At 44.1% G+C, this 72,089-nt stretch overlaps 3 protein-coding genes across 7 annotated transcripts in view; 2 read left to right on the top strand and 1 right to left on the bottom strand.

Moving 5' to 3' along the window:
* nlgn2a (neuroligin 2a) overlaps positions 1 to 25,157 on the top strand; it is a 316,013-nt gene extending 290,856 nt beyond the window's left edge. For 2 of the 4 annotated variants that reach the window (XM_031791956.1, XM_031791958.1), the window contains 5 exons: positions 5,334 to 5,519; positions 10,529 to 10,794; positions 11,131 to 11,284; positions 12,911 to 13,277; positions 19,057 to 25,157. In XM_031791956.1, coding sequence (XP_031647816.1) covers positions 5,334 to 5,519; positions 10,529 to 10,794; positions 11,131 to 11,284; positions 12,911 to 13,277; positions 19,057 to 19,885 — 1,802 coding nt within the window. In that variant the 3' untranslated portion in view covers positions 19,886 to 25,157. Of the gene's footprint in view, positions 1 to 5,333; positions 5,535 to 10,528; positions 10,795 to 11,130; positions 11,285 to 12,910; positions 13,278 to 19,056 lie in introns of all 4 variants that reach the window. The other 2 variants (XM_031791955.1, XM_031791957.1) reach the window with 1 other exon arrangement.
* A 7,823-nt stretch (positions 25,158 to 32,980) lies between these two features.
* LOC109882137 (up-regulator of cell proliferation) lies at positions 32,981 to 59,478 on the bottom strand. The gene is made up of 4 exons (XM_020474231.2): positions 59,351 to 59,478; positions 56,895 to 56,982; positions 52,016 to 52,118; positions 32,981 to 38,457 (listed from the first exon to the last, which is right to left on the bottom strand). The coding sequence occupies exons 2-4, from the start codon at positions 56,931 to 56,933 to the stop codon at positions 33,770 to 33,772; spliced, it is 4,830 nt and encodes a 1,609-aa protein (XP_020329820.1). The 5' UTR covers positions 56,934 to 56,982; positions 59,351 to 59,478; the 3' UTR covers positions 32,981 to 33,769.
* Positions 59,479 to 67,511: 8,033 nt separating this feature from the next.
* Positions 67,512 to 72,089, top strand: part of LOC109882146 (interferon-induced very large GTPase 1-like) — a 19,100-nt gene continuing 14,522 nt past the window's right edge. For both annotated transcript variants that reach the window (XM_020474242.2, XM_020474240.2), the window contains exons 1-3: positions 67,512 to 67,568; positions 67,920 to 68,017; positions 72,008 to 72,089. The exon at positions 72,008 to 72,089 is cut by the window's right edge and continues 10 nt beyond it. In XM_020474242.2, coding sequence (XP_020329831.1) covers positions 67,933 to 68,017; positions 72,008 to 72,089 — 167 coding nt within the window. In that variant the 5' untranslated portion in view covers positions 67,512 to 67,568; positions 67,920 to 67,932. The remainder of the gene's footprint in view (positions 67,569 to 67,919; positions 68,018 to 72,007) is intronic.

Here is a 72,089-nt window from a genome sequence, read left to right as displayed (position 1 = left end):
TAGAATGTGGGAGAGGACAGGCGACTGTAGAATGTGGGAGAGGACTGGCGACTGTAGAATGTGGGAGAGGACTGGCGACTGTAGACTGTGGGAGAGGACGTGCGACTGTAGAATGTGGGAGAGGACTGGCGACTGTAGAATGTGGGAGGGGACTGGCGACTGTAGAATGTGGGAGAGGACGTGCGACTATAGAATGTGGGAGAGGACGGGCGACTATAGAATATGGGAGAGGACGGGTGACTATAGAATGTTGTGAGAGGAGGGGCGACTGTAGAATATGGGAGAGGACGGGTGACTATAGAATGTGGGAGAGGACGGGCGACTATAGAATGTGGGAGAGGACGTGCGACTGTAGAATGTGGGAGAGGACTGGCGACTGTAGAATGTGGGAGAGGACGTGCGACTCTAGAATGTGGGAGAGGACAGGCGACTGTAGAATGTGGGAGAGGACGTGCGACTGTACAATGTGGGAGAGGACAGGCGACTGTAGAATGTGGGAGAGGACAGGCGACTGTAGAATGTGGGAGAGGACTTGCGACTGTAGAATGTGGGAGAGGACGTGTGACTGTAGAATGTGGGAGAGGACGTGCGACTGTAGAATGTGGGAGAGGACAGGCGACTGTAGAATGTGGGAGAGGACTGGCGACTGTAGAATGTGGGAGAGGACTGGCGACTGTAGACTGTGGGAGAGGACGTGCGACTGTAGAATGTGGGAGAGGACTGGCGACTCTAGAATGTGGGAGAGGACGTGCGACTGTAGAATGTGGGAGAGGACTGGCGACTGTAGAATGTGGGAGAGGACGTGCGACTCTAGAATGTGGGAGAGGACAGGCGACTGTAGAATGTGGGAGAGGACGTGCGACTGTACAATGTGGGAGAGGACAGGCGACTGTAGAATGTGGGAGAGGACAGGCGACTGTAGAATGTGGGAGAGGACTGGCGACTGTAGAATGTGGGAGAGGACATGCGACTGTAGAATGTGGGAGAGGACGTGCGACTCTAGAATGTGGGAGAGGACAGGCGACTGTAGAATGTGGGAGAGGACGTGCGACTGTACAATGTGGGAGAGGACAGGCGACTGTAGAATGTGGGAGAGGACAGGCGACTGTAGAATGTGGGAGAGGACTGGCGACTGTAGAATGTGGGAGAGGACGTGCGACTGTAGAATGTGGGAGAGGACGTGCGACTGTAGAATGTGGGAGAGGACAGGCGACTGTAGAATGTGGGAGAGGACTGGCGACTGTAGAATGTGGGAGAGGACTGGCGACTGTAGACTGTGGGAGAGGACGTGCGACTGTGGAATGTGGGAGAGGACAGGCGACTGTAGAATGTGGGAGAGGACTGGCGACTGTAGAATGTGGGAGAGGACGTGCGACTGTAGAATGTGGGAGAGGACGTGCGACTATAGAATGTGGGAGAGGACAGGCGACTGTAGAATGTGGGAGAGGACATGCGACTGTACAATGTGGGAGAGGACAGGCGACTGTAGAATGTGGGAGAGGACAGGCGACTGTAGAATGTGGGAGAGGACAGGCGACTGTAGAATGTGGGAGAGGACGTGCGACTGTAGAATGTGGGAGAGGACGTGCGACTGTAGAATGTGGGAGAGGACAGGCGACTGTAGAATGTGGGAGAGGACTGGCGACTGTAGAATGTGGGAGAGGACTGGCGACTGTAGACTGTGGGAGAGGACGTGCGACTGTAGAATGTGGGAGAGGACTGGCGACTGTAGAATGTGGGAGGGGACTGGCGACTGTAGAATGTGGGAGAGGACGTGCGACTATAGAATGTGGGAGAGGACGGGCGACTATAGAATATGGGAGAGGACGGGTGACTATAGAATGTTGTGAGAGGAGGGGCGACTGTAGAATATGGGAGAGGACGGGTGACTATAGAATGTGGGAGAGGACGGGCGACTATAGAATGTGGGAGAGGACGTGCGACTGTAGAATGTGGGAGAGGACTGGCGACTGTAGAATGTGGGAGAGGACGTGCGACTCTAGAATGTGGGAGAGGACAGGCGACTGTAGAATGTGGGAGAGGACGTGCGACTGTACAATGTGGGAGAGGACAGGCGACTGTAGAATGTGGGAGAGGACAGGCGACTGTAGAATGTGGGAGAGGACTTGCGACTGTAGAATGTGGGAGAGGACGTGTGACTGTAGAATGTGGGAGAGGACGTGCGACTGTAGAATGTGGGAGAGGACAGGCGACTGTAGAATGTGGGAGAGGACTGGCGACTGTAGAATGTGGGAGAGGACTGGCGACTGTAGACTGTGGGAGAGGACGTGCGACTGTAGAATGTGGGAGAGGACTGGCGACTCTAGAATGTGGGAGAGGACGTGCGACTGTAGAATGTGGGAGAGGACTGGCGACTGTAGAATGTGGGAGAGGACGTGCGACTCTAGAATGTGGGAGAGGACAGGCGACTGTAGAATGTGGGAGAGGACGTGCGACTGTACAATGTGGGAGAGGACAGGCGACTGTAGAATGTGGGAGAGGACAGGCGACTGTAGAATGTGGGAGAGGACTGGCGACTGTAGAATGTGGGAGAGGACATGCGACTGTAGAATGTGGGAGAGGACGTGCGACTCTAGAATGTGGGAGAGGACAGGCGACTGTAGAATGTGGGAGAGGACGTGCGACTGTACAATGTGGGAGAGGACAGGCGACTGTAGAATGTGGGAGAGGACAGGCGACTGTAGAATGTGGGAGAGGACTGGCGACTGTAGAATGTGGGAGAGGACGTGCGACTGTAGAATGTGGGAGAGGACGTGCGACTGTAGAATGTGGGAGAGGACAGGCGACTGTAGAATGTGGGAGAGGACTGGCGACTGTAGAATGTGGGAGAGGACTGGCGACTGTAGACTGTGGGAGAGGACGTGCGACTGTAGAATGTGGGAGAGGACTGGCGACTGTAGAATGTGGGAGGGGACTGGCGACTGTAGAATGTGGGAGAGGACTGGCGACTGTGGAATGTGGGAGAGGACAGGCGACTGTAGAATGTGGGAGAGGACTGGCGACTGTAGAATGTGGGAGAGGACATGCGACTGTAGAATGTGGGAGAGGACTGGCGACTGTAGAATGTGGGAGAGGACGTGCGACTATAGAATGTGGGAGAGGACAGGCGACTGTAGAATGTGGGAGAGGACATGCGACTGTACAATGTGGGAGAGGACAGGCGACTGTAGAATGTGGGAGAGGACAGGCGACTGTAGAATGTGGGAGAGGACTTGCGACTGTAGAATGTGGGAGAGGACGTGCGACTGTAGAATGTGGGAGAGGACGTGCGACTGTAGAATGTGGGAGAGGACAGGCGACTGTAGAATGTGGGAGAGGACTGGCGACTGTAGAATGTGGGAGAGGACTGGCGACTGTAGACTGTGGGAGAGGACGTGCGACTGTAGAATGTGGGAGAGGACTGGCGACTGTAGAATGTGGGAGGGGACTGGCGACTGTAGAATGTGGGAGAGGACGTGCGACTATAGAATGTGGGAGAGGACGGGCGACTATAGAATATGGGAGAGGACGGGTGACTATAGAATGTTGTGAGAGGAGGGGCGACTGTAGAATATGGGAGAGGACGGGTGACTATAGAATGTGGGAGAGGACGGGCGACTATAGAATGTGGGAGAGGACGTGCGACTGTAGAATGTGGGAGAGGACTGGCGACTGTAGAATGTGGGAGAGGACGTGCGACTCTAGAATGTGGGAGAGGACAGGCGACTGTAGAATGTGGGAGAGGACGTGCGACTGTACAATGTGGGAGAGGACAGGCGACTGTAGAATGTGGGAGAGGACAGGCGACTGTAGAATGTGGGAGAGGACTTGCGACTGTAGAATGTGGGAGAGGACGTGTGACTGTAGAATGTGGGAGAGGACGTGCGACTGTAGAATGTGGGAGAGGACAGGCGACTGTAGAATGTGGGAGAGGACTGGCGACTGTAGAATGTGGGAGAGGACTGGCGACTGTAGACTGTGGGAGAGGACGTGCGACTGTAGAATGTGGGAGAGGACTGGCGACTGTAGAATGTGGGAGGGGACTGGCGACTGTAGAATGTGGGAGAGGACGTGCGACTATAGAATGTGGGAGAGGACGGGCGACTATAGAATATGGGAGAGGACGGGTGACTATAGAATGTTGTGAGAGGAGGGGCGACTGTAGAATATGGGAGAGGACGTGCGACTATAGAATGTGGGAGAGGACGGGCGACTATAGAATATGGGAGAGGACGGGTGACTATAGAATGTTGTGAGAGGACAGGCGACTGTAGAATATGGGAGAGGACGGGTGACTATAGAATGTGGGAGAGGACGGGCGACTATAGAATGTGGGAGAGGACGTGCGACTGTAGAATGTGGGAGAGGACTGGCGACTGTAGAATGTGGGAGAGGACGTGCGACTCTAGAATGTGGGAGAGGACAGGCGACTGTAGAATGTGGGAGAGGACGTGCGACTGTACAATGTGGGAGAGGACAGGTGACTGTAGAATGTGGGAGAGGACAGGCGACTGTAGAATGTGGGAGAGGACTTGCGACTGTAGAATGTGGGAGAGGACGTGTGACTGTAGAATGTGGGAGAGGACTGGCGACTGTAGACTGTGGGAGAGGACGTGCGACTGTAGAATGTGGGAGAGGACTGGCGACTGTAGAATGTGGGAGGGGACTGGCGACTGTAGAATGTGGGAGAGGACGTGCGACTATAGAATGTGGGAGAGGACGGGCGACTATAGAATATGGGAGAGGACGGGTGACTATAGAATGTTGTGAGAGGAGGGGCGACTGTAGAATATGGGAGAGGACGGGTGACTATAGAATGTGGGAGAGGACGGGCGACTATAGAATGTGGGAGTGGACGGGCGACTATAGAATGCGGGAGAGGACGGGCGACTATAGAATGCGGAAGAGGACGGGCGACTATAGAATGTGGGAGTGGACGGGCGACTATAGAATGTGGGAGAGGACGGGCGACTATAGAATGCGGAAGAGGACGGGCGACTATAGAATGTGGGAGTGGACGGGCGACTATAGAATGTGGGAGAGGACAGGCGAACTGGGAATGTGGGAGTGGACGGGCGACTATAGAATGTGGGAGAGGACGGGCGACTATAGAATGCGGAAGAGGACGGGCGACTATAGAATGTGGGAGTGGACGGGCGACTATAGAATGTGGGAGAGGACGTGCAACTGTAGAATGTGGAGAACATTATTGTCAAAATAAACTCTCTATTAACGATGCATCTCTCTCTCTCTCTCTCTCTCTCTCCCTCTTCCTCCCCCCTCTCTCCCTCTTCCCCCCCCCCCTCTGTCCCACTCTCCTCACCTTTGTAAAGGTTTCCTGAGTACAGGGGACCAGTCAGCCAAGGGGAACTACGGTCTGTTGGACCAGATCCAGGCTCTGCGTTGGCTCAATGAGAACATCGGCCATTTTGGGGGCGACCCCGAGCGCATCACCATCTTCGGCTCTGGCGCCGGGGCATCCTGCGTCAACCTCCTCATCCTCTCGCACCACTCCGAGGGTAAGGGGCACGCTGGTGGGTTACATTCATATTTGATTTACTTCTCACTTCTTAGATGACTTACTCTTACCCGTTAGAACAAGGGTACATGGATATACTATCTGGTTACTCCCAAGGATGGATTGGTTCAAAGTGAGTTCAGAGTGACATCATCTTATACCCCATAGAATACCAGAGCCAAAAGTAGTGCACTACCTAGGGATTAGAGTGTCATTTGAGACAGAGGATCAACATTTATATTGGGAGCAATGTGGTCCAATGACCTGCAGGGAAACCTTGACAACCGCACTCCTCTGCGTTGAGCATATTATACTGCCAGGTATACTCTGACCCCTCTGAGAGAGAGAGAGAGAGAGAGAGAGAGAGAGAGACTGTAGAGAGAGAGAGAGTGAGACTGTGTAGAGAGAGAGAGACTGTAGAGAGAGAGAGAACAAGAGTGAGACTGGGTAGAGAGAGACAGAGACTGTAGAGAGAGAGAGACAGAGTGCACGAGAGTGAGACTGTGTAGAGCGAGAGATAGACTAGAGAGAGAGACTGTGTAGAGAGAGAGAGAGAGAGAGACTGCAGAAAGCGAGAGAGACAATGAGAGACTGTAGAGAGGGAGAGCGAGAGACTGTAGAGAGAGAGAGACTGTAGAGAGAGAGAGACCGTAGAGAGACTGTAGAGAGAGAGACTGTAGAGGGAGAGAGAGAGAGACTGTAGAGAGAGAGACTGTAGAGGGAGAGAGAGAGAGGGAGACTGTAGAGAGAGATTGTAGAGGGAGAGAGAGAGACTGTAGAGGGAGAGAGAGAGACTGTAGAGGGAGAGAGAGGGAGACTGTGTAGAGCGAGAGATAGACTAGAGAGAGAGATTGTGTAGAGAGAGAGAGAGACTGCAGAAAGCGAGAGAGACAATGAGACTGTAGAGAGGGAGAGCGAGAGACTGTAGAGAGAGAGACTGTAGAGAGAGAGAGACCGTAGAGAGACTGTAGAGAGAGAGAGACTATAGAGGGAGAGAGAGAGAGACTGTAGAGAGAGAGACTGTAGAGGGAGAGAGAGAGGGAGACTGTAGAGGGAGAGAGAGAGAGAGAGAATGTAGAGAGAGAGAGAGAGAGAGAGACTGTAGAGAGAGATTGTAGAGGGAGAGAGAGAGAGACTGTAGAGGGAGAGAGAGAGACTGTAGAGGGAGAGAGAGGGAGACTGTAGAGGGAGAGAGAGAGAGAGAGAGACTGTAGAGGGAGAGAGAGAGACTGTAGAGGGAGAGAGAAAACCGTAGAGAGAGATAGAACCGTAGAGAGAGAGAGAGAGAGAATGACTGTAGAGAGGGAGAGAAAGAGAGAGACTGTGTAGAGAGAGAGAGAGAGAGAGACTGCAGAAAGCGAGAGAGACAATGAGAGACTGTAGAGAGGGAGAGCGAGAGACTGTAGAGAGAGAGAGACTGTAGAGAGAGAGAGACCGTAGAGAGACTGTAGAGAGAGAGACTGTAGAGGGAGAGAGAGAGAGACTGTAGAGAGAGAGACTGTAGAGGGAGAGAGAGAGAGGGAGACTGTAGAGAGAGATTGTAGAGGGAGAGAGAGAGACTGTAGAGGGAGAGAGAGAGACTGTAGAGGGAGAGAGAGGGAGACTGTGTAGAGCGAGAGATAGACTAGAGAGAGAGATTGTGTAGAGAGAGAGAGAGACTGCAGAAAGCGAGAGAGACAATGAGACTGTAGAGAGGGAGAGCGAGAGACTGTAGAGAGAGAGACTGTAGAGAGAGAGAGACCGTAGAGAGACTGTAGAGAGAGAGAGACTATAGAGGGAGAGAGAGAGAGACTGTAGAGAGAGAGACTGTAGAGGGAGAGAGAGAGGGAGACTGTAGAGGGAGAGAGAGAGAGAGAGAATGTAGAGAGAGAGAGAGAGAGAGAGAGACTGTAGAGAGAGATTGTAGAGGGAGAGAGAGAGAGACTGTAGAGGGAGAGAGAGAGACTGTAGAGGGAGAGAGAGGGAGACTGTAGAGGGAGAGAGAGAGAGAGAGAGAGACTGTAGAGGGAGAGAGAGAGACTGTAGAGGGAGAGAGAAAACCGTAGAGAGAGATAGAACCGTAGAGAGAGAGAGAGAGAGAATGACTGTAGAGAGGGAGAGAAAGAGAGAGACACTGTAGAGAGAGAAGGAGAGAGAGACTAGAGAAAGTAAGAGATTTATGTTTTCTGTATGTATTTTTCTGTGTGTGCGTGTGTGTGTGTGTGTGCGTGTGTGTGTGTCTAGACATGAGACTGTGAGTAAACAACCAATATAGTATGTGCATGTCCTCCTTTCCTACCCTAACCTACATGTCCTCTCCTCCTCTAACCTACATGTCCTCTCCTCCTCTCCTACCCTAACCTACATGTCCTCTCCTCCTCTAACCTACATGTCCTCTCCTCCTCTCCTACCCTAACCTACATATCCTCTCCTCCTTTAACCTACATGTCCTCTCCTCCTCTCCTACCCTAACCTACATGTCCTCTCCTCCTCTCCTCCCCTAACCTACATGTCCTCTCCTCCTCTTCTACCCTAACCTACATGTCCTCTCCTCCTCTCCTACCCTAACCTACATGTCCTCTCCTCCCCTAACCTACATGTCCTCTCCTCCACTCCTACCCTAACGTACATGTCCTCTCCTTACCTACCCTAACCTACATGTCCTCTCCTCCTCTCCTACCCTAACCTACATGTCCTCTCCTACCCTAACCTACATGTCCTCTCCACTCCTACCCTAGCCTACATGTCCTCTCCATTCCTACCCTAGCCTACATGTCCTCTCCATTCCTACCCTAACCTACATGTCCTCTCCTCTCCTACCCTAACCTACATGTCCTCTCCACTTCTACCCTAACCTACATGTCCTCTCCATTACTACCCTAACCTACATGTCCTCTCCTCTCCTACCCTAACCTACATGTCCTCTCCACTCCTACCCTAACTTAAATGTCCTCTCCTATCCTACCCTAACTTACATGTCCTCTCCTCTCCTACCCTAACCTACATGTCCTTTCCTCTCCTACCCTAACTTCCACGTCCTCTCCTCTTCTACACTAACCTACATGTCGTCTCCTCTCCTACCCTAACCTACATACCCTCTCCTCTCGTACCCTAACCTTCATTTCCTCTCCTCTCCTAACCTACATGTCCTCTCCTCTCCTACCCTAACCTATATGTCCTCTCCTACCCTAACATACATGTCCTCTCCTACCCTAACCTACATGTCCTCTCCACTCCTACCCTAGCCTACATGTCCTCTCCACTCCTACCCTAGCCTACATGTCCTCTCCATTCCTACCCTAACCTACATGTCCTCTCCTCTCCTACCCTAACTTACATGTCCTCTCCATTCCTACCCTAACCTACATGTCCTCTCCTCTCCTACCCTAACCTACATGTCCTCTCCACTTCTACCCTAACCTACATGTCCTCTCCATTACTACCCTAACCTACATGTCCTCTCCTCTCCTACCCTAACTTACATGTCCTCTCATACCCTAACCTACATGTCCTCTCCTCTCCTACCCTAACATACATGTCCTCTCCTCTCCTACCCTAACCTACATGTCCTCTCTTCTCCTACCCTAACCTACATGTCCTCTCCTCTCCTACCCTAACCTACATGTCCTCTCCTCTCCTACCCTAAATTACATGTCCTCTCCTACCCTAACCTACATGTCCTCTCCTCTCCTACCCTAACCTACATGTCCTCTCCTACCCTAACCTACATGTCCTCTCCCACCCTAACCTACATGTCCTCTCCTCCTCTCTTGTCTTGTCTCATCATTGACTCATCTCCTCTGCTGCCACTCACCCATACATTAAAACCAGTTCTCTCTGCTGTCAAACCCATCTTCATCTTAATCACCGTCCTCATCGTCATCTAACACCAGCCCTCCAGACTACAACTCCTCCACCTGTCACTCAAAGCTCCCGGGGTGCCAGGTAAGGAACACTCTCGCTCCCCACGGGGAACACCAGTCATGTCATCCCACCACTCAACAAATCAACTGTGGCATGATACATGTGTTTATGGAGGAGAGGTGGATGAGAGGCGAGGGAGAGAGGAGGGGGAAGGGGGATACAGATCGGTATGATGAGAGTGGGAAAGGGAGGAGAGGGGAGAAGAGGGGGGAGGTAGCGGAAGGGAAGATGCACTGAGAGAGAGAGGGAAGGAGGAAGGAGAGAAACTGATTAGGATTTAGGATGAAATATAGATGAGTCACCTCTCTCCCCTTCCTCATACTTTCTCTCACTTACTTCCTCACCCCCCCCCCCCCCCCCCCCCCCCCCCCCACTATGAGGAGTAATGCTGAAGTAGTAGGTCGGCTGAGCCACGCGCTCCCTAATAGTCTTCCCTGGGAAAGAGGCTCTGCTCTGCGTCACTGCTTAATTATTCACCAGGAATGTGCAGGAGAGGGAAGGAGTGTGGAGGAATAGAGCAATACGAAGGAGGGACAGGGGAAAGAATGAGAGCTCCCCCCTGTAACGAGGCACCACAGTAGTTCGTTTTCACCGCAGGACAGACAGAGAGAGAAAAAGAAAAGAGGAAGGAAACCTGTTTCTTTAATAAGAGGCAGACTGTGCAGTCCCCCATCGATTCCCCAGTCCGGGCTGAATCTCATACAGTATCATCTCAACTATGGAGTTTAAAGCGCATTACTTTCTATCTGATTTTTTTTACAGTGACTAAGAGAGGGAAAATAGAGAAATCCGTGGAGTGAAAATGGAACAAACGTTCACCACCTAACTAAGTATTCTTTAGAAAATGATCTTATCTTTTCTGGAAGGAAAGTAGACAAGGAGAAGAAAGCCACTTTAGACTAGAGAGACACAACCTTGGCTGCCACTGTAGTAATCGAACATGTACAGTACACTTTGGGCCGTATTCAATTTTCAGACAAAAAAAGGGAATATCTGCTCACCTTTTTTCTTGTTTTGTCCTGCTCCTGATATTACATTGGACGTTCATAAAACCTCCTCCTTTCAGATTCACTCGTCTAACTTCTCCTTCCACTCTCTGTCCTCCAGGGTTGTTCCAGAGGGCCATAGCCCAGAGTGGCTCAGCCATCTCCAGCTGGTCGGTCAACTACCAGCCCCTCAAGTACACCAAGATCCTGGCCCGGAAGGTAGGCTGCAGCCACTCAGAGACGGCAGAGTTGGTGGACTGCCTGAGGAAGAAGAACTTCAGGGAGCTGGTGGATCAGGACATCCAGCCGGCCCGCTACCACATCGCCTTCGGACCCGTAGTGGACGGAGACGTGGTGCCGGACGACCCTGAGATACTCATGCAGCAGGTGGGAGTAAGGAGCAGGGGGCGGGTGTATTGTTGGGGGTGGGGATAGGGTGGAGGTTAGTGTGGCTATATTAGTCATGGCTCTCAGAGACATATTCTATTGGTTCTGATGAAATCTCAGTGACAGGGTTACCAAGAGTAACGTAAAAAAGATGAAGGTTATGATAAGACATTACTATAATGGTTAAGTGTAATTTAAGACAGGTTTATATTTTATGATTTTTGGTGTTAATTTTCAAGGAGCCCAAAGTGCTTAAAATGTTATGAGGCAGCAAAATCTCATGCACTTCTAATGTGTCTACATACCTAACATGTCCTTCCCTCGTTTTGCCACAAGGGGGAGTTCCTGAACTATGACATCCTGATAGGAGTGAACCAGGGAGAGGGGCTGAAGTTTGTAGATGACAGTGAAGACAATGATGGGATCTCAGCTGCAGCGTTCGACTACACCATCTCTAACTTTGTGGACAATCTCTATGGATATCCTGAGGGTAATGGTCTCTATATCCCTACTAATTGTAAACTGTCATTGTCAAAACATATTGATTCAAAGGTTGTAAAGATGGGTAGAGGTCTGTCCGTGATAAAGAGATGGTCTGCTTTTTTGACACCACACTCCACAAAGCAAGTCCTGCAGGCTCTAGTTGTATCTTATCTTGATTATTGTCCAGTCATATGGTCAAGTGCTGCAAAGAAGGACCTAGAAAAAGCTCTAACACTTACCCCACCAGACATACCACCAGGGGTCTTTTCACACTTCCCAATTCCAGAAAAAAGTTAAAGAAAACGTAAATTATTATATAGAGCCATGATTTCATGGAACTCTTCAAGTGAGTTTTTTTTAATCAACACGGCGTGGACGATAACTGCCGCTATCGCAACAGCTAATGGGGATCCTAATAAAATACCAGAATACCAATACCAATTCATGTGCAGCTTTTTATTGAGTAAAGTAACAATATAATAACGGTGTAAGAGTATAATAACAAGAATAATAATATTATAACAATATAATACATAACCTCTTGAGAGGAATGATGTCTCAAAGCCAACTTCTGTGGTTTACTATTTGGTAAAAATGTCTCTTTAAACTTCAATTCGCTATCATGTGCCTTTTTGTCTGACCCCTCCCTTTCCCTCCCTTTCTATACTCTCTATCTCTATTTCTATACTCTCTATCTCTCTTTCCCTTTCTCTCCCTTTCTATACTCTATCTATATTTCTCTTTCCCTTTCTCTCCCTTTCTATACTCTATATCTCTATTTCTCTTTCCATTTCTCTCCCTTTCTATACTCTCTATCTATATTTCTCTTTCCCTTTCTATACTCTCTATCTCTATTTCTATACTCTCTATCTCTATTTCCCTTTCTCTCCCTTGCTATACTCTCTATCTCTATTTCCCTTTCTCTCCCTTTCTATACTCTCTATCTCTATTTCCCTTTCTCTCCCTTTCTATACTCTCTATCTCTATTTCCCTTTCTCTCCCTTTCTATACTCTCTATCTCTATTTCCCTTTCTCTCCCTTTCTATACTCTCTATCTCTCTTTCCCTTTCTCTCCCTTTCTATACTCGCTCTCTCTCTATCTCTCTTTCCCTTTCTCTCCCTTTCTATACTCTCTCTCTCTATTTCTCTTTCCCTTTCTCTCCCTTTCTATGCTCTCAATCTCCATTTCTCTTTCCCTCCCTTTCTATACTCTCTCTCTCTATTTCTCTTTCCCTTTCTCTCCCTTTCTATACTCTCTATCTCTATTTCTCTTTCCCTTTCCCTCCCTTTCTCTCCCTATCTCCATTTCTCTTTCCCTCCCTTTCTATACTCTCTCTCTCTCTATTTCTCTTTCCCTTTCTCTCCCTTTCTATACTCTCTCTCTCTCTATTTCCCTTTATCTCCCTTTCTATACTCTCTATCTCTCTTTCCCTTTATCTCCCTTTCTATACTCTCTATCTCTCTTTCCCTTTCTCTCCCTTTCTATACTCACCTTTCGCTCATCTTCTGGCTCCGTCTGTATCTCTCTTTCTCAACTTCCCTCTCTTGAATTTTCACTCTCTCTTGTGTCCTCCCTCCCCTCTCCCCACTCTCCCTCTCCTCCCACCACCCTCCTCCCTCTCCTCCCCTCTAGGTAAGGACATCCTGAGAGAGACCATTAAGTTCATGTACACTGACTGGGCCGACCGTGACAACGGAGACATGAGGAGAAAAACCCTCCTCGCCCTGTTCACGGACCACCAGTGGGTGGCGCCAGCGGTGGCCACGGCCAAACTGCACGCCGAGTTCCAATCTCCTGTTTACTTCTACACCTTCTACCACCACTGTCAGACGGAGACGCGGCCGGAGTGGGCGGACGCAGCCCACGGGGATGAGATCCCTTACGTGTTCGGGGTTCCCATGATCGGAGCCACCGACCTGTTCCCCTGCAACTTCTCTAAGAATGATGTCATGCTCAGTGCTGTAGTCATGACGTACTGGACAAACTTTGCTAAGACGGGGTAGGTAGTGAACGGTAGAGGGTAGAAGGTGGAAAGAATGGGGCTTTGTTTGGTTTGCTCTCTCTGCTCTTGAGGACTATTTAATTTAGGGCTCAATTCAAACCGTATCGCCAAAATTCAGCACTATAATGCGCTTGAAATGTAAAGGTTATTTCCGATTGAGCCAAACTCCAGCTAACCTATAAGAATCTAAGCCCTGTCTAAGCCCTGTCTAAGCCAGGGGGGGGGGGGGGTTCCACTAAGCTATATGGAATTGTTTTAAGAAGGTCATACCAAGGATTTCGATTTTTGAAGTATCCCAAAAATTTGATGAAAAATAATTTTGGGCCTTACTGCTCTTACCCCAAACAAACACATTGAATAACAGATAGTCCTTACTGCTCTTAGCCCATACAAACACATTGAATAACAGATAGTCTTTACTGCTCTTAGCCCAAACAAACACACTGAATAACAGATAGTCCTTACTGCTCTTAGCCCATACAAACACATTGAATAACAGATAGTCCTTACTGCTCTTAGCCCATACAAACACATTGAATAACAGATAGTCCTTACTGCTCTTAGCCCAAACAAACACATTGAATAACAGATAGTCCTTACTGCTCTTAGCCCATACAAACACATTGAATAACAGATAGTCCTTACTGCTCTTAGCCCATACAAACACATTGAATAACAGATAGTCCTTACTGCTCTTAGCCCATACAAACACATTGAATAACAGATAGTCCTTACTGCTCTTAGCCCAAACAAACACATTGAATAACAGATATTAGAAAGATCAGGAAACATTTGTTATTTGTTTTTACATGTGTTTAACCCCCTATTTTTGGCACTAAACAGTCTCCATATGTACTTCCATACATTTTATTCAACTGGTGCCAGGGGACCTTCAGACGAGTCTTGTGAGGCCTGTGGGCGTCCGTCAGAGAGTAAACGCTATACTACAAATGATTTTGTGAGAAGACCGATTTCCAGATGTCTCATGGTCTGACATACACCACTCTAGCTCTGTCATCTTTCACCGCAGATGTCTCATGGTCTGACATACACCACTCTAGCTCTGTCACCTTTCACCGCAGATGTCTCATGGTCTGACATACACCACTCTAGCTCTGTCACCTTTCACCTCAGATGTCTCATGGTCTGACACACACCACTCTAGCTCTGTCACCTTTCACCTCAGATGTCTCATGGTCTGACATACACCACTCTAGCTCTGTCACCTTTCACCTCAGATGTCTCATGGTCTGACATACACCACTCTAGCTCTGTCACCTTTCACCTCAGATGTCTCATGGTCTGACATACACCACTCTAGCTCTGTCACCTTTCACCTCAGATGTCTCATGGTCTGACATACACCACTCTAGCTCTATCACCTTTCACCGCAGATGCGAAAGTGCAAAATAGGCGTATGTGGTGGATTGAGACGCATCCAATTTATGGGGACATGGACATCAACCTTAAGGGGTGAATACAGTCTCCGCTAGGCAGGAATTTAGCCTTTAAATGTAAATTGCACTATACCGCTGAACTTCAGCGATACGGATTGAATCGAGCCCTAAGTCTATGATTTCCAGACAGAACAAGTGTATCATACTATATGCAGGGGTGAAAGGAAGCTGGTATTGTCTGGTACGAAGCACCAGCAAAATAAATAGTGGGGGTACCCATACAGGTTAAACATGAGACTATCACAATAATGAAAGCAAAAATGCCATGTAAACTGTAGGCTATTAAACTATTATTTATCATTACCGCATGTTAGTCACATGAAAACTGTGTGAATGGACTTGAAAACGTGTGAAATACCTCCAAAATGCGGTGTGGTTTGAAAAAACAGTGACATTTTGCAAAGGCAGACTTGGCCAAGACCGAGACACTCGCGGACAGTGGCTACATCAATTCAGGTTACAAGTGTAGGCCTAAGGGATGACAATCACTGAACGTCACCAACGTTTTGTTACAGGTGTTTCTTTCTATTCCTCATATTATGTGCACAGTGCACTGTATGGATGCAGGAATTATTTTAGAGTGAATGAATACGAGCAGGTAGCCAGGTTTACAGAAGCCTTGTGAACTGATCGTTGGACAATCAGATTAAAACATCATGACTGGTTGTGTTTATGCCACAAAAAAAAGGTCATACATTTTAAAAGTGAAATGACAAAACTTTAGGACTACGCCCACAGAGATCCTATTGAATGAATAGGGATTCTCTAGGTAATTCTATGATTAGGCCCATAAACAACTAAATAAATGGTCATGCAATTGTTGTCATGCAAGCATGTGCACACATAGGAGGTGCCACATCAGGAATCAAATGTAATCTACTTTCACCCCCGACTACACAGTTGAAGTCAGAAGTTTACATACACTTAGGTTGGAGTCATTAAAACTCGTTTTTCAACCACTCCACAAATTTCTTAACTATAGTTTTGACAAGTCGGTTAGGACATCTACTTTGTGCATGACACAAACAATTGTTTACTGACAGATTATTTCACTTATAATTCACTGTATCACAATTCCAGTGGGTCAGAAGTTTACATACACTAAGTTGACTGTGCCTTTAAACAGCTTGGAAAATTCCAGAAAAGGTTGTCATGGCTTTTGAAGCTTCTGATAGGCTGAATGACATCATTTGAGTTAATTGGAGGTGTACATGTGGATGTATTTCAAGGCCTACCTTCAAACTCAGTGCCTCTTTGCTTGACATCATGGGAAAATCAAAAGAAATCAGCCAAGACCTCAGAAACAAAATTGTCGACCTCCACAAGTCTGGTTCATCCTTGGGAGCCATTTCCAAATGCCTGAAGGTACCACGTTCAGCTGTACAAATAATAGTACGCAAGTATAAACACCATGGGACCACGCAGCAGTCATACCGCTCAGGAAGGCGATGTGTTCTGTCTCCTAGAGATGAACGGACTTTGGTGCGAAAAGTGCAAATCAATCCCAGAACAGCAAAGGACCTTGTGAAGATGCTGTAGAAAACAGGTACAAAAGTATCTATATCCACAGTCAAACAAATCCTGTATCGACATAACCTGAAAGGCCGCTCAGCAAGGAAGAAGCCACTGCTCCAAAACCGCCATAAAAAAAGCCAGACTACGGTTTGCAACTGCACATGAGGACAAAGATCGCACTTTTTGGAGAAATGCCCTATGTTCTGAAACTAAAATAGAACTGTTTGGCCATAATGACCGTTGTTATGTTTGGAGGAAAAAGGGGGAGGCTTCCAAGCCGAAGAACACCATCCCAACCGTGAAGCATGGGGGTGGCAGCATCATGTTGTGGGGGTGCTTTGCTGTAGGAGGGACTGGTGCACTTCACAAAGTAGATGGCATCATTAGGATGGAAAATTCTGTGGATATATTGAAGCAACATCTCAAGACATCAGTCAGGAAGTTAAAGCTTGGTCACAAATGGGTCTTCCAAATGGACAATGACCCCAAGTATACTTCCAAAGTTGTGGCAAAATGGCTTAAGGACAACAATGTCAAGGTATTGGAGTGGCCATCACAAAGCCCAGACCTCAATCCTATGGAAAATGCATGTGCAGAACTGAAAAAACATGTGCGAGCATGGAGGCCTACAAACCTGACTCAGTTACATCAGCTCTGTCGGGAGGAATGGGCCAAAATTCACCCAACTTATTGTGAAAGGCTCCCTGAAATGTTTGACCCAAGTTAAACAATTTAAAGGCAATGCTACCAAATACTAATTGAGTGTATGTAAATTTCTGACCCACTGGGAATGTGATGAAAGAAAATAAAAGCTGAATTAAATCATTCTCTTGTATTATTCTGACATTTCACATTCTTAAAATAAAGTGGTGTGTCACGATCGTCGTACGAACTGGACATATACTCAGACTAACGTTTTGGGTACCACATGTTTAATAAAGGAAACTCACAAAGCAATAAGCAGCAAAGGAAACGTGAAGTCACAGGCAACTACACACAAACAAGATCCCACAAAAACCAGTGGGGAAATGGCTGCCTAAATATGATCCCCAAGCAGAGACAACGATAAACAGCTGCCTCTTATTGGGAATCATATCAGGCCAACATATAAATAATTTACCTAGATAGGAACACCCCCCCTAGTCACACCCGACCTAACCAAAATAGAGAATAACAAGACACTGGGGGCCGGCACACTTCAGGGCGAATGCGATGAGCAGGCACAGGACGTACCGGGACTGGGGACACGCACTTCAGGGAGAGTGCGAGGAGCAGGCACAGGATGTACCTGACTGGGAAGGCGTACTTGAGGGAGAGTGCGTGGAGCAGGCACAGGACGTACCGGACTAGGGACACGCACATCAGGGAGAGTGCGAGGAGGAGGCACAGGACGTACTGGGCTGTGGAGGCGCACTGGAGACCTGGTGCATAGAACCAACACAAATTGTACAGGAACAATGACACACTTTGCACGGTGAGTGCGGGGAGCTGGCACAGGACGTACTGGGCTGTAGAGGCGCACTGGAGACCTGGTGCGTAGAGCCGGCAGAAATCGTACCGGAACGGTGAAACACACTTTAGGGCGAGTGCGTGGAGGAGACACAGGACGTACCGGACTGGGGAGGCGCACTGTAGGCCAGATGTGTGAAACTGGTGCAGATGACACCGGACTGGTGTCACGCTCCTCAGCACGCCCGCTCTGCAGCACTCTCATCGCCACTACCTCTCTCCGGAATCTTTTGTCGAGTTCCTCCTTCGACTCCCTGACGGTCTCTGGCTCATTCCTCAGGTCCGCCGACCACGCCGTGGTGGCATTTGTTTGGTAAAAACAGTAGGATAAATACACATGTAGGTAGAGTCCATTCTCCTTTTACTCCCTTTCTTTTAAGAGCTTTGTCCCAATGGACCAGTCAGTCGATGCCCCCGCCCCCAAAGAATTAGGGCTAACTTTTGGGCTTACTCTGTGGCCGCGAACCCCGGCGTCGTCTCTGTCCTCCCTTCTCTCCCTGCATCTGCTTCCATGGAAGGCTTTCGTGGAAAGCCATAATTTCAGCCATAATTTCCTCCCAAGTCCAGGATGTCTTCTCCTCCTTTATCACCTCCCAAGCCCAAGATACCTTCTCTTCCCGGGCACGCTGCTTGGTCCTGTTGTGGTGGGATCTTCTGTCACGATCGTCGTACAAACTGGAAATATACTCAGCCCAACGTGCAGCGTGATTTTGGGTTCCACATGTTTAATAAAGGAAACTTACAAAAACAGCAAAGGAAACGTGAAGTCATGGAGTGCTCACAGGCAACTACACACAAACAAGATCCCACAAAAACCAGTGGGGAAATGGCTGCCTAAATATGATCCCCAATCAGATACAACGATAAACAGCTGCCTCTGATTGGGAACCATACCAGGCCAACATAGAAATAATAAACCTAGATAGGAACACTCCCCCTAGTCACACCCCCGCCTAACCAAAATAGAGAATAACAAGGCTCTCTATGGTCAGGGCGTGACATGGTGATCTTAACTGACCTAAAACAGGTAATTTTTACTAGGATTAAATGTCAGGAATTGTGAAGAACTGAGTTTAAATATATTTGGCTAAGGTGTATGTAAACTTCCAACTTCAACTGTATGTAGTAAGAAGCTATGAAATGTATTGCGATTTTGAGGTTTTTTTCATGTTTTAATGTCAAATTCAAGAGGTTGTTTAACAGTGAAATATACTATATAGTGTCTGTGTGTAATAACTTTGGAATACCTTTGATTGAAATCCTTTAAATGAGATTGGTATTAATTTCTCCTCCAGGGACCCCAACCTGCCGGTGCCTCAGGACACCAAGTTCATCCACACCAAGCCCAACCGCTTCGAGGAGGTCATCTGGACCAAGTTCAACTCCAAGGACAAGCAGTACCTCCACATCGGTCTGAAGCCCCGCGTCAGGGACAACTACCGAGCAAACAAGGTGGCCTTCTGGCTGGAGCTGGTCCCTCACCTACATTCCCTCCATGACGAATTCCCCCCCACCACCAGGCTACCTCCAGGCAGCACCCGCCCCCCCGGGGTCCCCTGGAAGCCCAAACCCCGCACCACAGGCCACCCCTACCCCACATTCCCTGACCCCGTGGAGCCCTACGGATCAGAGCGGCCCAGACTGGACCTCTTCCCCGGTGACACACGGGATTATTCCACAGAGCTGTCGGTGACAGTGGCGGTGGGGGCGTCGCTACTCTTCCTCAACATCCTGGCATTCGCCGCGCTCTACTACAAGCGGGACAAGCGGCAGGAGATGAGGCGCCACCGGCTCTCCCCGCAGCGCCACGGCGGGCCCGCCAACGACCTGGCGCACAGCCAGGAGGAAGAGATCATGTCCCTGCAGATGAAGCACTCGGAGCATGACCCGCACCACGACATGGAGCCCCTCCGGCCCCACGACATCCTGCGGCCCGCCTGCCCGCCCGACTACACTCTGGCCCTGCGGAGGGCCCCGGACGATGTGCCCCTCATGACCCCCAACACCATCACTATGATCCCCAGCACCATCACCGGCATGCAGCCCCTCCACCCCTTCAATACCTTCCCCAGCACCGGCCACAACAACACCCTGCCCCACCCCCACTCCACCACACGCGTATAGTAAAGCTAGAGCTCCCCCTGGGGGACCGGTGGACCAACTACTACGCTCTCTGGCTCCCTCTATATGGATATCTCTCTCTCTCTTACTCTTCTGTTTCTCCGACCGTCAGCCTGCTGCCCTGATGCTGTATACTTCCTACAGTGCCACCTGTTGAGGTTAAGTGGAAGTGCAGCTGAACTGCAGGGGCAGCAGATGTTAAGGGGGGACATTGAGACATTTAGAAACTATTTTGATGGGGTCTCGTATTCTCTGACTCTGACAGCCCCCAGACCTTGCCAGAGGACAATCCTCTTACTGTGCTTTTCATTTTGTTGTTTTTTCATCCTCCTTTTTATCTGTTTCTGTGCTGTAATAGGGTTGGAGATAGTTTTTTGGGGTGTTGGGTAAAGTGACCTCTGATATATTGGAAAACCTCTATCTCTCTACTCATGTCATCTGCTTACTTGATATAGTGTTTTCTCTTTTCTACATCCATCTCTTTCCCTCTGTAGTTCTAAACCCCCCTCAAATGAACCCCTCAGCCCACCCTTAGGAATTGTTGGGAGTCTTTTTCATACAAGGCGTACAGTACATACAGTTAGCATCTATCATGAAAATATTGATATTCTGATATCGTCTTTCTACCAGCATTCTTGGTGCCAAGTACTGTGTTGTTTTCCCATAGGAGGGAACTGAGAGAGAATCAAGAGTGTGGAGCTGTATCAAGATAGCCTACTGACTGTGTTCATGAAAAGTGCCAATTTGGCCTATCTTGTGTGCTTTTTTCTTTGATTGTTTCATTGTTGCTTTCAGTTCTTTTTTTTTTGTGGAAAGAATTTTAAGTATATAGATATATAGTTATATGTAAATGTGTACAAAGAAGAAGATATATAAATGGCTTTCTCAGTGGGGGGGGGATCTATGCATGAATTATTTTTTTAAATGATGATGGGGGAAGGACACTGGATAGTCAATGTTTCCACACTTCTCCGGTTTTAAACCATTTCTATCTCTATTTCAAATGCTTTTTCTTCCTATTTTATTCTTCAAAAAACAAAAAATGGAGGCAATTAAAAAAAAACTGCACGGATGCTCCTTTGATTTGCACAATTATCCTTTACAACAAGAAAAACCTGACTGGAACAAACATGAATAAAATAATGATCATACACCTTGAATATACAACACATTGCGTATCATCACCATCCCCCATGTTCATTGCTTACTGTCTACTATTGCACTATAGACCACATGCTACCCCAACCAAATCAACTACCCCAGTAAATCAAAACAACTTTTATCCTTACAACACATTTCATACAAAGCAGGTGCAAACCAATGCGACCACATATCAGTCACACAGAGACCCCCCTCTCCCTGCTCTGCTATCATCAGGCCAGGGCCCCTGAGGGCCCCTCTTATGTAATGTGAGATATTGGTGCCACTCTAGCAGCTCTGTCTTTGTCTCGTAATAACCAGGCCATCCACTGAGCCCTGGGCCCCTGTATCTCTGTGAGTCATTATGGCAGGCATGGAAGCCATAATCTGCCACTGAAATGGCATCCTATTCCCTAGTGCACTACTTCTGGCCAGTCAGGCAAAAAGTAGTGCCTTATAGGCATTAGTGTGTTGTTTTGGACACATTTCTAGAAGTATTGGTGGCCATTATAATCTGGTCAAAAGAAGTGTACTATGTAGGGGATAGGGTGCCCTAGAGGTATTGGTGTCCATTATGCTCTGGTCAAAAGAAGTGTACTATGTAGGGGATAGGGTGCTGAAGGTAGAGATATTGAAGGTACATACAGTACTCAAGTCTTGGAGGCTCATAGAATGTTACTTTCCTAATTCTGTTAGTAGGAAGGAAAGAAAAGGACGGGCAGTTCTCACTCTCCCTCCTTCTTTCACACATTCTGTCCTATCTTCACCTCTATTTCCAGCACATGCATATTCTGTGTGCGTGCGTGGGTGTGGGTGTGTGTTTGTGTGGGTGTGTGTGTGTATGGGTGTGCGTGCGTGCGTGGGTGCGTGTGTGTGTGTGTACATACATGTCAGCACAGCTTCACCGGGGCATGGGTAATTAGAGTGCATGGAGAATGATGGAGGGAGACAGAGAGGGAGAGAGGAGAGAGAGAATGAGAGAGACAGACGTCTCAACTCAGAGGCTCATCCCCATAATGCGAACCGTACTCCAAAATAACATTTCTACAACTGCTTACACACACACATTCTATTTTCCCTATCCCTTTCTCCTTTCCTCCACCACTAACTAGGCGTAATAGCTACATGAATGTGAAGAGTTGAGTAGAACTCACATACTTTTAAACTCATAACTTTGCTGTGTACAGTCATTCAACCTTGCATCTCCTGACCCTTAATCCCTGACCCCTCACCCTGCTGACTCTGTTGCTCCCACAACCCCTTAGCTCTACTGCTGTATATGTCACTCTAAGCACACTGAGCAAGACTGGGGGTCTGTCAGCCAGGCCATGGTCTTTGATAACAAAGCTGGGAGAGGACCTTAGACCAAGAGGCAACAAAGTGATCAGTTGTTGCTGGTTTTAGTTTTTCTTTATTTTTTTTAACAGGGAAAAACACGTAAAAGTCGAGGGAAAGTCTATAGAGAACGTCCCCGACTGTAATGCTCTAATATGGCCAGTAGAGGGGGCCGAAGGGTTAATATGATTAATCCCACTGAACAGAACTGTAGAGCTGTGAGTCTGAACCCACAGTGCACTGTATCCTCTATGGGAAACCGTTAGCGACCATGTTGTGTCTATGCTTGTGTTTAGCTTCAGACTTTTTTTTCGTTTCTGTTTCATTAATACTTGAGGATTATGGAAGTTGAGGGGAGAATGTGAGAGAACACAGTGGTAGAGTCAGACTGTGTTAGCCTACTGAGAGAGACAGTGTGTGGTGGGGGAATGATCAGCTGCACAATATACTGTAACATAGACTGGACTGGGGTTATGGTCAGTGGGACCTAGAGAAGACTTAACACAAGCTGTGTTCTTGGACTAGAAGAAGAAACCTGGGAGAGAGACTCAAAGCATCCAAGTCATCATCACAACCTTAAACAAAGGGGAAAGGTTGTGAGATGTAACTGGTCAACTGGGACAGTGGACAGACTTATTTCATCGATGGGAGCAATCGGAGTCTGTCCTATGAAGAGTCGCTGTGCCATTATATCCTAGTGAACTATTTTATACTTATTCATGTGTCGCAGAGGAAACTACTACTAGTACATATACAACAAAACAGAACTTCAACCAGTAGAAGAGCGACAGAAGCTATTTATTTTTTTCTGTTCTTTTCCTCAACTATTTTATAGGTTTACACACAAGAGGGCGCCATGGTGACACACAATCACCATAACAACGTACATGTCATTCTCTGAACATTCGGAATGTGGAGGAATACATTGTTGCGTGACATAGAGACACCTCAAAAAAGAGGAGCAAAACTGTACATTTTTAAGTGTAAGAACAAACAAACAGGCAGAAATATTTGTAAATATAACGTTTCTTGTTTGTTTTTTCGAGTGAATGAAATGACTTTGTGAAAACACCAGAGACAACAGGTGCAAGTTGATAAGGGGCCACCAGCTAGTATTGTACCTTCACTGTACACCATTTGAATATATTCAGATTCTAGTTCCATTAGCCCCGTGTTGTCAGTGCAGGATGTAACCAAGTTGTGCAGAAGTGGGTAGACAATGGACATTCAGAACAAAGTCATAGAGTTGTCTATGTAGCATCTTGACTGCTAAAACCTGTGAAAGCACTAAGCAAACACTGTAGCAGGGATACTGGCGCATTCTTACCCTGTGCTGTTGTTTATATGGTCTCTCTCCCACATTCAAATGGGACAATGATAACTGCAGGCCTTTGTTAGCTGTCTACCACACCAGCATATTTGTATGATGATGCAGGATACCTTAAAGACAGAATCTGTCGTTCCCACTTCCCCCTATGGCAACTACAATGCAGGGACACTTTTACCGGAAATTAAAGTTACAGAGTGCACCTTTAAAAACAACCTTGTGACTTCTGGAGTCCGGATATTCACTCCCTGTTGACTTCCGTATTGTAGCGTAGACCCAAAATCACAGGGGGATAGAGAAACGAGGGCTTTATGTAACCTAAGATGCCTCTGATCTAGCCTAGTCCCAGATCTGGTTTTGCCCTCTTACCAACTAATACAGTCATTGTCACGACTAGGAGTTGACTAGACAGAACAAACTGGGATCTGGGAGCAAGCTACCTCTTATCCTCATGGGAAACCACATACTGCGGGTGGGTCACATGTCCCCCTGTATACACTGCGTTACGTACAATGTGTGTAGGTGTCCTGGTCATGTAGGTTGTGCTACATGACCTCATCATAAGCTATTGGTACAGCTACGCTTGCCTTCCAGGTGGAGAGGTGTGGTGGGAATGAGTTGCTTTAGCCACTGCACGCCTAGTGGCCAGACGGTTGAACTACATTACAAGACATGCATAGGTATGGACCTGGAAGTGAGTGTATAAGTGAGAGCATGTGTTAGGATAGCTAATGTATTGTGTATGCGTTAGGTGTGTACTCCATTTTGTTGTAGCCTTGGTTTGGACTGACACAGAGGGAGCAGATATCTAGTGTTAGTTTAAGATGACTTTCAAAAAATTGAACCGACCCCCCCAAAAAAAAATCCATATTGGATTTTAATGTATTATTCCTCGCACTCAGACCACGATGAGAGTCATTATTTTTGGTCCTAAACCAATTTTGTTGACGGTGTGTTGATTTTCAATGATAAATCAGTTGTTAAATGATTATAAAGCAGTTATCATAGTTTTATAGATTTGCCGGAGCGGCGCTCTGTTGGAAAAACACCTGAAATTAAAGGGTCAGTACGTAACAATGTTTCATGTAGGTGAACTTCCTGCCTTGCTTGTGACTACGTGTCATGGTTGACCTTCAAAACAAAGAAAGGTTTGTATATGTTCTGGTCGATGTACCTGAGTCCAGGTACACTGAAGCACATGACCAATAACCCTGGGAAACATTCGGAGTTGGGTGTCAGTTCGGCCTGCATAGCAACATTTGCACCTGTTGTCTTCTTTTACATTTCTTTATTGAATTAAGAAACCCAAGACTTGAGATGAAGAAAACATGTTAAAAATTCATTTCAAAAAAGAGCATTATTAAACAGGTAAAATCAAAGTATATAAACAAGGTGATGATATTTCTGTTTAGTTATGACACACTGTATGCTGTGATTCTGATGCGAGGCGCATAAAGACGTCCATAGCCAGGCTGTCGAGTACGTCTCTTCATTTACCTAATGCACCCCCTCAACTTCATTCAGAAGACTGCTTCTTCCATTAAAGCCCCACAAAAGCAAAAATGCACTTTTTCCAGCTGAAAGACAATCCCCAGAGTTTACCCATGATGTTGCACAATGATTTAAGCCAATAAAACATTGTTTTAGTCAAAGTATGATATGGGTTTGAGGTGGGAAATCCGAGGTGTCAAAGTGTTTCCCTTTGCAATGACATGCTAATACTTTTCAGACAACGTTTCTTTTCAGGGCTGGGTTTTATCACCCACCAGCATGGCATTGATTTATTTAGTTACCACCCACTAGCATGGTATTGTTTTATTTAGTTACCACCCACCCACTAGCATGGCATTGTTTTATTTAGTTACCACCCACCCACTTGCATGGCATTGTTTTATTTAGTTACCACCCACCCACTAGCATGGTATTGTTTTATTTAGTTACCACCCACCCACCAGCATGGCATTGTTTTATTTAGTTACCACCCACCCACTAGCATGGCATTGTTTTATTTAGTTACCACCCACTAGCATGGTATTGTTTTATTTAGTTACCACCCACCAGCATGGTATTGTTTTATTTAGTTACCACCCACCCACTAGCATGGTATTGTTTTATTTAGTTACCACCCACCAGCATGGCATTGTTTTATTTAGTTACCACCCACCCACTAGCATGGCATTGTTTTATTTAGTTACCACCCACCAGCAAGGCATTGTTTTATTTAGTTACCACCCACCAGCTTGGCATTGTTTTATTTAGTTACCACCCACCAGCATGGCATTGTTTTATTTAGTTACCACCCACCAGCTTGGCATTGTTTTATTTAGTTACCACCCACCAGCTTGGCATTGTTTTATTTAGTTACCACCCACCAGCTTGGCATTGTTTTATTTAGTTACCACCCACCAGCTTGACATTGTTTTATTTAGTTACCACCCACCAGCTTGACATTGTTTTATTTAGTTACCACCCACCAGCAAGGCATTGTTTTATTTAGTTACCACCCACCAGCTTGACATTGTTTTATTTAGTTACCACCCACCAGCTTGGCATTGTTTTATTTAGTTACCACCCACCAGCTTGGCATTGTTTTATTTAGTTACCACCCACCAGCTTGACATTGTTTTATTTAGTTACCACCCACCAGCTTGACATTGTTTTATTTAGTTACCACCCACCAGCAAGGCATTGTTTTATTTAGTTACCACCCACCAGCTTGACATTGTTTTATTTAGTTACCACCCACCAGCAAGGCATTGTTTTATTTAGTTACCACCCACCAGCAAGGCATTGTTTTATTTAGTTACCACCCACCAGCAAGGCATTGTTTTATTTAGTTACCACCCACCAGCATGGCATTGTTTTATTTAGTTACCACCCACCAGCATGGCATTGTTTTATTTAGTTACCACCCACCAGCTTGGCATTGTTTTATTTAGTTACCACCCACCAGCTTGGCATTGTTTTATTTAGTTACCACCCACCAGCATGGCATTGTTTTATTTAGTTACCACCCACCAGCATGGCATTGTTTTATTTAGTTACCACCCACCAGCTTGGCATTGTTTTATTTAGTTACCACCCACCAGCAAGGCATTGTTTTATTTAGTTACCACCCACCAGCAAGGCATTGTTTTATTTAGTTACCACCCACCAGCAAGGCATTGTTTTAGTTAGTTACCACCCACCAGCTTGGCATTGTTTTATTTAGTTACCACCCACCAGCTTGGCATTGTTTTATTTAGTTACCACCCACCAGCTTGGCATTGTTTTATTTAGTTACCACCCACCAGCAAGGCATTGTTTTATTTAGTTACCACCCACCAGCTTGGCATTGTTTTATTTAGTTACCACCCACCAGCTTGGCATTGTTTTATTTAGTTACCACCCACCAGCAAGGCATTGTTTTATTTAGTTACCACCCACCAGCAAGGCATTGTTTTATTTTGTTTACCTCCCTTCTAGGCCTACTGTATATAGTAGTAACCTCAAGGGGTGGGTGAGGCCAAGAGCACAAGTCTGTAGGAAGTGTTTGGAGCTGCTCAAAATAGGATATCATCAGGTCCCAGGTGGAATAAAATGAGTTTACCCTTGAATGGTATACTTAATTTTATTCCAATTTTAGGAACAACATCAAATCTTTGAGCCTAAGGGAGGATTGATAGATTTCCAATCCAATAAAATCCTTCTGCGGGCCAACATGGAGGCAAAGGCAATGACATCTAGCTGTCTGTTGGTCTATTGCTGTCTGGTTCTCCAAAAATAGCCATTTCTGCGCGAGGCTGCAACTCTATGTTATATGGTTCAGAAAGGGTTTTAAATCAATAATAGTGGACCAATAGTCTGCCAAGCGGGGACCAGAACATGTGAGTCAAGTCCGCCAAGGAGATTTTACACCAGTCACATGTACCATCAATATTTGGGTAGAATTTGGACAATCTGGCCTTACTGGAATGGATACAGTGAAGTACCTTAAACTGTATAAGGCTGAGCCGGGCACAAGAGGAGCTTTCATTTACCTGAAGGCAGGCTTTTACAGACTTTGTCACAGATCTCTCCACCAAGTTCCTTTTTCCACTCAGATCAGATTTTATTGAATGATGGGTTATCAAGGGACATGGTGATCTAAAGAATATCCCTTTAACCCGATGATAGAATTGGAAAGGTGGGGCTTTGAGTCAGATTTGGAAATACGTAAATACATTTGAATGGGGTAGATTACATTTGATAGTGAGGTCATTGAAATTGGCATAGGTGTCATCAATATAAAAGGTCAGTAAACTTAGTAGGGCCATTCATCTGCCATAGCCTAAAAGATACATCCAGTTTGCCTGGAAGGAAGAGGTGATTATTACATACAGTGCATTCAGAAAGTATTCAGACCCCTTGACTTTCCTGATCAATCTACACACAATACCCCATAATGACAAAGCAAAAATAGTTTTTATTTTTTGTATTTATTAAAAATAAAAAACAGATATCTTATTTACATACAGTTGAAGTCGGAACTTTACCTACACCTTAGCCAAATGCATTTAAACTCAGTTTTTCACAATTCCTGACATTTAATCAGAGTAAAAATTCCCTGTCTTAGGTCAGTTAAGATCACCACTTTATTTTAACAATATGAAATGTCAGAATAATAGTAGAGAGAATGATTTATTTCAGCTTTTATTTATTTCATCACATTCCCAGTGGGTCAGAAGTGTACATACACTCAGTTAGTATTTGGTAGCATTGCCTTTAAAATGTTTAACTTGGGTCAAACGTTTCAGGAAGCCTTCCACAAACTTCCCACAATAAGTTGGGTGAATGTTGGCCCATTCCTCTTGACAGAGCTGGTGTAACTGAGTCAGGTTTGTAGACCTCTTTGCTCGCACACGCTTTTTAAGTTCTGCCCACACATTTTCTATAGAATTGAGGTCAGGGCTTTGTGATGGCCAATCCAATACATTGACTTTGTCTTCCTGAAACCATTTTGCCACAACTTTGGAAGTATGCTTGGGGTCATTGTCCATTTGGAAGACCCATTTGTGACCAAGCTTTAACTTCCTGACTGATGTCTTGAGATGTTGCTTCAATGTATCCACAGAATTTTCCATCCTCATGATGCCATCTATTTTGTGCAGTGCACCAGTCCCTCCTGCAGCAAAGCACCCCCACAACATGATGCTACCACCCCCGTGCTTCACGGTTGGGATGGTGTTCTTCAACTTGCAAGCCTCCCTATTTTTCCTCCAAACATTATGGCCAAACAGTTCTACTTTTGTTTCATCAGACCAGAGGACATTTCTCCAAAAAGTATGATCTTTGTCCCCATGTGCAGTTGCAAACCGTAGTCTGGCTTTTTTATGGCAGTTTTGGAGCAGTGCCTTCTTCCTTGCTGAGTGGCCTTTCAGGTTGTGTCGATATGGGACTCATTTTACTGTGGATATAGATACTTCTGTGCCTGTTTCCTCCAGGATCTTCATAAGGCCCTTTGCTGTTGTTGATTTGCACTTTTCGCACCAAAGTACGTTCATCTCTAGGAGACAGAACGCGTCTCCTTCCTGAGCGGTATGACGGCTGGGTCGTCCCATGGTGTTTATACTTGCGTACTATTGTTTGTACAGCTGAACGTGGTACCTTCAGGCGTTTGTAAATTGCTCCCAAGGATGAACCAGACTTGTGGAGGTCCACCATTTGTTTTCAGAGGTCTTGGCTGATTTCTTTTGATTTTCCCATGATGTCAAGTAAAGAGGCACTGAGTTTGAAGGTAGGCTTTGAAATACATCCACAGGTACACCTCCAATTGACTCAAATGATGTCAATTAGCCTATCAGAAGCTTCTAATGTTAAATAATCTGTCTGTAAACAATTGTTGGAACAATTACTTGTATCATGCACAAAGTAGATGTCCTAACCGACTTGCCAAAACTATAGTTTGTTAACAATGTAAAGTTCCTGACTTCATCTTTAAGTATTCAGACCATTTGCTATGAGACTTGAAATTGAGCTCAGGTGCATCCTGTTTCCATTGATCACCCTTGAGATGTTTCTACAACTTGCCTACACACTTGTCTATATAAGGTCCCACAGTTGGCAGTGCATGTCAGAGCAAACACCAAGTAATGAGGTCGACGAAAGATTTCCGAGACAGGATTGTGTCGAGGCACAGATATGGGTAATGGTACCAAAACATTTCTGCACCATTGAAGGTCCCCAAGAACACAGCGGCCTCCATCATTCTTAAATGGAAGAAGTTTGGAACCACCAAGACTCTTCCTAGAGCTGGCCAACTGGCCAAACTGAGTAATTGGGGATGAAGGGCCATGATCAGGGAGGTGACCAAGAACCCGATTGTCACTCTGACAGAGCTCCAGAGTTCCTCTGTGGAGATGGGAGAACCTTCCAGAAGGACAACCATCTCTGCACCAATCCACCAGTCAGGCGTTTGTGGTAGAGTGGCCAGACGAAAGCCACTCTTCAGTAAAAATTCCCCGCTTGGAGTTCGCCAAAAGGCACCTAAAGGACTCAGAATGCCAAGTTTTACATCTGGAGGAAACCTGGCACCATCCCTACGGTGAAGCATGATGGTGGCAGCATCATGCTGTGGGGATGTTTTCAGCTTCGGGACAAGTCTCTGAATGTCTTTGAGTGGCCCAGCCAGAGCCCAGACTTGAACCCGATCGAACATCTCTGGAGAGACCTGAAAACAGCAGTTCAGTGACGCTCCCCATCTAACCTGACAGAGCTTGAGAGGATCTGCAGAGAAGAATGGGAGAAACTCACCAAATACAGGTGTGCCAAGCTTGTTGCGTTATACCCAGAGAGACTCGAGGCTGTAATCACTGCCAAAGATGCTTCAACAAAGTACTGAATAAAGGGTCTGAATACTTATGTAAATGTGATGTCATGACGTTGCCCTCTTTGGGTATAGCAAACCCCATCCCCCTCTCCCTGCCTCCCCCTTGCCTCCTTCAACTAGGCTGCTGTGGAGAGAGGTCATCAATTCCTGTGAAGATCCTGCCACATGGCCGCATAGTATAAGAGGCAGAGTACATTTTCATAGAGCACAAAGGAATTTCTTCCACCTCACAGAACTTAATGTATGAACAAATTTCATGTTCCGGAGAAAGTATAAAAGATCGGTGAAGAATCCAGCAACGAACTGGTCCGTTTGTTACAACTTGGGGAAGCTCATGGGAGACGGTGTGGCCACATTACCATAACGCTGTTTATAGAATAGCCTCAGATATTAGGTTTACATCTAATTGTTGTATAAGATCAGTAAAAATTCCCCGCTTGGAGTTCGCCAAAAGGCACCTAAAGGACTCAGAATGCCAAGTTTTACATCTGGAGGAAACCTGGCACCATCCCTACGGTGAAGCATGATGGTGGCAGCATCATGCTGTGGGGATGTTTTCAGCTTCGGGACAAGTCTCTGAATGTCTTTGAGTGGCCCAGCCAGAGCCCAGACTTGAACCCGATCGAACATCTCTGGAGAGACCTGAAAACAGCAGTTCAGTGACGCTCCCCATCTAACCTGACAGAGCTTGAGAGGATCTGCAGAGAAGAATGGGAGAAACTCACCAAATACAGGTGTGCCAAGCTTGTTGCGTTATACCCAGAGAGACTCGAGGCTGTAATCACTGCCAAAGATGCTTCAACAAAGTACTGAATAAAGGGTCTGAATACTTATGTAAATGTGATGTCATGACGTTGCCCTCTTTGGGTATAGCAAACCCCATCCCCCTCTCCCTGCCTCCCCCTTGCCTCCTTCAACTAGGCTGCTGTGGAGAGAGGTCATCAATTCCTGTGAAGATCCTGCCACATGGCCGCATAGTATAAGAGGCAGAGTACATTTTCATAGAGCACAAAGGAATTTCTTCCACCTCACAGAACTTAAGGTATGAACAAATTTCATGTTCCGGAGAAAGTATAAAAGATCGGTGAAGAATCCAGCAACGAACTGGTCCGTTTGTTACAACTTGGGGAAGCTCATGGGAGACGGTGTGGCCACATTACCATAACGCTGTTTATAGAATAGCCTCAGATATTAGGTTTACATCTAATTGTTGTATAAGATGAATGAGTGAGTATGATACTGTTTGTAAAAGTGTGTAATATGATTTTGGACTGTTTAATGTCAATTCAATTTAATGATAGTAAAGACACGACAGTGATTTCAGGTTTTTTCATAAGTTTGCAAATATGTCTAAACCTGTTTTTGGTTTGTCATTATGAGATATTGTGTGTAGCTTGATGAGGGGGAAAAACAATTTAATCCATTTTAGGATAAAGCTGTAAAGTAACAAACTGTGGAAAAAGTGAAGGGGTGTGAATACTTTCTGAATGTACTGTATAGGACCTTGAATAGAGAAATCACAGAATTGAAAATGTTCACATAATTGAGCCAGCATTTACATTCAAAATGGAATTGTCTTCAGGTGATTCTGATGTGTAAAAATCTTAGTAAAATGTTTTGAAAGTATTATTCGTTTCAATGGGACTAACTGTTAAAACACCCGAGGTTTTGTGAATTTGAGGGAGTGAGGCAGATTTGCACTTGATTGATGAGTTAGAAGTCGACCAGCATTTTCTCCATGCTCGTAAACAAAACCGCGCTTGCGGAGTAGCTGCTGCTCAGCCTTATCTGTGGATAGTATATTCTACTGAGTTTGAAGCCTATCTCTGTAAAGTTCTGGTGATGGAGAGGCAGATTATTGTTAGTCTAATTCCAGAATGGCATCGTTGTTTATTGAGAGTTTCCCAAAGTGTCAATGGAAAAATGTAATATTTTATTTGTCTCAATAAAGACATAATTCGCATTCGATAGAACGGTGCAGAATGAATTGTTCGAAAGTAAAGATGTGTTAAGTCTCCTCGGGGGGGGCGAGAGCATGGCATTGTTTATTAATCAGAAACAACTGCAAAGTCCTTCCTCATCATGAGTCGCGACTGAGCTGAGCCAAACTGCCTCTTGACGTCCCCTTGCCTGAGCCATTGGAACAAATAAAAATAGGGGGTGAAAACGTATGTTGTTTTTTTACCAGAAATGTTTTGAGTTAGTCTGTATATATATACATATATATACATCAAGAAACTTGTGAGAACCTCTGTTTTTATATTACTTTGAGGTATTAACAGACACTAGTAAATATTCCTATAATATTATGTAGTACTACTTTCTTACAGAGAAACAGACAAGCAGACTTGAGTTTATTTTCATTAAATGAAATGTGTGTTAGAATCTAAGAGAACATTGCCATTTCAGTGATGATCCTTTTCAACACTTGACTGAATCACATCAGAAATAGGGTAATAACAATGTGAGTAAGTTTATTTTGATTAAATGAAATGTGTAGGTACGTTAGAATCTAAGAGAACATTGCCATTTCAATGATGATCCTTTTCAACACTTGACTGAATCACATCAGAAATAGGGTAATAACAATGTGAGTAAGTTTATTTTCATTAAATGAAATGTGTAGGTACGTTAGAATCTAAGAGAACATTGCCATTTCAATGATGATCCTTTTCAACACTTGACTGAATCACATCAGAAATATGGTAATAACAATGTGTGGTTTGATCCGTAACAAAATTAAATGAAAATGTTAACCCTATTCACCACATAAGAACCAAATATATATATATTTTGAAATATATATAGGAACATTTTGACTCCCAAAACGTATAAGGCATGAATAAAATGCAATGAACATGTACAATTTTGAAACTTGAATTCTTTTTACTTACAGAAGTGAAGTTCTTAAGCATTTAAAAACAGATTTAGCCTCAGAGCCTAGTACCCTAGTAGGATTCATTATTTAATCAATTGCTTTCCAGCATAGCAAATAAAACCCACAATATGGCCAGACAATTATCTAAGGCCAAGTGCAGGACTGATTATCATACCAGCCACCATTCCATGGCTTTTTTATTGGTAGATTTCAAGGGCCCATGTCTTGACTGAAAACTAAGAATACTTGTTTGGTGTTTAATCTAAGAATGTTCCATGCAGTCTCTTGAGAACTATTGATGTGTCAGGACTCAGTCAAACCAAGTTAAGGCTATTGCTCTTTGAGGCAATTTAGAGAATCTCACTTGATGCTAAAAGACTCTTTGAGGCTTCTTTCTGCCTCTTCCTTTGTGATCCATTTCCAGGCAGGGGGAATATCTGCAGGCAGTGCATCATACTCTTCGGCAAAGTGCTTGTTGAATTTTGCCATCACAAATTTCCAGTAGTCCGAGGCCTGTATGCTGGAATCCGCAGGAATAAGCCAGTCAGGGTAAATGTCCCGGTATTTCTTGTAAGGATGCCACTGTCCACGTGTTTCATAGCATTTGAAGGCGCTATCACTGAACACTGAAGAGGAGCAGATGTCAGTGACAAGATTTCTTGAGCCCTCAAACCTAACACGACCAAGTCCCTCTGGTCGATGTATTGAGGCACTGTGGTCTGTGTGGGCTTTTCCTCCTGACTCGCACGGTGCCTTGCAGAATGGACACTGCTTCCCACAGCCAAACACTTTTGTGAACAGCTCGTTCTGTGGCTTGATGTTCTGTCTTTCCAATTTCGTTTTCACATCTTTTGCTCTTTGGAACTCTTCTCTCAGCGACTGTTCCATATCCACTACAGATATTTTAAGCCAGTGGGCAAACGATTCCTGGTTGGAATTGTTCAGGATCATGGTGGCTTCCAATGCATCTTGGGGAAGCACCAGCTTCTCTCCTAGGAGGCTGCATATGTCATTAATGAATTCCTTTATGTTGCCCTTCTCATTCATCTGTGCTTTTGTGAGTGCCTCAGTGATGAGACTGATGATCCCTTTGAGTTGACAGTCTTCCAAATCAAACATTTTGTTTCCTTGTGAGAAGCGCTTCAAGATTTCATCCAAAATCCAATTCTTGACAAAGCCTTCGTAGTCACAAATGTAGCTCACATAGTTAGCAAAGTTGAATTCTGACAGTAGTTGCTTCAAGATAGAGGACTGGAAAAATGTCCGAGAGCTGAATTGAAAGGCATTCTGTCCCGTCAGCATTACATCAACAATTTCCAGACCCAGGGAACTGGCAACATAGGCTTTTACTGCTGGTTTAAGACACAGGGTGGTGAACTGCTCAGCTTTCTTCTGACACTGATCTTGTCCACTGATCAAGTCTTTGAAGTCTTCCAAGTATTTATCTTTGAACTGTTCAAGGCACAAACGAGGATTATTGTCAGTTATGAACTTTTCATGCAGATTCTGAAAGGTCCTGGCTGCAAACCCACAAATATTCAATTTGATGTTCAGTTCAAATTTGAGGCTTGTGTCAAGTTGTTTGTTGGCATCCAGCTTCTCTTCAATCATGTGCAGAATCTCTTGTATGTATGTTTCATGGTAGTCTGTTTTCTTTTGGACCTTCTCGAACACAAACTCTTTGCATTTGGCTATAAGGTTGTCTGCCATGGCCTGGGTTTTTCTTGTGTGCTCATCCATGTACAAACCCTTTAATAATCTCTTGAAAAACCCCTGTGGAGTGACTATGAAGGGTTCTTCTCCATGATCTTTAAGTTTCACTTGGTTCAGCTTTTCATTCACTGAACCTCCCTTCTGCACCATGTTAGACCGAAGCTGGTTGAAAACATCACTCGAAACATCTCGTGGCCGCAATCCTTCAAAGTTGGATAGCTCATACACGGTTTCCTCCCATACCTTTTCAAATTCTCTATCAAGGTCCTTCTCTGACCGCTCAGAATGGCTTTTTCTGCAGTTCTCAAGCAAGTTCAGCACTTTTTTCTCCATCACGGCTGTGTGGTTCTTCTTGATTGTGTCAAGCTTGATCATTCCTTTTCGAATCTCAAAAGCAGCTTCCAGTTTACTCATTATAGAGTTTTCCATCTCCCTTTTCAAACCTTTGGTGCTGTTTGCAAAATCCTCTCTGTATCTCTCCACAAGATGGACATGGCCCTCTGTCTGTTCGAAGTACTTGGTCAGGTTGTCAAGAATGGTCTTCTCCCATTTGACAAGTTCCGTTGAGGCTTCCATTTTCAATTTGCTGTGAAAATCCCTCATGTTGTCCATCTGGTATTTCATTGCAACTGTCCCAAAGTTGGAAATCCTTGTTTCAGCATTTGTTGTCCATGTGTGCATGTGCTTTTTGAATGACCATTCCCACTTACTGAACTCAATGCACAACTTCATGTAGGCATCAGCCACCAGGCTGTTTCTGAAGCTGAAGATGAAGTTTTCATACTTCACAGCATTCCAAAGGCTTTTTGTCCACTCCAGAAAGTCCATGATGTTCCCAGGGGCCTCACAGTCCTGGAAAACCTTGATCATGTTCTTTTTGAACTCGTAGACGGACTCGCTGTACCCGGCGCTGACAGGTGCCATTGGAGGGTTACCATGCCAAAGTCCAGGGATGTACCAGTTACCAGTCTCTGGGTTGTACTCCATCACATCTGTGAAGATCTTGTTCTCTTCCTTTTTTTCCATTCTGGCTGCTGCTTGGGTCATCTCGTTCAATTGCTCCAAGAGCATCTTCCGGTCTCTCATGTTCTTGTCGTGTGCCGAGACATCTGCCACATTCTGGTGGACAAACAGACACTTGGGCTTCTTTCCCACCTCTTTCATTCGAAGAAAAGCATGGACAACAATTTGAAGGATGTCCTTCATGTCGGTCGAATTCTCCATGGCAATATTGACAATTGTGACATCACTCAGCCCAACAACTAGAGTGGCTAGCTCATTGTCGTGCTCATAGCTGTCATTCAGCTGTGCCAGCTCTGGCGACTTCAGTCCTTCTGTGTCGATGATCACTAAAAAATCGCAGTTCAGCTCCTTTTTAAAGTCGTCTTTGACTTTGATGAGAAGCATGAAGGCCCCTCTTGTGCATCTGCCGCTACTGACTGCGAACTGCACTCCAAACATAGTGTTCAGTAGAGTGGACTTTCCTGTGCTCTGAACACCTAGAACAGTTACCACCAGGATCTTGTTCTTCGGCTGCACTAAGACATTGAGCTGATGCAGTACATCACTCACCCATCTCAGAGGTATGTTGGACGCGTCTCCGTCCACCAGCTCCAGAGGAAACCCATCCAGAAGCAGCTCAGCACATAGTCTGGGCAGGTGCTGCATTTGTTGCCGTGACACATCAGTTTCTCTGAGTAAGACAGAAGACTCATAAAGTTGACCCATTTCACGTAGGAAATGCTCGGTTCCCAAAGAACTGTTTGAAATCTGTCTGTCAAGGTCTGCAATTTCTTCTTTGTTTTCAGAGGAGTTCTGGCACTTCTCTTTGTACTGCTCTCTGAGGCCAGACAAGTTTCTACGAGACAGATTGTCCAGGTTCATTCGCATCCATTTCAAGAAGTAGGACCTTTCTAGCCCTGTCCTTGACATTGCATTTATGAAGCAAGACATCGCACCTGATATGTCATAGTTTCTCTGCTTTTTCCTGAGTTGTATCTTCTGTGATTGGAGATCACTTTTATACATCTCTATGTTCTGATTCCTAGCTTTCCGCAGTCTGCATTCCTCCTTCTCTAGACGTGCCAGCTCCTTCCAGACCTGTCCTTGCAAGGGAAGCTGACTGTCCTTATACTGTGGTGTGTCATGTATGTTTGAAGTAATTGCATCAGCATTTTGCTTTGCACTTTGACATTCTTGGCAGTCCTCGTCAACCAAAATCCCAAGATTGTGTGCCACTTCAGCCATCTGCTCCAATGCCATTTTGGACTTTGAACTCTTGATCACCTGACCAACTGCATTTTGCAGCTTCTTCACAAAGTCTGCATCATTCATCTGTTTGTTCTTCAGGATGACGTTGCTCGTCTTCAAGTTTAGCTCTTTGGCGGTTTTCTTCAAAGCATCAATGCTGAAGCTCTTGCTCTGTAGGTTACCCACTAGAAAAAGCTGTGCCTTGGTGTTTTGGCTGGCTAGTAGCTTGTAGTTGTTGTCCAGGTTGTCAAAGAACACAAAGACTGCTGCGGAAGTCTGACAAAGAAAGGAGTACTGGGTCTCAAACAAACTGATGTCCCCTCTCAGATTAGCTACAGCGACAGGTTCACCAAAGATGTCAATGTTCTTGTTCCCACAGGGAAGGTACCAGGTTATCTCAACTAATCCATTGGATATCCTCCTTGGACTATCACCACACTCCATGTCATGGTGGACAAACGTATCGTGATACTGTTGGGGATTACTCAGAAGCTTGTTCAGAATCTGCGACTTGGACAGAGAGCACTCACCCAATCTAACAAAAGAGACCATGGGGAGGTCAGAGAGAACAATCCTGTCTTCAACAAATCCTCTTGGGTCTGACAATGAATGAGGTCTAAACTTCTTGATAATGTCTCGCATTGCCCAAAGCATCAGCATGCACTGTTTTGTGTCACAATTGGGGAGAAGTAGGGGCACAGAAAACTGACACATTGACATTTTCAAGACCATCTCTTGCTGCAGAAAACCATTAGAGCACAGAAAGAGAGCAGTAACAACGTCTAAGGGGTTTACAACATTATTAGAGTCCATGTTATCAACCAGACTCTCCAGATCTAGCTCTATGTTGCAAAATGAAGCATCACAACTTTCCTCGCCTCCTGATGAGATGCATTTCACACTCCTAGCTGTTACATTAACCATCATTAACCTCTTCAAGAAAGTCCATGGTAGGGCTGAGAGAGTCTGAGCGGGTTCATCTGTGACGGTCTTATCATCGATCTGCAGCACGGTGCTCAGGGCGAGCTTCTCTGTGTAGTGTTTCTCCAACCCCAGGTTTAGCAGCAAGCTCTCCAGGTGGATTTCTGTGGGGGGAAAGAAAGAGATATTTGATCAGGTGAATTTAATAAATATTTTTTTCATTAAATCTGTAAAGCACAACCCTTATTTTATAGATGACATATCAGAACAGGGGTAGACTGGCCATCTGCCATTTCGAAAAAATGCCAGCTGGTCCATTTTGAGCTCAGTGGGCCGGTCTAGTTATCATTATCTGGCTTATACTGTGTGCCTCAAAGAATTATGAAAAGGAAAACACGAATATATCTTAATTAGATAAGTATTCACCCCCGAGTAAATACCATGTTAGAAACACATTTGGCAGCATTTACAACTGTGAGTCTTTTTGGGTAAGTCTATGGGCTTTGCACACCTGGGTTGTAGAATATTTGCCCATTCTTCAAGCTCTGTCAAGTTGGTTGTTGATAATTGCTAGACAGTCATTTTCAAGTATTGCCAATGATTTTCAAATAGATTTAAGTCAAAACTTTAACTTGGCCATTTTGGAACATTCAACGTCGTCTTGACGTTGAATGTGGCCTTGTGTTTTAGATTATTGTCCTGCTGAAAGGTGTATTTGTCTCCCAGTGTCTGTTGGAAAGCGGACTGAACATGGTTTTCCTTTAGGATTTTGTACGTGCTTAGCTCCATTCTGTTTCTTTTTATCCTGATGACAAGCATACCCAAACAGGATGCATGTTTTGGAATATTTGTCTTCTGTAAAGACTTCCTTCTTTTCACTTTGTCATTTAGTTGAGTATTGTGGAGTAACTATAATGTTGTTGATCCATCCTCAGTAGTCTCCTATCACAGCCATTAAACTGTTTTAAAGTCACCATTGTCCTTATGGTGAAATCCCTGAGTGGTTCCCTTCCTCTCTGGCAACTAAGTTAGGTAGGACGCCTGTATCTTTGTAGTGACTGGGTGTATTGTACACCATCCAAAGCCAAATTAATAATTTTAGGCTAATGTTAACCACTATTATTGCACACAGAGTGAGTGCTAGTTAAAACTTTTATATGAAGAACAATTCTCATTTAGAAGGCTAACATCACGTTACATTTTTTCACAAATAGTTTAATATTTACTCATTCATTTTATCCAACATCTATATGTAAATCTGATAATTGAAAAGTGTACACAAACAGATACAGTAATGAGATCACCAAATGAAACACTCATCATGACTGTCCTTTAAGTGTCCACACCACTCCCACATTCTCAAAAATAGAAATATTGTTTAATTATTCAAACTTTTGATGTGCAAAGGTCTCTCTGTGTTCCACAGTTTACATTCCAATCTCAAACACTACAGAGCATAGGGGCAGCGTATTTTACGACCGGCTTACAGCCGACTTCCTGCTCTCCCCCTCTATGAGAGAGAGCACGCTGTAGAGCAGACCCACTGTAACCTGATCCTTCTAACAGTCACAGGAGAGTTATGACAAGTACCGACAGGATGCACTGTGTCACTGTGTGTAGACAGCCTGGTCTCATAAACTGGATGCACTGTGTCACTGTGTGTGACGAATGCAGAGAAAAGCTCAAACCAAGTTCTCACCCCACTGGATTCTGCATTTATATGCCATAGCTTGCACATAACCGAACACTATTTTATATGTCAAGACAAAGTTTAGGGTGTGACTTCTCATAAATGTTCATCTGTTTCCCAGAACTGCCTGTTGGTCTATTGTTGAGCGGCTGGTCTCACCCCCCCCCCCCCTCCATTATTGCTTAACACATTGCATTGGTGTCAACCATACTTTTATTCAGTCAAATCCAGCTGAACCCAGTTATATCTGTTGTAAATGTTTTTTTTATCGTAACAAACTGTGTCTAAAGTTTCATGATATATATTTGAGACTTTAACAGTTAACATGGACATGGGAGGAGATCCTGGATGGTAAGAGACCCTGGAGGCAGGCTGGGGAGTATCGCCGCACACGGGAGGAACTGGAGGCAGGCTGGGGAGTATCGCTGTCCACGGGAGGAACTGGAGGCTGGCTGGGGAGTATCGCCGTCCACGGGAGGAGTTGGAGGCAGGCTGGGGAGTATCGCCGTCCACGGGAAGAACTCGAGGCAGGCTGGGGAGTATCGCCGTCCACGGGAGGAACTGGAGGCAGGCTGGGGAGTATCGCCGTCCACGGGAGGAACTGGAGGCAGCTAAGGCGGAGCGGCAACAGTATGAGGGAACACGGCTGGCAAGGAAGGCAGCCCCCAAAACATTTTGGAGGAAGGCACACGGGGAGTGTGGCTGAATCAGGTTGGAGACCTGAGCCAACTCTCCATGCTTCCCGAGCATTGACTGGTTCTTGGTACCAGTACCCCCTGTATATAGCCTCGCTACTGTTATTTTACTGCTGCTCTTTAATTATTTGTTATTTACATGTTTTACTTTTCTATTTTTTACTTAACACTTATTTTTCTTAAAACTGCATTGTTGGTTAAGGTCTTGTAAGTAAGCATTTCAATGTAAGGTCTACACTTGTTGTATTCGGCGCATGTGACAAATACATTTTGATTTGATTTGATACAAGAGATGAAGGCGAGCCTTGAAATGAGTGTTGAGAAAGCCGCAACAGTTGAAAAATAAACTAAAAAGTCGAAGGGTACAGTTAATGTTATCGAAGCTGACGATAATGAACCTAAAAAAAGAGAGCAAGTTGTTAAGAGAACTTGTTATACAGACTAGATCAATGCACGAAAATCAGGTGAATTCATGATTAAAGCGGTGCAGATCCCAGGCGATATACTGTTGACCAAATTTAGGGCATCGATACAAGTGCCAATCATTGCCAAATTCACACCCTTTAAAGATGAAATATTGGTTAAAAGCCGGGGCAAAAAACTTGCCGGCTTTCAAAAAGGCCTGAACGATCCGTTCCCAAAGGAAATAGCAGAACGACGCAAAGTACTGTACCCATCTTCAAAGACAATAGACTAAAAGGCAGACGAGTAGCTCTCATAGTCAACAAGCTATACATACATCGATAACTGTTTCAAGAAACCAAGACCACTCCATGGCTATTCAAAATGAAATGGAAATCAAAACCTATCAATGGTAGGGATTGTAATGTAGAAAAATAAATATTTAAAAAATACAATTTATAAAGAAACTACACAGTGCATTCAGAAAGTATTCAGACCCCTTCACTTTTTCCATATTTTGTTAAGTTACAGCTTTATTCTAAAAATGATTAAATAGTTTTTTCTCCCTCATCAATCTACACACAATAACACATAATGAAAAAGCAAAAACAGGTTCATTTTAATACATTCGCAAATGTAAAAAATGACATAGCACATTTACATTCAGACCCTTTACTCGGTACGTTGTTAAAGGCACACCTGTATTTGGTGTGCCTTTATCACTGCAGATCCTCACAAGCTCTGTCAGGTTGGATGGGGGGTGTCGCTGCAGAGCTATTTTCAGGTCTCTCCAGAGATGGGCCACTCAAGGATATTCAGAGACTTGTCATGAAGCCACTCCTGAGTTGTCTCGGCTGTATAATTAGGGTCGCTATCCTGTTGGAAGGTGAACATTGGCCCCAGTCTGAGGTACTGAGCACTGAGGAGCAGATTTTCATCAAGGATCTCTCTGTACTTTGCTCTGTTCATCTTTGCCTTGATCCTGACTAGTCTCCCAGTCCATGCCACTGAAAAACATGCCCACAGCATGATGCTGCCACCACCATGCTTCACCGTAGGGATGGTGCCAGATTTCTTCCAGACATGAAGCTTGGCATTCAGGTCAAAGAGTTCAATCTTGGTTTTATCAGACCAGAGAATCTTGTTTTTCATGGTTTGAGAGTCTTTAGGTGCCTTTTGACAAACACCAAGCGAGCTGTCATGTGCCTTTTACTGAGGAGTGGCTTCAGTCTGGCCGCTCCATGATAATGGCCTCATTGGTGGAAAGCTGCAGAGGAACTCTAGAGCTCTGTCAGAGTGAACATCGGGGTTCTTGGCCACATTGCTGACCATGACCCATCTCCCCCAGATTGTTCAGTTTGGCTGGGCAGCCAGCTCTAGGAAGAGTCTTGGTGGGCCTTGACACAATCCTGTCTCGGAACTCTATGGACAATTCCTTCGACCTCATGGCTTGGTTTTTGCTTTGACATGCACTGTCAACGGTGGGACTTTTTATAGACAGGTGTGTGCCTTTCCCAAATGTTTTTATGGAAACCCAAAGGAATCATACCTATCCGCCCCAGTGACTTTCCATGTCACCTTTACACATACAGTTGAAGTCGGAAGTTTACATACACTTAGGTGGAGTCATTAAAACATGTTTTTCAACCACTCCACAAATGTCTTGTTAACAAACTATAGTTTTGGCAAGTCGGTTAGGACATATTTTCCAACAATTGTTTACTGACAGATTATTTCATTTATAATTCACTGTATCACAATTCCAGTGGGTCAGAAGTTTACATACACTAAGTTGAATGTGCCTTTAAACAGCTTGGAAAATTCCAGAAAATTATGGCATGGCTTTAGAAGCATCTGATAGCATAATTGACAGAATTTGAGTCAATTGGAGGTGTGCGGCTTGCTATAGACCACCCTCTGCCCCCAGCTGTACCCTGGACACCATATGTGAATTGATTGCCCCTATCTATCTTCAGAGCTCGTGCTGCTACATGACCTAAACTGGGACATGCTTAACACCCCGGCCATTCATCAATCTAAGCTTGATGTCCTCAATCTCACACAAATGATCAATGAACCTACCAGGTACAACCCCAAATCCGTAAACATGGGCACCCTCATAGATATCATCCTAACCAATTTGCCCTCCAAATACACCTCTGCTGTTTTCAACCAAGATCTCAGCGATTACTGCCTCATTGCCTGCTTCCATAATGGGTCTGCAGTCAAACTACCACCCCTCATCACTGTCAAACTCTCCCTAAAACACTTCAGCGAGCAGGCCTTTCTAATCGACCTGGCCCGGGTATCCTGGAAGGATATTGACCTCATCCCGTCAGTAGAGGATGCCTGGTTATTCTTTAAATGTGCCTTCATCACCATCTTAAATAAACATGCCCCATTCAAAAAATGTAGAACCCTTTGTTCACTCCAGACCTGACTGCCCTTGACCAGCACAAAAACATCCTGTGGCGTACTGCATTAGCATCGAATAGCCCCTGTGATATGCAACTTTTCAGGGACGTTAGGAACCAATATGCACAGGCACTTAGGAAAGCACAGGCTAGCCTTTTCAAACAGAAATTTGCAGCCTGTAACACAAACTCAAAAGAGTTCTGGGACACTAAAGTCCATGGAGAAAAAGAGCACCTCCTCCCAGCTGCCCACAGCTCTGAGGGTAGGAAACACTGTCACCACCGATTTATCCACAATAATTGAGAATTTCAATAAGCATTTTTCTACGGCTGGCCATGCTTTCCACCTGGCTACCCCTACCCCGGTCAACTGCGCTGCACCCTCCACAGCAACTCGCCCAAGCCTTCCCCATTTCTCCTTCACCCAAATCCAGTTAGCTGATGTTCTGAAAGAGCTGCAAAATCTGGACCCCTACAAATCAGCTGGAATAGACAATCTGGACCCTCTCTTTCTAAAATGATCTGCCGAAATTGTTGCAACCCCTATTACTTGCCTGTTCAAGCTCTCTTTCGTATTGTCTGAGATTCCCAAAGATTGGAAAGCTGCCGCGATCATCCCCAGCTTCAATTCCATACAACTCTCTTTCTGTGGCCTCCAACTGCTCTTAAATGCAAGTAAAACTAAATGCATGGTCTTCAACCGATCGGGGCCGCACCTGCCCGCCCGTCCAGCATCACTACTCTGGATGGTTCTGACTAAGAATATGCGGACAACTACAAATACCTAGGTGTCTGGTTAGACTGTAAACTGTCCTTCCAGACTCACATTAAGCATCTCCAATCCTAAATTAAATCTAGAATCGGCTTCCTATTTCGTAACAAAGTCTCCTTCACTAATGCTGCCAAACATACCCTCGTAAAATGACCATCCTACCAATCCTCGACTTCGGCAATGTCATTTGCAAAATAGCCCCCAACACGCTACTCAACAAATTTGATGCAGTCTATCACAGTGCCATCCGTTTTGTCAGCAAAGCCCCATATACTACACACCACTGTGACCTCTACGCTCTCGTTGGCTGGCCCTCGCTTCATACTCGTTGCCAAATCCACTGGCTCCAGGTCATCTACAAGTCTTTGCTAAGTAAAGCTCCGCCTTATTTCAGCTCACTGGTCACTATAGCAGCACCCAGCACACGCTCCAGCAGGTATATCTCACTGGTCACCCCCAAAGCCATTTCCTCCTTTGGTCGCCTTTCCTCCCAGTTCTCTGCTGCCAATGACTGGAACGAACTGCAAAAATCACTGAAGCTGGAGACTCATATCTCCCTCATTAGCTAAGCACCAGCTGTCAGAGCAGCTCACAGATCACTGCACCTGAACATAGCCCATCTGTAAATAGCCCATCCAACTATCTCATCCCCTTACTGTATTTATTTATTTATTTATCTTGCTCCATTGCACCCCAGTATCTCTACTTGCACATTCATATTCTGCACATCAACCACTCCAGTGTTTAATTGGTATATTGTAATTACTTCGCCAACATGGCCTATTTATTGCCTTACTCCCTTATCTTACTTAATTTGCACACACTGTATATAGACTTTTTCTACTGTATTATTGACTGTATGTTTGTTTATTCCATGTGTAACTCTGTGTTGTTGTATGTGTCGAACTGCTTTGCTTTATCTTGGCCAGGTCGCAGTTGTAAATGAGAACTTGTTCTCAACTAGCCTACCTGGTTAAATAAAGGTGTTCTCAACTAGCCTACCTGGTTAAATAAAGGTGTTCTCAACTAGCCTACCTGGTTAAATAAAGGTGTTCTCAACTAGCCTACCTGGTTAAATAAAGGTGTTCTCAACTAGCCTACCTGGTTAAATAAAGGTGTTCTCAACTAGCCTACCTGGTTAAATAAAGGTGTTCTCAACTAGCCTACCTGGTTAAATAAAGGTGTTCTCAACTAGCCTACCTGGTTAAATAAAGGTGTTCTCAACTAGCCTACCTGGTTAAATAAAGGTGTTCTCAACTAGCCTACCTGGTTAAATAAAGGTGTTCTCAACTAGCCTACCTGGTTAAATAAAGGTGTTCTCAACTAGCCTACCTGGTTAAATAAAGGTGTTCTCAACTAGCCTACCTGGTTAAATAAAGGTGTTCTCAACTAGCCTACCTGGTTAAATAAAGGTGTTCTCAACTAGCCTACCTGGTTAAATAAAGGTGTTCTCAACTAGCCTACCTGGTTAAATAAAGGTGTTCTCAACTAGCCTACCTGGTTAAATAAAGGTGTTCTCAACTAGCCTACCTGGTTAAATAAAGGTGTTCTCAACTAGCCTACCTGGTTAAATAAAGGTGTTCTCAACTAGCCTACCTGGTTAAATAAAGGTGTTCTCAACTAGCCTACCTGGTTAAATAAAGGTGTTCTCAACTAGCCTACCTGGTTAAATAAAGGTGTTCTCAACTAGCCTACCTGGTTAAATAAAGGTGTTCTCAACTAGCCTACCTGGTTAAATAAAGGTGTTCTCAACTAGCCTACCTGGTTAAATAAAGGTGTTCTCAACTAGCCTACCTGGTTAAATAAAGGTGTTCTCAACTAGCCTACCTGGTTAAATAAAGGTGTTCTCAACTAGCCTACCTGGTTAAATAAAGGTGTTCTCAACTAGCCTACCTGGTTAAATAAAGGTGTTCTCAACTAGCCTACCTGGTTAAATAAAGGTGTTCTCAACTAGCCTACCTGGTTAAATAAAGGTGTTCTCAACTAGCCTACCTGGTTAAATAAAGGTGTTCTCAACTAGCCTACCTGGTTAAATAAAGGTGTTCTCAACTAGCCTACCTGGTTAAATAAAGGTGTTCTCAACTAGCCTACCTGGTTAAATAAAGGTGAAATTAAACCAATTTAAAAATAAAAGTACCTTCCTTCAAACTCAGTGCCTCTTTGCTTGACATCATGGGAAAATCAGCCAAGACCTCAGGAAAATCATTTGTAGACCTCCACAAATCTGGTTCATCCTTGGGAGCAATTTCCAAATGCATGAAGGTACAACGCTCATCTGTACAAACAATAGTACGCAAGTATAAACACAATGGGACCACGCAGCCGTCATACCGCTGAGGAAGGAGACTCATTCTGTCTGCTAGAGATGAATGTACTTTGGTGCGAAAAGTGCCAATCAATCCCAGAACAACAGCGAAGGACCTTGTGAAGATGGAGGAAACAGGTACAAAGGTATCTATATCCACAGTAAAACGAGTCCTATATCAACATAACCTGAAAGGCCGCTCAGCAAGGAAGATGCCACTGCTCCCAAACCGCCATTAAAAAAAATCTAGAATACGGTTTGCAACTGTACATGGGGACAAATATCGTACTTTTTGGAGAAATGTCCTCTGGTCTGATGAAACAAAAATAGAACTGTTTGGCCATAACGACCATCGTTATGTTTGGGGGAAAAAGGGGGTGGCTTGCAAGCCGAAGAACACCATCCCAAATGTGAAGCACGGGGGTGGCAGCAGCATATTGTGGGGGTGCTTTGCTGCAGGAGGGACTGGTGCATGTCACAAAATAGATGCATCATGAGGATGGAAAATTATGTGGATATATTGAAGCAACATCTCAAGACATCAGTTAAAGTTAAAGCTTGGTCGCAAATTGGTCTTCCAAATGGACAATGACCCCAAGCATACTTCCAAAGTTGTGGCAAAATGGCTTTAGGACAACAAAGTCAAGGTATTGGAGTGGCCATCACAAAGCCCTGACCTCAATCCTATCGAAAATGTGTGGGCAGAACTGAAAAAGCGTGTACGGGCAAGGAGGCCTACAAACCTGACTCAGTTACACCAGCTCTGTCAGGACGAATGAGCCAAAATTCACCCAACTTATTGTGGGAAGCTTGTGGAAGGCTACCCAAAACGTTTGACCAGAGTTAAACAATTTAAAGCCAATGCTACCAAATACTAATTGAGTGTATGTGAACTTCTGACCCACTGGGAATGTGATGAAAGAAATAAAATATTAAATAAATAGTTGTCTCTACTTTAATTCTGACATTTCACATTTTTCAAATAAAGTGGTGATCCTAACTGACCTAAGACTGGGCATTTTTACTAGGATTAAATGTCAGGAATTGTGAAAAACTGAGTTTAAATGTATTTGGCTAAGGTGTATGTAAACTTCCGACTTCAACTGTACCCCTGCGTGCTCTGTCATTGTGCTGAGACAGCGCAGCGGAGATACAGATTTTGCGCCAACCTGTCACTTAATCATTTGGATCTTTTTGCTCTATATATAGGAACATAAAACTAAAACTGAGGGGGCACAAGTTTCAACAGAGGGGGCTAAGCCCCCTTTTGCCCCCTTGTGGAGCCGGGTAAAGTTCACACATTATTGCAGGAATCATACTTGAGTAAAAGTAAATATAGCCTACCTTATAGCCTAAAATACTACTTGAGTAAATGTCTAAAAGTATTTGGTATTAAATATAATTATCAAAAGTAAATTAAATTGCTCAAATAATATACTTAAGTATCAAAAATATTAATAATTTCACATTCCTTATATTAAGCAAACCAGACAGCACAATTTTCTTGTTTTTTAAATTTATGGATAGCCAGGGGCACACTCCAACACTGGCATAATTTACAAAATAAATCCGCCAGATGAGAGGCAGTACGGATGACCTGGGACATTCTCTTGGCAAGTGTTTGAATTGGACCATTTTCCTGTCCTGCCAAGCATTCGAAATCCAAAGGACTTTTTGGTGTATGGAGTAAAAGGGAAATGTATGGAGTAAAAGGGAAATGTATGGAGTAAAAGGGAAATGTATGGAGTAAAAGGGAAATGTATGGAGTAAAAAGTACATCATTTTCTTTTTAACCTTTATTTAACTAGGCAAGTCAGTTAAGAACAAATTCTTATTTACAGTGACGGCCTACCCCGGAAAAACCCGGAGGACACTGGGCCAATTGTGCGCCGCCCTATGGGACTCCCAATCATGGCCGGTTGTGAAACAGCCTGGAAACGAACCAGGGTCTGTAGTGACACTTCTAGCACTGAGATGAAGTGCCTTAGACTGCTGCGTCACTCGGGAGCCCTATAAGAATGTTGTGGAGTAAAAGTGAAAGTAGTCAAATATAAAAATAGGAAAGTACAGATACCCTCAAAAACGACTTAAGTAGTAATTTAAAGTATTTTAGTTTAGTACTTTATACCACTGCATTCTAGTCAACACAATGTGCCACGCCAATCTCGCCACAGTGGAGTAAAAGGGAAATGTATGGAGTAAAAGGGAAATGTATGGAGTAAAAGGGAAATGTATGGAGTAAAAGGGAAATGTATGGAGTAAAAGGGAAATGTATGGAGTAAAAGGGAAATGTATGGAGTAAAAGGGAAATGTATGGAGTAAAAGGGAAATGTATGGAGTAAAAGGGAAATGTATGGAGTAAAAGGGAAATGTATGGAGTAAAAGGGAAATGTAGGCCCTCGGATCTTTATTTGTATTTTTTTGGAACTCATTTGGGTAATCAACTTATTGTTGAGAGATAGAATAGTAGTAAACACAAAGTAGGTGCAATTTCGAAATTTGCTTGTGCATCAGAAATGTTATTTTTTTATGTCAGTCACCGACAGTCACTGAATTAGTCCATGTCAGCTAAACATTTTTAGATTGGTAAAGCCCCGGGATACCCAAGGATGGGCAACTGGCGGCCCTCCGTTTTGTAGCCCTGCGGATCAATTTCCCAAAAGAATAATAACAACCCAAAAAAATTTTAAATGAATTTGGGGAGGGGAACTTAGTCGATGTCTTAACTTAAAATCAAATCAAATCAAATTTATTTGTCACATACACATGGTTAGCAGATGTTAATGCGAGTGTAGCGAAATGCTTGTGCTTCTAGTTCCGACAATGCAGTAATAACGAACAAGTAATCTAACTAACAATTCCAAAAAAAACTACTGTCTTATACACAGTGTAAGGGGATAAAGAATATGTACATAAGGATATATGAATGAGTGATGGTACAGAGCAGCATAGGCAAGATACAGTAGATGATATCGAGTACAGTATATACATATGAGATGAGTATGTAAACCAAGTGGCATAGTTAAAGTGGCTAGTGATACATGTATTACATAAGGATGCAGTCGATGATATAGAGTACAGTATCTACGTATGCATATGAGATGAATAATGTAGGGTAAGTAACATTATATAAGGTAGCATTGTTTAAAGTGGCTAGTGATATATTTACATCATTTCCCATCAATTCCCATGATTAAAGTGGCTGGAGTAGAGTCAGTGGCATTGACAGTGTGTTGGCAGTAGCCACTCAATGTTAGTGGTGGCTGTTAAACAGTCTGATGGCCTTGAGATAGAAGCTGTTTTTCAGTCTCTCGGTCCCAGCTTTGATGCACCTGTACTGACCTCGCCTTCTGGATGACAGCGGGGTGAACAGGCAGTGGCTCGGGTGGTTGATGTCCTTGATGATCTTTATGGCCTTCCTGTAGCATCGGGTGGTGTAGGTGTCCTGGAGGGCAGGTAGTTTGCCCCCGGTGATGCGTTGTGCAGACCTCACTACCCTCTGGAGAGCCTTACGGTTGAGGGCGGTGCAGTTGCCATACCAGGCGGTGATACAGCCCGCCAGGATGCTCTCGATTGTGCATCTGTAGAAGTTTGTGAGTGCTTTTGGTGACAAGCCGAATTTCTTCAGCCTCCTGAGGTTGAAGAGGCGCTGCTGCGCCTTCTTCACGATGCTGTCTGTGTGAGTGGACCAATTCAGTTTGTCTGTGATGTGTATGCCGAGGAACTTAAAACTTGCTACCCTCTCCACTACTGTTCCATCGATGTGGATGGGGGGGTGTTCCCTCTGCTGTTTCCTGAAGTCCACAATCATCTCCTTAGTTTTGTTGACGTTGAGTGTGAGGTTATTTATTGACACCACACTCCGAGGGCCCTCACCTCCTCCCTGTAGGCCGTCTCGTCGTTGTTGGTAATCAAGCCTACCACTGTTGTGTCGTCCGCAAACTTGATGATTGAGTTGGAGGCGTGCGTGGCCACGCAGTCGTGGGTGAACAGGGAGTACAGGAGAGGGCTCAGAACGCACCCTTGTGGGGCCCCAGTGTTGAGGATCAGCGGGGAGGAGATGTTGTTGCCTACCCTCACCACCTGGGGGCGGCCCGTCAGGAAGTCCAGTACCCAGTTGCACAGGGCGGGGTCGAGACCCAGGGTCTCGAGCTTGATGACGAGCTTGGAGGGTACTATGGTGTTGAATGCCGAGCTGTAGTCGATGAACAGCATTCTCACATAGGTATTCCTCTTGTCCAGATGGGTTAGGGCAGTGTGCAGTGTGGTTGAGATTGCATCGCCTGTGGACCTATTTGGGCGGTAAGCAAATTGGAGTGGGTCAAGGGTGTCAGGTAGGGTGGAGGTGATATGGTCCTTGACTAGTCTCTCAAAGCACTTCATGATGACGGATGTGAGTGCTACGGGGCGGTAGTCGTTTAGCTCAGTTACCTTAGCTTTCTTGGGAACAGGAACAATGGTGGCCCTCTTGAAGCATGTGGGAACAGCAGACTGGTATAGGGATTGGTTGAATATGTCCGTAAACACACCGGCCAGCTGGTCTGCGCATGCTCTGAGGGCGCGGCTGGGGATGCCGTCTGGCATCAACAGTTGAGAGTTAGAATAGTAGAATACTAGGGATGTGCACCTTTCCCTTTGAAGATAATTTGATACGTACAGTCCATTTAAATTGAGAAAATAAATGCATTAAAAGTATTTATGTGAAGATTTGTGATTGACAAGGACAATTTGATGTTGGACAACAAACTTTAAATCATGCTTAAGACAGATGAAAGGCAACGTTTGTACTGGTGGGGTTGGCGGGACTTTTAAATACATCATGACTAGGTCACAGAGAGGAAGTTTCCATGACACTCTGCAGCTTGCAGTCTCATGGCCTATTCCCAGGAACTAACTACAGTACAAGGTGTTATTGTGTGTGTGTCCCTCACAGAAAAAACCACAAGAGAAATATAACGTGAAATCAGGTTTTCACATGTACAGTTTCATGTCATCACATGTTGCTTCACATGTTGTCACATGTTATCACATCAACTTCAAATAAGATCACATTAAATTAACATAAGATTGGGTTTTATATATGTGGGTTTTCAAGATTAACATTATGTTGTTAAGAATATCACAATTCATTGTATGAATGTTTCTTTTTGCTCAAAGTTGTCTGTATATATTAGAGCTATTGATACTCACAGACTAATCTGCTGCAAATAAATTAAGAGAGGTACATTTCAAGTACCACCAGCAGAGCTATTGAAGTACGGGCCATGTTCAATACGCAAACGATGTGGGAGGATGCAGATAGAAATGCCATGAATAGAGTTGTCGTGATTCCTTATTCTACATCCCAGAGAGGCATGTTTCTTATACAAAATAAATGTGTATCTGAAAGCTGGCCAACGTTGTGTCCTGCTGAACATGGCCCTGTTTAGATGTCTGTTTAATACCTGCTACGGCAGCATCCATTGGTTGAGCTGGCTCAGACTTTAGACCGTCAGTTTGTGCTCGGTGAGATGAATCCTCTTCTTCCCCAAGGTATAAGTCACAGTCCTGCAAATTAAGAAAAAAAATCCAAGATTTAACAAGTTAAAATGAATGGTTTAATCTTTTGAAATGTCAGCCAATCGAATCATTTCAGAATTTCACACAGGGGGCTCTTTGAGACAAAAACAGGGAGACTTTGTTCAGCTGGAAATGCAATCTAGTCTGTATTGTCACATGCTATTCCCACCTAGAAGTGGGAACTATGGAATTTTCATCCCAAATTGCCCCACTCACTCTTTAACAGCGAAATTACTGCCCCTCGAGCCAGGTGTAACTCTTGAGGACTTCTTGTTCGTTCATTTTGTGGGCTGAGAGAGGAAATAGCTTTTCCTTCTAACACAAATAATACTTTATAAAATATTTAAAGTTATTTCAAAATAGTAATTACCATCAGAGTGATACAAATACAGCAGTTCGGTCAATAGTCCGACTGTCACGACTCCTACCGAAGGTGGCCCCTCTTCCTGTTCGGATGGCGCTCGGCGGTCGTCGTCACCGGCCTACTAGCTGCCACCGATCCCTTTTTCCCTTTTCTGTTTGTTTTTGTCTGATTAGTAACACCTGTTTCTTGTTTAGGTTTAGTTGGACTATTTAAGCCGGTAGGCCCGCCTGCTCTTTGTGCAGGCTTATGTCATTTCCAACTGTGTATTTTGTGTGGTAGTGCTGGTTGTTTTGGATTTTCCTTCCGGACTGGTGTGGTCCTGGTTTTCGGCGATTGTTTATGTGCGTCCAGTTTCTTGGCGAGTACATTTTTCCCGGTGCGTAATAAAGCGCTTCTCCACCACACCCAGTGCGTTACAGAAGCACGCACCCCAAATGGAGTCAGCAGGAGCAGCACCCCACTTCCATCGATGGAGGAACGCATCCTCCATCATCCTCCATCGGATTGGGTCCGCGATGGACCAGATGATGGAGCGAATGGACCGATGGGAGAGGAGTGGTCTCCCCACTTCACCTCCGGCTCCTCCGACAAGTCCACCTACTCCTTCCCCGGCGTCCGGCTCCAGCGCACTTCGTCTTGCGCCCCCGAGGGAGTACGATGGAGCGGCAGCTGGGTGTCAGGGGTTTCTACTCCAGCTCGAGTTGTACCTGGCTACCGTGAGGCCGACTCCCTCGGGGGAGGAGAGTGTGAGCGTCCTCATCTCCTGCCTGACAGGTATAGCTCTGGAGTGGGCCAACGCGGTGTAGAATGGCCCAGACTCGGCGAGGAAGCACTATCCGGAGTTCACCCACCGTTTCCGGGCTGTATTCGACCACCCTCCGGAGGGCCGAGCAGCGGGTGAGCAACTAATCCACCTTAGGCAGGAGACGAGGAGCGCGCAGGACTTTGCGTTTTCGAGTTCCGGACCTTGGCTGCTGGGGCCCGGGTGGAACGATAGGGCCCTGATGGACTACTACCGGTGCAGCCTCCGGGAGGACGTCCGAGGGGGCTAGCGTGTCGGGACGCCACTCTCTCCCTCGACGAACTTATAGACATGTCAATCCGGCTGGACAATCTGCTAGCTGCCCGCTGGTGTTCAGAAAGGGTTCTGTCAGTTCCACCTCCTAGCCCTCTCGCTCCCATTCCTATGGAGTTGGGGGGGGCCGTGTCGAGGCTCCTCCTGCACCAGCTGTGGTCGGAGAGGACACACGGCCGACTGGTGCTGGAGGAGCTCGGCAGGGAGTCGAGAGGGCAGGCAGAACACTTCTCGGTCACCCCAGGTGAGTCAGCATCAAACTCACCCAGAGCCCCCTGTTGGTCACATGTTTGCGTTAATTTTTTCCCTTGATTTTTCTCCCTCTTCCCAGCATAGGGCGCTAGTCGATTCAGGCGCAGCTGGGAACTTTATGGATCGCGGACTCGCCCTCAAGCTGGGAATTCAGCTGGTGCCGATAGATCCCCCCTTTCCGTGCACTCCTTAGATAGCTGGCCATTAGGGTCAGGGCTGGTCAGGGAGGCCACGGTCCCACTGGACATGGTAACGCAGGGGATCATAGGGAGCGGATTAGTCTCTTCCTTATCGATTCAACTGCGTTTCCAGTGGTGCTGGGGGTTCCCATTGTCACAGGAGGAGACGTTGGCTATGGAGACGTATGTCATGGAATCTCTGGAACAGGGGTACATTCGGCCCTCCATTTCACCCGTCTCCTTGAGTTTATTTTTTTGTGAAGAAAAAGGAGGGAGGTCTGCGTCTGTGCATTGATTATAGAGGTCTCAATTCCATCACAGTGGGGTTTAGTTACCCGCTACCTCTCATTGCTATGGAGGTGGAATCATTTTGCGGTTTTTCACAAAACTGGACCTCAGGAGTGCGTATTATTATCCTGGTGCGTATTTGGGAGGGAGACGAGTGGAAAACCGCGTTTAGTACCACATCGGGCCACTATGAGTACCTCGTCATGCCGTATGGGTTAAAGAATGCTCCAGCCGTCTTTCAATCCTTTGTAGACGAGATTCTCAGGGACCTGCACGGGCAGGGCGTGGTTGTATATATCGATGATATCCTGATCTATTCCGCCACACACGCCGCGCATGTGTCTCTGGTGCGCAGGGTGCTTGGTAGACTGCTGGAGCATGACCTATAGTCAAGGCTGAGAAGTGTGTGTTCTCCAAACGAGCCGTCTCCTTCCTGGGTTATCGCATTTCCATCTCGGGGGTGGTGATGGGAGTGTGACCGCGTTAAGGCCATGCGTAATTGGCCGACTCCAACCACGGTGAAGGAGGTGCAGCGGTTTTTAGGGTTTGCCAATTACTACCGGAGGTTTATCCGGGGTTTTGGCCAGGTAGCGGCCCCCATTACCTCACTGCTGAAGGGGGGGCCGGTGCATTTACGGTGGTCGGCAGAAGCTGACAGAGCCTTCAATCGGTTGAAGGCGCTGTTCACTGATGCGCCCGTGTTGGCGCACCTGGACCCCTCTTTAGCGTTCATAGTGGAGGTGGACGCGTCCGAGGCTGGGGTGGGTGCCGTGCTATCACAGCGCTCAGGTACGCCACCGAAACGCAGCCTCTGCGCTTTCTTTTCGAGGAAGCTCGGTCTGGCGGAGCGTAACTATGATGTGGGGGACCGGGAGTTGTTAGCTGTGGTAAAGGCCCTGATGGTGTGGAGACACTGGCTTGAGGGGGCTAAGCACCCTTTACTCATCTAGACTGGCCACCGGAATCTGGAGTATATCCGGTCAGCTAGGAGACTGAATCCGCGTCATGCAAGGTGGGCAATGTTCTTCACCCGATTTAGGTTTACTATCTCGTATAGACCATTATTTTTCCCACAATAGTATTTTGATCTTTGAAAGCTGTATTTTTCCCACAATAGCATTTTGATCAACGGTCATATACTTGTGCTTCTCAGAATGCATCTCTCCCTCATACGTGCGGACAGTGGGGACAGGGAGTGAGAGTCAGCAGCCGAAAGCGTAACAGGGACAGGCAGATACTTTCATAGCAGGAATTAACATAATGCAGATTTACGGGAGCGTTGTGTATATTTTCTTTCTTTAAATCACAGAAAATTACTGATGTAAGCTAAATGTTTAGGTAAGAGGAAAGCAATGTAGGTGCTGGTCATTTTCGGTTTATCTTCCCAGGTCTACTATAACACTAACCACACCACAACAACGCAATAAGGCACAGGGGCATGTCGTATATGGCCAATATACAACGGCTAAGGGCTGTTCAAACGCACAACGCAGCCTGGATACAGCCCTTAGCCGTGGTATATTGGCCATATACCACAAACCCCCGAGGTGCCTTATTGCTATTATAAACTGGTTACAAACGTAATTCCAACAGGAAAAATAAATGTTTCGTCATACTCATGGTATACGGTCTTGTATACCACAGCTCTCAGGCAATCAGCATTCAGGGCTCAAAACCTCCATCTTAAAACTACATTTTAGTCATTTAGCAGACTTACAGAAGCAATTAGGGTTAAGTGCCATGCTCAAGAGCACATCAACACATTGTTCATCTTGTCGGCTCACGGATTTAAGCCCACAACCTTCCGGTTACTGGCCCAAAGCTCTTAACCTCTAGGCTAAGGTGTAATCGTTTAACCATCAGTTACCTATAAACAAGTGTTCAGAACATGTCAAAACAGAACAGCTCAAACCAAGCTACAACTTTAGCTCATCAGGTTCAAACAAGGTAACAAGACACTTGCCAAGCTCGGTCTAAATTCACTCTCTATTAGCAACGTTCAGCTTCAAAATAGTCAAAGGCAGGAAGCAGTTTAGCTCATTTCAACAGGAAGCTACATGCACACAGGGTCAGCTCGCCTCCACGCTATTGCCCTCCTTTTCAGCCTTAGCAGAGTTGCAAAAATGGTGTAACAGAAAGGTGCAGTTGATGATGGCACCAAAATAGCCTCTCTTTTTCTCTGCCCATCATCTGTTCATCTTCACCAACATGGTCAGATGACCAAGTTAACCAGCAGTGAGGCCTCTCATTGACATTTCCAGTCCCTTTTCTCTCCACCCTCCTCTCAGTCTCTGGGCAATAGACAACTTTAGCCTCTGCTCCGTCTGCCTGAAGGGGTATCCTCGGTGGTGCTATAGTTTTACACGATCTTGACAGTATGCAAAGCATCTAGCTATCTGAACAAATATGAATGCCCTCCAATCTGGACACTGTCCTCGTGTACCTATGTAAAAGCATCAAAAGTCTTTCCTTGAATTCTATCTCCTTTCCTCCTTTCTCAAAACGCATCAGAGATCCATTGCATTGCTTTTAAGAAGGGGGTGAGGAGAGAGGACATGAGGAATTGAGAAAAGATTTAAGGTTCAACCCCAAGTGTCACAACCTACCTCTTCATTTATATCCATTAGCAGGGTGTTTTCAGCCATGCCACTCTTACCCCGCGTCAAAGGTCAAAAACTTTCAGATGGCCTGGATCTGAAATAAGTATGGGATAATAGATAAGTTAACCAATGTAACAATGCTAATTAAATAACCTTAGGATAAAAAAAAACAGCATAAACTTCCATTACAAGTGTTGGTAAAAACATTAATAGATGCTTTATTGTAAATGGTCACTGGGGCGGCAGGGTAGCCTTGTGGTTAGAGCGTTGGACTAGTATCCGAAAGTTTGCAAGTCCCCAAAATGACATTGTAAAGGAGAACCAGTATTATCAAATTAATTAAAGATCTAGAAATGGTATGTTATTGTGGCACTCACTAACCATTTTGCCAGAATTTACATCACTGACAGGTAGCAGTATGACAAAATACCCAGGCAGCACATTTGGATCCTTGGAAGTTGAGGGACCATACATTTTTGCTTTTTCATTGGTTCTGGGAAAGAAGCCATTTTGGAGGCTTTTTCTAAGATAAAAATAGACCGATAAAACTGAACGTTTGTAAAGCTTCTGAGAACGAAAGTAAACATTTAGCCTGTTCTGGGAACACACATTGTTTGGTTGCAGGGAGGCTCTGAAAATGTTTTACTATGGTTCTCTGAAAGTTTTCCAGGGAGGTTTCATTAACATTCTGAGAATTAAAATGATAGGTTATTATTTGAAAATAATTAATAATGTTATGAGAACATGTTTCAATAAGGCTTTTAATAACACTGCTAGCTTAGTGTAATGGATGTGAAATGGCTAGCTAGTTAGCGGTGGTGCGCGCTAATAGCATTTCAATCGGTGACGTCACTTGCTCTGAGACCTTCAAGTAGTGGTTCCCCTTGCTCTGCAAGGGCCGCGGTTTTTGTGGAGCGATGGGTAACGATGCTTCGAGGGTGACTATTGATGTGTGCAGAGCATGGGCGAGGGGACTGATTAAAGTCATACTGTTACATTAGTTTGGGTTAACTGTTTTGAACTCCAAGCACAGATAGAACACATGGAACTTAATTTAGTTAGGCATTAATAATGCAAAAAAAAATGTTTATTGTGGCACATGGTCAGTGAGATTCAAACCTATGATCTTCTGGTCCCTATTCAAGGGATTATTCCACTGCGCCACCAGGATGGGGCACAGTGAGATATAAACTCAAGTCAGTTAAGAACAAATTCTTATTTTCAATGATGGCCTAGGAACAGTGGGTTAACTGCCTGTTCAGGGGCAGAATGACAGATTTGTACCTTGTCAGCTCGGGGGTTTGAACTTGCAACCTTCCGGTTAATAGTCCAACGCTCTAACCACTAGGCTACACTGCCGTTAGCATGCCATCTTTTTTTTAAACTTATACAATCCATTAATTTTATTCTATTCAAACAGACCCTATTTCAGAGGAAACAAGTACTCATTAAGATCAGGTGTGGCCAATAATTGGAGGAAGCCAACACACCTGAACACACTTAACAAGATCGAGGCTAGAGAGTTTTATTGAAGCTGAGAAAGGAATGTAAGTTTTTAAATAACATTCTTATAACGTTACCAGTGTTTTCTTGTGGTTTATGGTAAGTTTCTTAATGTCCTGAGAACATGACTTTAAATAAATAGAACCACAAGGAAACCTGCAGAAAATGTTATACTGAAGTAATGAAATTCCCACAGAAAAACGGTTGTTTCTTAACCTTCTCGGAATAATTTGAGAAGATTACTTCAAATAGAACCATGAAGAAACCTGTAGGAAACATTATGCTAAAGTAAAAATATGTCCACTTTAGAAACACATGGTTCTCAGAACGTTATGTGCTAGCTGGGTATTCTGCACTATTCCCAGAATATTGTGGGAAGGTTGTATGCAAAATAAACATAGGTCAACCATGGCTCTCACCAAACTCGAATAAGCATATGGTTCTTGGATTGTTAACGTTATGTGCTAGCTGGGTACATATTTAGTTTTCACTCATAAAACAGCCATGACTCTCCTCTCTTCCTCCATTGCATTTCAAGCAAAACGGATGTCCCTCACAAAGCATGAGACATCGAGGACACTTCATTTACAGCAAATAACCTGCCACACAACAAGAAGTACGCTACTACATCTCAAGCTGAAACTCTTTTGCATTGCATGTGTAACTCTAGGCCACGTAGCATATTATGAATATTTACATTTGCCATCATGCATGTGTGCACACGTGCAGTCACTGAGTTAAATCAGAAAATATGACTGTTGGAATTGATGATGCAGAGCGCACCGATTAAGCTAATGATAGCCTAACAACAAGCCTCACAATTTATTTTAAAGGCTTCTATTGCCGTTATTAAAACATAAAACAAACAACTTGTCTATTGCCTTGATTATTTAAACGATTATTTGAAAGTTTAATGTATTCTTACTAGCATATCACATACTTTCCGCGAACCAGCTCACCTTAATACATCTTCCAGAGAGTTCAGCAATCTAATAAAAATGTGTTTCATTTTCACCATAAATGCTCTCGGAAAGAGGTGGTGGGAGGAACCATATGAAACGAGAACGACGTATCTTTCATGGCTGACTGTTTCTGACCAAATGTGGTGTTCACGATCACATTGCCGAAGTTTGATTTTGTAATTAACATTTTAAAAGCAAGGATAAAGTTTTGCTTCAGTCCGTCCAATATTCTTTCAGTTTCGTGTTTCTGTAAATTGGAAGCAAGCAGTTTTGTTTCGACCAACAGTTTACAGAGAAGGAAAGAAGGGTTAGAAGTTAGAAACAGATCACATTATTGGATATTTTTGGCTTTAATTTTTACAGTGTGTTTGGATCACAGCTCAGGGAGGCGATGGTGACCATAATCCCTCTATTTCACCAGGAAGGCCCTACAGTGGCATGTATTCATTGATGTCAAAGGAAGGCGATAAAATATTTGGCCAGCATAAACTTCCATTACAAGTGTTGGTAAAAACATTAATAGATGCTTTATTGTAAATGGTCACTGGGGCGGCAGGGTAGCCTTGTGGTTAGAGCGTTGGACTAGTATCCGAAAGTTTGCAAGTCCCCAAAATGACATTGTAAAGGAGAACCAGTATTATCAAATTAATTAAAGATCTAGAAATGGTATGTTATTGTGGCACTCACTAACCATTTTGCCAGAATTTACATCACTGACAGGTAGCAGTATGACAAAATACCCAGGCAGCACATTTGGATCCTTGGAAGTTGAGGGACCATACATTTTTGCTTTTTCATTGGTTCTGGGAAAGAAGCCATTTTGGAGGCTTTTTCTAAGATAAAAATAGACCGATAAAACTGAACGTTTGTAAAGCTTCTGAGAACGAAAGTAAACATTTAGCCTGTTCTGGGAACACACATTGTTTGGTTGCAGGGAGGCTCTGAAAATGTTTTACTATGGTTCTCTGAAAGTTTTCCAGGGAGGTTTCATTAACATTCTGAGAATTAAAATGATAGGTTATTATTTGAAAATAATTAATAATGTTATGAGAACATGTTTCAATAAGGCTTTTAATAACACTGCTAGCTTAGTGTAATGGATGTGAAATGGCTAGCTAGTTAGCGGTGGTGCGCGCTAATAGCATTTCAATCGGTGACGTCACTTGCTCTGAGACCTTCAAGTAGTGGTTCCCCTTGCTCTGCAAGGGCCGCGGTTTTTGTGGAGCGATGGGTAACGATGCTTCGAGGGTGACTATTGATGTGTGCAGAGCATGGGCGAGGGGACTGATTAAAGTCATACTGTTACATTAGTTTGGGTTAACTGTTTTGAACTCCAAGCACAGATAGAACACATGGAACTTAATTTAGTTAGGCATTAATAATGCAAAAAAAAATGTTTATTGTGGCACATGGTCAGTGAGATTCAAACCTATGATCTTCTGGTCCCTATTCAAGGGATTATTCCACTGCGCCACCAGGATGGGGCACAGTGAGATATAAACTCAAGTCAGTTAAGAACAAATTCTTATTTTCAATGATGGCCTAGGAACAGTGGGTTAACTGCCTGTTCAGGGGCAGAATGACAGATTTGTACCTTGTCAGCTCGGGGGTTTGAACTTGCAACCTTCCGGTTAATAGTCCAACGCTCTAACCACTAGGCTACACTGCCGTTAGCATGCCATCTTTTTTTTAAACTTATACAATCCATTAATTTTATTCTATTCAAACAGACCCTATTTCAGAGGAAACAAGTACTCATTAAGATCAGGTGTGGCCAATAATTGGAGGAAGCCAACACACCTGAACACACTTAACAAGATCGAGGCTAGAGAGTTTTATTGAAGCTGAGAAAGGAATGTAAGTTTTTAAATAACATTCTTATAACGTTACCAGTGTTTTCTTGTGGTTTATGGTAAGTTTCTTAATGTCCTGAGAACATGACTTTAAATAAATAGAACCACAAGGAAACCTGCAGAAAATGTTATACTGAAGTAATGAAATTCCCACAGAAAAACGGTTGTTTCTTAACCTTCTCGGAATAATTTGAGAAGATTACTTCAAATAGAACCATGAAGAAACCTGTAGGAAACATTATGCTAAAGTAAAAATATGTCCACTTTAGAAACACATGGTTCTCAGAACGTTATGTGCTAGCTGGGTATTCTGCACTATTCCCAGAATATTGTGGGAAGGTTGTATGCAAAATAAACATAGGTCAACCATGGCTCTCACCAAACTCGAATAAGCATATGGTTCTTGGATTGTTAACGTTATGTGCTAGCTGGGTACATATTTAGTTTTCACTCATAAAACAGCCATGACTCTCCTCTCTTCCTCCATTGCATTTCAAGCAAAACGGATGTCCCTCACAAAGCATGAGACATCGAGGACACTTCATTTACAGCAAATAACCTGCCACACAACAAGAAGTACGCTACTACATCTCAAGCTGAAACTCTTTTGCATTGCATGTGTAACTCTAGGCCACGTAGCATATTATGAATATTTACATTTGCCATCATGCATGTGTGCACACGTGCAGTCACTGAGTTAAATCAGAAAATATGACTGTTGGAATTGATGATGCAGAGCGCACCGATTAAGCTAATGATAGCCTAACAACAAGCCTCACAATTTATTTTAAAGGCTTCTATTGCCGTTATTAAAACATAAAACAAACAACTTGTCTATTGCCTTGATTATTTAAACGATTATTTGAAAGTTTAATGTATTCTTACTAGCATATCACATACTTTCCGCGAACCAGCTCACCTTAATACATCTTCCAGAGAGTTCAGCAATCTAATAAAAATGTGTTTCATTTTCACCATAAATGCTCTCGGAAAGAGGTGGTGGGAGGAACCATATGAAACGAGAACGACGTATCTTTCATGGCTGACTGTTTCTGACCAAATGTGGTGTTCACGATCACATTGCCGAAGTTTGATTTTGTAATTAACATTTTAAAAGCAAGGATAAAGTTTTGCTTCAGTCCGTCCAATATTCTTTCAGTTTCGTGTTTCTGTAAATTGGAAGCAAGCAGTTTTGTTTCGACCAACAGTTTACAGAGAAGGAAAGAAGGGTTAGAAGTTAGAAACAGATCACATTATTGGATATTTTTGGCTTTAATTTTTACAGTGTGTTTGGATCACAGCTCAGGGAGGCGATGGTGACCATAATCCCTCTATTTCACCAGGAAGGCCCTACAGTGGCATGTATTCATTGATGTCAAAGGAAGGCGATAAAATATTTGGCCAGCATAAACTTCCATTACAAGTGTTGGTAAAAACATTAATAGATGCTTTATTGTAAATGGTCACTGGGGCGGCAGGGTAGCCTTGTGGTTAGAGCGTTGGACTAGTATCCGAAAGTTTGCAAGTCCCCAAAATGACATTGTAAAGGAGAACCAGTATTATCAAATTAATTAAAGATCTAGAAATGGTATGTTATTGTGGCACTCACTAACCATTTTGCCAGAATTTACATCACTGACAGGTAGCAGTATGACAAAATACCCAGGCAGCACATTTGGATCCTTGGAAGTTGAGGGACCATACATTTTTGCTTTTTCATTGGTTCTGGGAAAGAAGCCATTTTGGAGGCTTTTTCTAAGATAAAAATAGACCGATAAAACTGAACGTTTGTAAAGCTTCTGAGAACGAAAGTAAACATTTAGCCTGTTCTGGGAACACACATTGTTTGGTTGCAGGGAGGCTCTGAAAATGTTTTACTATGGTTCTCTGAAAGTTTTCCAGGGAGGTTTCATTAACATTCTGAGAATTAAAATGATAGGTTATTATTTGAAAATAATTAATAATGTTATGAGAACATGTTTCAATAAGGCTTTTAATAACACTGCTAGCTTAGTGTAATGGATGTGAAATGGCTAGCTAGTTAGCGGTGGTGCGCGCTAATAGCATTTCAATCGGTGACGTCACTTGCTCTGAGACCTTCAAGTAGTGGTTCCCCTTGCTCTGCAAGGGCCGCGGTTTTTGTGGAGCGATGGGTAACGATGCTTCGAGGGTGACTATTGATGTGTGCAGAGCATGGGCGAGGGGACTGATTAAAGTCATACTGTTACATTAGTTTGGGTTAACTGTTTTGAACTCCAAGCACAGATAGAACACATGGAACTTAATTTAGTTAGGCATTAATAATGCAAAAAAAAATGTTTATTGTGGCACATGGTCAGTGAGATTCAAACCTATGATCTTCTGGTCCCTATTCAAGGGATTATTCCACTGCGCCACCAGGATGGGGCACAGTGAGATATAAACTCAAGTCAGTTAAGAACAAATTCTTATTTTCAATGATGGCCTAGGAACAGTGGGTTAACTGCCTGTTCAGGGGCAGAATGACAGATTTGTACCTTGTCAGCTCGGGGGTTTGAACTTGCAACCTTCCGGTTAATAGTCCAACGCTCTAACCACTAGGCTACACTGCCGTTAGCATGCCATCTTTTTTTTAAACTTATACAATCCATTAATTTTATTCTATTCAAACAGACCCTATTTCAGAGGAAACAAGTACTCATTAAGATCAGGTGTGGCCAATAATTGGAGGAAGCCAACACACCTGAACACACTTAACAAGATCGAGGCTAGAGAGTTTTATTGAAGCTGAGAAAGGAATGTAAGTTTTTAAATAACATTCTTATAACGTTACCAGTGTTTTCTTGTGGTTTATGGTAAGTTTCTTAATGTCCTGAGAACATGACTTTAAATAAATAGAACCACAAGGAAACCTGCAGAAAATGTTATACTGAAGTAATGAAATTCCCACAGAAAAACGGTTGTTTCTTAACCTTCTCGGAATAATTTGAGAAGATTACTTCAAATAGAACCATGAAGAAACCTGTAGGAAACATTATGCTAAAGTAAAAATATGTCCACTTTAGAAACACATGGTTCTCAGAACGTTATGTGCTAGCTGGGTATTCTGCACTATTCCCAGAATATTGTGGGAAGGTTGTATGCAAAATAAACATAGGTCAACCATGGCTCTCACCAAACTCGAATAAGCATATGGTTCTTGGATTGTTAACGTTATGTGCTAGCTGGGTACATATTTAGTTTTCACTCATAAAACAGCCATGACTCTCCTCTCTTCCTCCATTGCATTTCAAGCAAAACGGATGTCCCTCACAAAGCATGAGACATCGAGGACACTTCATTTACAGCAAATAACCTGCCACACAACAAGAAGTACGCTACTACATCTCAAGCTGAAACTCTTTTGCATTGCATGTGTAACTCTAGGCCACGTAGCATATTATGAATATTTACATTTGCCATCATGCATGTGTGCACACGTGCAGTCACTGAGTTAAATCAGAAAATATGACTGTTGGAATTGATGATGCAGAGCGCACCGATTAAGCTAATGATAGCCTAACAACAAGCCTCACAATTTATTTTAAAGGCTTCTATTGCCGTTATTAAAACATAAAACAAACAACTTGTCTATTGCCTTGATTATTTAAACGATTATTTGAAAGTTTAATGTATTCTTACTAGCATATCACATACTTTCCGCGAACCAGCTCACCTTAATACATCTTCCAGAGAGTTCAGCAATCTAATAAAAATGTGTTTCATTTTCACCATAAATGCTCTCGGAAAGAGGTGGTGGGAGGAACCATATGAAACGAGAACGACGTATCTTTCATGGCTGACTGTTTCTGACCAAATGTGGTGTTCACGATCACATTGCCGAAGTTTGATTTTGTAATTAACATTTTAAAAGCAAGGATAAAGTTTTGCTTCAGTCCGTCCAATATTCTTTCAGTTTCGTGTTTCTGTAAATTGGAAGCAAGCAGTTTTGTTTCGACCAACAGTTTACAGAGAAGGAAAGAAGGGTTAGAAGTTAGAAACAGATCACATTATTGGATATTTTTGGCTTTAATTTTTACAGTGTGTTTGGATCACAGCTCAGGGAGGCGATGGTGACCATAATCCCTCTATTTCACCAGGAAGGCCCTACAGTGGCATGTATTCATTGATGTCAAAGGAAGGCGATAAAATATTTGGCCAATTAAAAAAAATACATAGATATACACATTACCAGTCAAAAGTTTGGACACACGTAGTTGTAAAGTTGCTAAAAAGTAGTAAGTAGTAAGTAGTTGCAAAGTTGCTAATTAGTTAAAATTGTCTGGGATGAGATTTGAACATGCAACTTTAGAGTTGGTAGCTGTTCAGGTTGCAACACATTCATGCCCATCCAGCCATCCAGCCATTCTTCTGAACTTTTATTTCCCTCACCAACTTTAAACATCAGCTATCTGAGCAGCTAACCGATCACTTCAGCTGTACATAGTCTATCTGTAAATAGCCCACCCAATCTGCCTACCTCATCCCCACACTGTTTTTTATTTACTTTCCTGCTCTTTTGCACACCAGTATCTCTACTTGCACATCATCATCTGCTCATTTATCACTCCAGTGTTAATCTACTAAATTGTAACTCTTCGCTCCTATGGCCTATTTATTGCCTCCCTCCTCATGCCTTTTGCACACACTGTATATAGACTTTATTTTTTCTACTGTGTCATTGACTTGTTTATTGTGTTATTGGCTTGTTTATTGTTTATTCCATGTGTAACTCTGTGTTGTTGTCTGTGTCACACTGCTTTGCTTTATCTTGGCCAGGTCGCAGTTGTAAATGAGAACTTGTTCTCAACTAGCCCACCTGGTTAAATAAAGGTGAAATAAAAATCAAATAAATGTAAAGAACAAACCACCCTCCTTTCGTTAATGCCTTAAGTAACCTATCTATCTAAGGTAACCAGTTCTACAGCTGCACCATCGAGAGCATCCCGACAGGTTGCGCCACCGCTTGGTAAGGCAACTGCTTGGCATCCGACTGTCAGGCGCTTCAGAGGGTTGTGCGTACAGCCCAATACATCACTGGGGCCAAGCTTCCAACCATCCAGGACCTATATACTAGGTGGTGTCAGAAGAAGGCCCAAAAAATTTTCAAAAACTCCAGTCACCCAAGTCATAGACTGTTCTCTCTGCTACCGCATGGCAAGCGGTACCGGAGTGCCAAGTCTAGGTCCAAAAGGCTCCTTAGCAGCTTCTACCCCCAAGCTATAAGGCTGCTAGACAATTAATAAAATGGCCACCCGGACTGTTTACATTGACCCCCCACCCCCTTTGTTTTTACACTGCTGCTACTCACTGTTTAATATCTACGCATGCTCACTTTACCCCTACCTACATGTACAAATTACCTCGACTAACCTGTACTAGGTACCAATACCCCCTGTATATAGCCTCGTTATTGTTATGTAATTTTATTGTGTTACTTTATTGCATTTTTTTATTTAGTTTATTTGGTAAATATTTCCTTAACTCTATTTCTAGAAGCGCATTGTTGGTTAACGGCCTGTAAGTAAGCATTTCAAGGTAAGGTCTACCTACACCTGTTGTATTCAGCGCATCTGACAAATAAAATCTATTTGATTTGATAGTAAACGTTTACATTAGTCTACAAGACCTGTCTGGGCTGCCATGATACATGTGACACAGACCCAGCTACAACGGGCTGGACACTGCACTCTCCCTGGATGTAATTCTACACTTTACAGTAAAACAATACAATTAAACATGGCTGCGTCTGACACCCTATTTCTTCTATAGTGCACTACTTTTGAGCCCTTGTTTTAAAAGTTTGTTGGCTACGTAGAGAACATTTGCCATTTAATTTTTTGGGACCAAGCAGACGTTGAAGGGAAAGTGTTCAATGGCTCGGATTCAAGCCACACACATTTGAACCAATACACCAACTAGTCTGCTAAATGTTCATTCATGTTCAAGACCATTCTTCATTACGTGCCATTGAAAACGTTCTGCAGTCTGCCTTGTCAAAACGAAACTCAACCTAGTCTATTCTATTCTATCCCCTTACCATTTGAGTGAAATGAAACTGAAATAAAAGTATAGACGGACTGAACCAAATGATAACAAAATCAGGCTATATATATTATATATTAAAAAAATGTAACGTTAACTACATTCTAATAAAGTGTAGGCTAAAGTTATATTTGAATACAGGGAACTACTGAGCATTTTCAAAATGTGATGGCATGAATGTTGTCAGTCTGGCACAGTAGACAGTTTCAATCTTACACATGGTTCATCCCAATGGCATTTAGTGCTGTAGCTGGAACGTTTGATTATGCGTTGTCATTGAGCTGCGGTGTGATATGCAGGTGAGTCGTGTCTCGTAAAGTGTTGCTTATCAAACTGTCTAATAGCTTAAATCACAGGGCCACTTATGTTTTTATCCTAACGAAGTGAAAGATAATACAACCTGTAAGCCAACGAAATTGTAAATCTAATATCACATTAGCTGATTATAAACCAAGGTTGCTGTAAGCCAATACTTTTTACGAATGCAAATGTTTGAAAGGGTAGACTAATAGATGTCCTTTTTTTCCAACATTCTTATGATCTGATTATGCGGCATTGATAAACAGTTTTATTCATTCTATGGGGTGTCTAAATTAGTACAACATTTCACTTTACTGTTAGGCACATATTTTTATTGAGTTGTGTTCCAGACATTTTCAGAAAATGAAGTGTCCTCGATGTAACACCCTTTGTGAGGAGGGACAGCAGTTTTGCTTGAGATGCAACGCAAACGTCGAAGAAGAGATAGGTAAGTAGCGTCGGGCCTTTTCTAGACGAGTGATGAGTCCTGTCGGCTGGAGGCCTATTTCTTCAATTATTGACAATACACTACCAACTAGAAAACGGTATTCATTCAAACAACAATCTCTTCACATTCACAAGTAGAAAAATAAATGCATCAATAGTTTTTAAAAAGTATTTCGTAACATCGTGAAAATAGGGCCTGTGATCATTTCATTTTATGAATATGATAGTTTACTTGTGTATATATAATATATATATATATCTTAGAACCTTTTTATTAAATTAATAATAATCAAATCTGTATAGTATTCCCACAAACTCTGAACAATCAAGATGGTAAGATCTGGCGAAACGAGTCATTGCCAAAATATTTGCCTTGTGTATAGGCCCTGCTAACTATTGCCCATGGAATTTCATGTTAAGTAACTGATAAACTATGCTCCAGATAGATCCTGTTCTTAGTCTTTGATCTGGGGTGTGGGGGGGGGGGGGGGGTGATCCTATCCTGTATCAGTGTCAATAGTGGTCCTCCAGCTCAGTTGGTAGGATATGACGATTGGAATAGGATAGTGGGTTTAATTCCTGGGAACACCCATATGTATGCACGCACGACTGCGTCTCTTTAGATAAAATAGTCTGCTAGAATATCATATTACATACATTTAACCCTATTCCGATAAACTATTGGTCCATTGTCTGTATACAGTATGTATTTATTATGGATGCCCATTAGTACCTTCCAAGGCAGCAGCTACTCTTCCTGGGGTCCAGCAAAATTAAGGCAGCTATATACAATTAAAAAACATTACATTACATTAAGTGTGTGAACTCAGCCACTACTCTACTACCACATACACTATTGTTCAAAAGTTTGGTGTCACTTAGAAATGTCCTTGTTTTTAAAAGGAAAGCACATTTTTTTGTCCTTTAAAATAACATCAAATTGATCAGAAATACAGTGTAGACATTGTTAATGTTGTAAATGACTATTGTAGCTGGAAATGGCTGATTTTTAATGGAATATCTACATAGGTGTACAGAGGCCCTTTATCAGCAACCATCACTCCTGTGTTCCAATGGCACGTTGTGTTAGATATACAAGTTCATCATTTTGGGGGGTGGCAGGGTAGCCTAGTGGTTAGAGACCTGACGTTCTGCCCCTGAACAGGTAGTTAACTCACTGTTCCTAGGCTGTCATTGAAAATAAGAATTTGTTCTTAATTGACTTGTCTAGCTAAATAAAGGTAAAACATTTAAAAGGATAATTGATCTTTAGAAAACCCTTTTGCAATTAAGTTAGCACAGAACTGCAATAGAAGCAATAAAACTGGCCTTCTTCAGACTAGTTGAGTATCTGGAGCAACAGCATTTGTAGGTTCGATTACAGGCTCAAAATGGCCAGAAAAAAAGTACTTTCTTCTGAAACTCGTCAGTCTATTGTTCTGAGAAATGAAGGCTATTCCATGCAAAAAATTGCCAAGAAACTGAAGATCTTGTACAACGCTGTGTACTACTCCCTTTACAGAACAGCGCAAACTGGCTCTAACCAGAATAGAAAGAGGAGTGAGGAGTGGGAGGCCCTGGTGCACAACTGAGCAAGAGGACAAGTACATTAGGGTTTGAGAGAGAAACAGACTCCCCACAAGTCCTCAACTGGAAGCTTCTTTAAGTAATACCCGCAAAACATAATTTGTTCTTAACTGACTTGCCTAGTTAAATAAAGGTAAAATAAAAAAACTGTGCCATTGAAACACAGAAGTAATGGTTGCTATCTGCCAGCTACGATTAACAATGTCTACACTTTATTTCTGATCAATTTGATGTTATTTTAATGGACAAAAACTTGTATTTTCTTTCAAAAACAGGGACATTTCTAAGTGACCCCAAACTTTTGAACGTTAGTGTATCTGCAAAACAAAATCCATGTGTATGTGTGTGAGTGTATTTTATAGTGTGTGTGTGTGTATGCTGTGCATGAGGATGAGGGAGTGGGAGGGCTGTATCATGAACAGTTGTCACAATGAGGACGGTCAGTTTAGTGCTTTTTGTCACTGGTGTTACAGTGGGGAGAACAAGGTTTTACTACTTACAAAGCATGTAGAGGTCTGTAATTTTCATCATATGTACACTTCAACTGTGAGAGACGTAATCTAAAACAAAAATCCAGAAAATCACATTGTATGATTTTTAAGTAATTAATTAGCATTTTATTGCATGACATAAGTATTTGATCACCTACCAACCAGTAAGAATTCCGGCTCTCACAGACCTGTTAGTTTTTCTTTAAGAATCCCTCCTGTTCTCCACTCATTACCTGAATTAACTGCACCTGTTTGAACTCATTACCTGTATAAAAGACACCTGTCCACACACTCAATCAAACAAACTCCACCCTCTCCACAATGGCCAAGACCAGAGAGCTGTGTAAGGACATCAGGGATAAAATTGTAGACCTGCACAAGGCTGGTATGGGCTACAGGACAATAGGCAAGCGGCTTGGTGAGAAGGCAACAACTGTTGGCGCAATTATTAGAAAATGGAAGAAGTTCAAGATGACGGTCAATCACTCTCGGTCTGAGGCTCCATGCAAGATCTCACCTCGTGGGGCATCAATGACCATGAGGAAGGTGAGGGATCAGCCCAGAACTACACGGCAGGACCTGGTCAATGACCTGAAGAGAGCTGGGACCACAGTCTCAAAGAAAACCATTAGTAACACACTACGCCGTCGTGGATTAAAATCCTGCAGCACACGCAAGGTCCCCCTACTCAAGCCAGCGCATGTCCAGGCCCATCTAAAGTTTGCCAATGACCATCTGGATGATCCAGAGGAGGAATGGGAGACGGTCATGTGGTCTGATGAGACAAAAATAGAGCTTTTTGGTCTAAACTCCACTCGCCGTGTTTGGAGGAAGAAGAAGTATGAGTACAACCCCAAGAATACCATCCCAACCGTGAAGCATGGAGGTGGAAACATCATTCTTTGGGGATGCTTTTCTGCAAAGGGGACAGGACGACTGCACCGTATTGAGAGGAGGATGGATGGGGCCATGTATCAAGAGATCTTGGCCAACAACCTCCTTCCCTCAGTAAGAGCATTGAAGATGGGTCGTGGCTGGGTCTTCCAGCATGACAACAACCCGAAACACACAGCCAGGGCAACTAAGGAGTGGCTCCGTGAGAAGCATCTCAATGTCCTGGAGTGGCCTAGCCAGTCTCCAGACCTGAACCCAATAGAAAATCTTTGGAGGGAGCTGAAAGTCCGTATTGCCCAGCGACAACCTCGAAACCTGAAGGATCTGTAGAAGATCTGTATGGAGGAGTGGGCCAAAATCCCTGCTTCAGTGTGTGCAAACCTGGTCAAGAACTACAGGAAACAAATGATCTCTGTAATTGTAAAGATTTCTGTTCCAAATAGTAAGTTCTGCTTTTCTCATGTGTCAAATACTTATGTCATGCAATAAAATGCAAATGAATTACTTAAAACTCATACAATGTGATTTTCTGGATTTTTGTTTTAGATTCCGCCTCTCACAGTTGAAGTGTACCTATGATAAAAATAACAGACCTCTACATGCTTTGTAAGTAGGAAAACCTGCAAAATCGGCAGTGTATCAAATACTTGTTCTCCCCACTGTATATAATTATGTAATAAGGGCCAAGGGAGTGTGGTACATGGCCTGTATACCACGGCTATGGGCTGTTCTTATGCACGACGCAACGTAGAATACCTGGATACAGCCCTTAGCCGTGGTATATTGGCAATATACCACAAACCCCTGAGGTGCCTTATTGCTATTATAAACCGGTTACCAACCTCATTAGAGCAGTAAAAATACATGTTTTCTCGTCCCTGTGGTATATGGTCTGATATACCACAGCTGTCAGCCATTCAGGGCTCAAACCACCCAGTTTATAATGGAAAATAAAGCATCTTATAATGTTTTTGATGTGCTGCAACATGAGCTCATCTATTATCCCAAACGTATTGCAGAGCCAGGCAGTCTGAAAGATGTGACCTATGACCTGGGTAGGAGTGGGGCGGCTGAAGACACCTTGCCAATGGACAGTTCCTC

Source organism: Oncorhynchus kisutch, linkage group LG16 (genome assembly GCF_002021735.2).
Source record: "Oncorhynchus kisutch isolate 150728-3 linkage group LG16, Okis_V2, whole genome shotgun sequence".
Taxonomy (NCBI): domain Eukaryota; kingdom Metazoa; phylum Chordata; class Actinopteri; order Salmoniformes; family Salmonidae; genus Oncorhynchus; species Oncorhynchus kisutch.
This window is presented reverse-complemented; position numbering and strand designations above follow the sequence as displayed.

Excerpts from the sequence above, each read along its gene's own strand:
- LOC109882137 (XM_020474231.2), bottom strand. The coding sequence starts at position 56,933 with ATGGCTGAAAACACCCTGCTAATGGATATAAATGAAGAG. Across the intron at positions 52,119-56,894 it reads TAATGGATATAAATGAAGAG|GACTGTGACTTATACCTTGG; the intron begins GTAGGTTGTGAC and ends CTTAATTTGCAG. Across the intron at positions 38,458-52,015 it reads AATGGATGCTGCCGTAGCAG|AAATCCACCTGGAGAGCTTG; the intron begins GTATTAAACAGA and ends TTCCCCCCACAG.